This window comes from Anomaloglossus baeobatrachus, chromosome 4, assembly GCF_048569485.1.
Source record: "Anomaloglossus baeobatrachus isolate aAnoBae1 chromosome 4, aAnoBae1.hap1, whole genome shotgun sequence".
Lineage (NCBI taxonomy): Eukaryota > Metazoa > Chordata > Amphibia > Anura > Aromobatidae > Anomaloglossus > Anomaloglossus baeobatrachus.
In genome coordinates, this window is record NC_134356.1 from 43,750,762 (window position 1) to 43,822,850 (window position 72,089).

A 72,089-nucleotide genomic window follows, 5' to 3' on the forward strand; every position below is an offset into this window, starting at 1 on the left:
TTCTGTATGGAGGACTATGTGGGGCCCATTATTCTGTATGGAGGACTATGTGGGGCTGTCTCTTTCCAGGTCTGTCTCGTTCCAGGTCTGTCTCGTTCCAGGTCTGTCTCTTTCCCCGTCTTTCTCGTTCCCCATTTGTCTCGTTCCAGGTAAGTCTTGTTCTAGGTCTGTCTCGTTCCAGGTCTGTCTCTTTCCCCGTCTGTCTCTTTCCCTGTCTGTTTCTTTCCCCGTCTGTCTTGTTCCTCGTCTGTCTGGTTCCCCGTCTGTCTCGTTCCTGGTCTATCTCTTTCCAGGTCTGTCTCTTTCCCCGTCTGTCTGTTTCCCTGTCTGTCTGTTTCCCCATCTGTCCCTTTCAAGGTCTGTTTCGTTCCACGTCTGTCTCTTTCCCCATCTGTCTCTTTACCCGTCTGTCTCTTTCCTCGTCTGTCTCTTTCCCCGTCTGTCTCTTTCCCCATCTGTCTCTTTCCCCGTCTGTCTCTTTCCCCGTCTCTTTACTTGTCTGTCTCTTTCACTGTCTCTTTACTTGTCTCTGTCCCTGTCTGTCTCTTTCCCTGTCTGTCTCTGTCTGTCTCTCTGTCCCTTTCCCTGTCTGCCTCTGTCTGTCTCTTTGACTGTCTGTCTCTCTCTCTCTCTCTGTCTCTTTCTGTCTCTCTCTATCCGTCTCTCCACCGACATCTTATTACCTCACACATAAGCTTCTTATACTAACAATTTATTTTATTCCTATAGCAACCAATCACAGCTTCTATTAATAACCTAATAGCTCGCAGTTCCATTGACTTTAATGTAAGCCGGTTTTTTGGAAAGTAACTGTAAAACGCGGGGTTACGTTTTCCTGTGAAAACATAGTCTATGACGTTCCCTGAGTCACATGAGGCGTCTGTGCAAAATTTCGTGATTGTAAATGCGACGGTGGGTATTTCTTTAGTGGACATACACACATACATACACACATACATACACACACACACATATACACACACATACATACACATACATACACACATACATACACACATAGATATACATACATACACACACACACACATCACACACACACACACACACACACACACAAACACACACACATATACACACACACAAACACACACACACATACATACACACATACACTCAGCTTTATATATTAGATATATAAAGTTACTTTCTAAACATCATTCAATTCCATAAGTGGATCCCCTCAGACTTATTGTGGGGAATGGATTTCAGGTGTTTCAATACCTGACGATCCCCTCAGTGAGACTTATGGGGGCTTCTATGCCCCATTATCAGCTGTTAGCTGAGAGGGAACCAAACTATCAACCTAATTTTGGCCTTAATGACTTTGGCGTTGGTGGTGCTATTTATATCAGAGACTCCCGAGATCTTCAAGATGCAGCTGTGGGTATTAGTGAGAGAATGACTGGATCTCATCTACAGTATGTAATCACTTTCCCCATAGAGACGATCAATATATTGAAGATGGCTCCTTGTAAGACCGGCCTTCCATGGTGCTAAGTAACTATATGAGCATAATGAATGTTGTATCTTAGGTTTATGGTCCTATATATATATATATATATATATATATATATATATATAAAACCAGACATTTTCTCCTTGCACAGCCAATGACATACTCAACTGTAGAGGGACACGTGACATTTTCTGCTATTGGTGGGGGGAGGGGTGAATATTGGAATGAGGGTAGGGGGCCGAGGGGAATTTTATTATTTGGTGAATGCTACACTTTGTTATGAAGGTTGTTGTTAAATTATCTGTCTTCATTTCAATTAATGAGATAAGAGTTCTGCAACTAATAAATACATTAAACTTTTTATTAATGATTTAACCAAAACCTTGCTGGCATGCTCATTTTAATTGTGGCAATGATCACTATATTTCATAAAGGATTAAAAAAAATAATAATAAATAAATATATAACTTTGTATGCGGCTTGATTCATACGTCCTTTGCTAAAAATGTTTGTTGAATTTTGTTTACCTAATTTTCAGCTTTGCTCAACACCTGGTCATTTCATGGTTAGACTGAGACCTGGAGAGGCGTACAAGCCACAGTGTCTTGCACCCACTGTGAAATTTGGTTGAGGATCGGTGATGATCTGGGGATGCCTCAACAAGGCTGGAATTGGGCAGGTTAATCTTTGCGAAGGACGTATGAATCAAGCCGCATACAAGGTTATCCTGGCAAAAAAGAGTTGCTTCCTTCTGCTCAGGCAATGTTCCCCAACTCTGAGGATTGTTTTTTTCAGCAGGACAATGCGCCATGCCACACAACTAGGTCAATCAATGTGTGGATGAAGGACAACCACATCAAAACCCTGTCATGACCAGCACAATCTCCAGACCTGAACCTCATTTAAAACCTCTGGAATGTAATCAATAGGAAGATGGATAGTCACGAGCCATCAAACAAAGAAGAGCTGCTTACATTTTTGTGCCAGGAGTGGCATAAGGTCATCCAAAGGCAGTGTGAAAGACTGATGGAAAGCGGCCAAGACGCATGAAAGCTGGGATTAAAAATCATGGTTATTCCACAAAATATTGATTTCTGAATCTTCCTGAGGTAAAACATTATTAGTATTGTTGTTTCTAAATGATGATGAACTTGTTTTCTTTGCATTATTTGTGCATTTTTTTGTTATTTTGACCATTTCTCAGTTTCAGAAAATATATACAAAATTTATTGCTTGGAAATTCAGAGACGTTGTCAATAGTTTATAGAATAAAAGAACAATTTACATTTTACTCAAAAATATAAAGAGAAAAATCAGAAAAACTGACAATTTTGCAGTGGTCCCTAAAAAATTGTGTGTGTGTGTGTATATATATAATATATATATATATAATATATATATATATATATATATATATATATATATATATATATAAAATATATATATATATTATATATATATTTATATTATATTATATATATATATTATATTATATATATATTATATTATATATATATTATATTATATATTGTGAGGTAGCGTGGTCGGCTGCGCAGCAGAAGACACGGGATCCAGGCACCAAGGTTCACAGCACACGGTTTAATACTCAAACAAAAGTCCACAACAGTACACATGTGCCTCCCCGGCAGAGAACTCAGGGAGTTGTGTTCACTCCCTCACACTAGGCACACCCCGCCCTTGTTCCTGTTTCCTTTTAACCCTTCTTTCAGCCTGTAGGGAAACAGCATTAACCCTGGAGTGGAGTTGCTTTCTATCATGGAGTGAGCACAACCGGGGCGAGATATACCGGCCGTCATAGATAACCCCGGTCACAGTCTCACATACCCCCCCCCTCAGTTCAAGCGTGCGGGGTTGAACTCCCGCCATCAAACACGGGCCGCGGGACAAGGCATCGGCGTTGCCCTGCAACCTACCGGCCCGGTGTTCAACCGTAAACCGGAAGTTCTGCAGAGAAAGGAACCACCGGGTAACCCGGGCATTCCGTTCCTTGGCGGACCTCATCCAGACCAGTGGAGAGTGATCCGTCACCAAGCGAAACCGCCGTCCCAGCAGGTAATAGCGTAGGGACTCCAAGGCCCACTTGATCGCCAGGCACTCCTTCTCCACTACGCTATAATTCCGCTCGGGAGGGGTGAGCTTCCTACTTAAGAAGGTGACGGGGTGTTCCTCCCCCTGAACCACCTGAGACAGCACTGCCCCCAGGCCGACCTCAGAGGCATCAGTCTGTACTATGAACTCCTTCCGGAAATCAGGGTTTACAAGAACGGGCTGTCCGCACAGAACCCCCTTCAGGGCCCGGAAGGAGTCCTCGGCCTGCGGAGTCCAGCGCACCATGACGGACTTCTTGCCTTTGAGAAGGTCCGTCAAGGGGGCTGATAGTCCCGCAAAATCTTTTACAAACCTCCTGTAGTACCCCACGATACCCAGGAAGGCCCTAACCTGCTTCGTGGTCAGGGGTCTAGGCCACTTCTGGATCGCCTCAACCTTGTTAATTTGGGGCTTAATCACTCCTTGGCCTATCACGTAGCCCAAGTAGCGGGCTTCCGTGAGTCCCAACGCACATTTCTTGGGATTGGCTGTCAATCCGGCTGTTCGAAGCGCGTCCACCACCGCTTGTACCTGTTCCAAGTGGGTCTGCCACTCGGAGCTGTAAATAATGATGTCATCAAGGTACGCTGATGCATACGCCTGGTGGGGTTCCAGCACCAAGTCCATTAACCTCTGGAACGTGGCCGGAGCGCCATGTAACCTAAAAGGCAAGACAACATAGTGGAAGAGACCCTCCAGCGTAACAAAAGCGGTTTTCTCCTTGGCGGACTCCGTCAGTGGCACCTGCCAGTACCCCTTGGTCAGGTCGAGCGTGGTGAAATATCGCGCCTGTCCCAGCCTATCAATCAGCGCATCCACCCGGGGCATGGGGTAGAGATCGAACTTGGATATTTCGTTCAATCTCCTAAAGTCATTGCAGAACCTTAAGGAGCCATCGGGTTTTGGTATTAGGACAATGGGACTAGCCCATTCACTCCGGGATTTTTCGATGACCCCCAGGCATAGCATTGTCTTCACTTCCTCTGATATGGCTTGTCTTCGAGCCTCCGGCACCCGGTATGACTTCAGGCGTACCTTCAGGTGAGGCTCGGTGACAATGTCATGTCGTATCAGACTGGTCCTACCCGGCAACTCGGAGAAGACATCGGGGTTCTGCTGAACCAGCCGTCTGGCCTCTCGCCTCTGTTGCTTGGTGAGGGCTTCTCCAATCCTTACTTCCGGTTCGTCCTCTCCGGAGGTTGCTGGAGCCGGGTTTGAACGACCCGAAGAGGAGGGAGATGGGGGAAAATCAACCATCAGGCTTTCCCGTTCCTGCCACGGTTTTAATAGGTTGACATGATATATTTGTTCAGGTTTCCGCCTACCGGGCTGCAATACCTTATAATTGACCACCCCGACTCTTTCCTTTATCTCGTAGGGGCCTTGCCACTGAGCCAGGAATTTACTCTCCGCCGTGGGGATCAATACCAACACCCGATCCCTGGGTTTAAAGGTCCGCACGGTGGCTTGTCTATTGTAGCGGCCGCTTTGCGCGGCCTGAGCCTCCTGTAAATGCTCCTTCACAATTGGCATGACCGCGCTTATGCGGTTCTGCATTCCTAAAATGTGTTCAATCACACTTTTATGGGGGGTGGGCTCTTGCTCCCATGTTTCCTTTGCCAGGTCCAACAATCCCCGGGGATGTCGCCCGTATAACAACTCAAAAGGCGAAAACCCCGTGGATGCCTGTGGCACCTCTCGTATGGCAAACATCAAATAGGGAAGCATCATATCCCAGTCTTTCCCGTCTTTGGAGATCACCCTTTTGAGCATGGTTTTCAGGGTTTTATTGAATCGTTCTACTAACCCATCCGTCTGAGGATGATACACAGACGTACGCAACTGCTTGATCTGGAGTAGCCGGCATAGCTCTTTGGTCACTTTAGACATGAATGGGGTCCCCTGATCCGTAAGGATCTCCTTGGGCAACCCCACCCGGCAGAACACAGCAAACAACTCCCGAGCTATAAGTTTCGCTGCAGTATGTCTGAGAGGTATCGCCTCTGGATACCGGGTGGCATAGTCAACAATCACTAGGATGTGTTGGTGCCCTCAAGCAGACTTTACGAGGGGCCCCACCAGATCCATCCCTATCCGTTCAAAAGGGACTTCTATAATGGGTAAGGGCACCAACGGACTGCGAAAGTGGGTCAGGGGTGCGGTAAGCTGACACTCCGGGCAGGTTTCGCAGAACCGTTTTACCTCCCCAAAGACCCCGGGCCAATAGAACCTTTGCAATATTCGCTCCTGCGTTTTCTTGACCCCTAGGTGGCCACTCATCAGGTGTTTATGAGCCAAGTCGAGGACCCGCTGGCGATACGGCTGGGGCACCACCAACTGCTCTACCCCCACGCCCCGTATTTCATCTACCCGGTAGAGTAAATCCTGCTTAAGAGCGAAATGGGGGTACCTTACCTGGGCACCGGGCAGCTGTGCCACCCCGTCAACTACTGTCACCCGACTCCGGGCATGTATTAATGTAGGGTCCTGGAGTTGGGCAGTCCCAAACGTATCTGGGGACGCCTCCAACTCCGGGATGGGCTCGACCGTCTCAGCCTCTCCTGCCAATACCTCTAGGGGCGACCTATCGGGTTCACATTCTGTCCCTATCATGGGAACCCCTACGGCAGGCGTCCCGGATTCAGGATTATAGGGCTCAGGTCCCGGACTGACCAATATCTGAGGGGACTTAGGAGGTCCCTTCCATAAAGTCCAAAAATAGGGCAGATCCCTTCCTAGGATCACGTCATAGGGAAGAGTGTTAACAAGTCCCACCTCATGTTGCACCTGACCGCAAGGTGCTGTGATGGTGACAATCCCCGTGGGATAGTCTCGGCGGTCCCCATGTATGCAAACCACCCCCACGGTACGTCCTGTGGCCTTTACTTTAGCCCTTAGGGTTGATCGCACAAGGGTCACTAAGCTTCCGGAATCCAACAAGCCTGTAACCGGACATCCATTCACCTGTATTTGGCACAAGTGGGGCTCAGTCTCTGGGGAGACCAGGTCAGCGGTACACACCACCTGAGCATACATTGAACCCCGCCGGGTAACCCCACAATCCATGGGCTCCGTGGTGAGTGGACACTGGGCTTCCATATGTCCCACCCGCTGGCACCGCCAACATCTAGTAGGGAAGGAAACCCCCTTGACGAGTTGTCATTTAGGGTACAGAACCTTCCGGACCTCAGGGATGGCGGGCGCGGCCTCAGACGGGACGGTAGCGGACTCCTGCACCGGTGTCGGCGGTAGGTCCTTGGCCCTAGGCTTGGAGGGGCCGGACCGACGGGCGGTACGCAAAGTCTCAGTGTCCCGTATCAAGTCCTGCGTAGCCACATGCCGCTCTACCAGGGACACTAATTGGTCCAGGGTACTCGGGTCACCCTGTCCTACCCACCGTTGAATGGTGACGGGTAAAGTGCGCACAAAACGATCAACTACTACCCTTTCCACCATTTGCGCCGGGCTCAGAGTGTCAGGCTGCAACCACTTTTTTACGAGATGCAACAAGTCATAGGCCTGGGAGTGTACGGGTTTGGCTTCCTCATAGAACCACTGATTTACCCGCTGAGCCCGTACATAGGTATTCACCCCCAACCGAGCCAGTATTTCGGCTTTCAAAGACGCATATTCTATGGCGTCCTCAGTACAGAGGTCCAGGTACGCTTTTTGGGGCTCCCCCGTCAGATAGGGCGACAATACCTCAGCCCACTGGGGGGTCGGCAGCTTTTCCCGCTCGGCCACCCGCTCAAACACCGCCAGGAACGCTTCCACATCATCCCCCGGGGTCATCTTTTGCAACGCTTGTCTCACCGCTTTCCGGACGCTGCCGTCGTCACCCGGTCCCGGGGTTGTTGCTGCCGGTCCGGCACGGATCGACTTGGCCAGGAGGACCATCTGTTCTTGGTGCCTCTGTTCCTGCAATTTCAAGGATTGCTGCTGATGATCCAACGTCCGGAGCAGGTGTGTATTCGTCTGTTGTTGCTGTGCAGTAGCCTGAGCCAGCTGCTTTAGTATGTCCTCCATGGCGTCGCCGGGTTTGGGCTGTAGTATAGCCGCTCGAATCCAGGACATGCGCTGCTGGGTCACCAGGGATGGATGCTACACCTCACCGGGCTGGCATGCCCGCATTCTCCACCATATGTGAGGTAGCGTGGTCGGCTGCGCAGCAGAAGACACGGGATCCAGGCACCAAGGTTCACAGCACACGGTTTAATACTCAAACAAAAGTCCACAACAGTACACATGTGCCTCCCCGGCAGAGAACTCAGGGAGTTGTGTTCACTCCCTCACACTAGGCACACCCCGCCCTTGTTCCTGTTTCCTTTTAACCCTTCTTTCAGCCTGTAGGGAAACAGCATTAACCCTGGAGTGGAGTTGCTTTCTATCATGGAGTGAGCACAACCGGGGCGAGATATACCGGCCGTCATAGATAACCCCGGTCACAGTCTCACAATATATAATATTATATTATATATATATATAATATTATATAATATATATATATGTATATAATATATATATATATATATGTATATAATATATATATATATATATATATATATATATATATGTATATAATATATATATATATGTATATAATATATATATATATAATATATATATATGTATATAATATATATATGTATATAATATATATATGTGTATATAATATATATATATATATGTATATAATATATATATATATATGTATATAATATATATATATATATGTATATAATATATATATATATATATATATGTATATAATATATATATATATATGTATATAATATATATATATATATATGTATATAATATATATATATATATGTATATAATATATATATATATATGTATATAATATATATATATATATGTATATAATATATATATATATATGTATATAATATATATATTGCACGGTGGCTCAGTGGTTAGCACTGCAGTCTTGCAGCGCTGGGGTCCTGGGTTCAAATCCCACCAAGGACACTATCTGCAAGGAGTTTGTATGTTCTCCCTGTGTTTGCATGGGTTTCCTCCGGGTATTCCAGTTTCCTCCCACACTCTAAAGACATACAGATAGGGAATTTAGATTGCGATCCCCAATGGGGACAGTGTTGCCAATGTATGTAAAGCGCTGTGGAATTAATAGCGCTAAAATAAATGAATACAATTATTATTATTATATATATATATACTTTATTGCCAGCACTTTGAGATATATATATATATATATATATATATATATATATATATATATATATTTTTATGTGTATATATATATATATATATATATATATAAGTGGTGTCAAGAAAAAAGGACAACTAGTAGACCTTTGTTAATAGAAAGCTAAAAAATGTGATTGTGGGAACAAAAGAGCAAGAATGATCTTTCCTGATGGCCCCTAGTTGGTCCTATTGGTCACACTCACTCAGTCCCGTTATGAGATATTTGGAGACCTTTTCTGACATTTAATTCCCATTTGGGATTAGGAATATATACAGAAATCTGATTCACTTTCCCTTTTTTTGTACTTCGATATTTTCTTTTTATTTCTGTAGCCTTTGCCAAAATGACAGCATCTTAATGCCTCTATTACAGGGTCATCAATATTACAGCTTCTTGCGGTGTCACACTGAGGCCATCTTACTGACATTCATTACGCTGTGGACAGATGGTAATGTTCCCGTTCGGGAATGTGAGAGATTCTTTCCAGTAAAGGCCAGTCTGAGAGGGGCCAGAGGTTCACATCTGCTGTCATCTCCCATTTACATAATGAACTTGACTTGTAGCCGCCTGAGTCTTTACGTGAAATTTTAAATAACAGACACAAGGCAAAATTGGCTCAAAATTGAATTTTTTTTGGAGCACATTTTTTTGATCAGAGTATGAAAGACTTCCAATAAGTACAGTGTAACTTTGTCAGGTTTTCTCCATTTTTACAATGTTTAATTGGATGTAAGCTAAAGGGAACCTGTCACATTGAAAAATGCTATTACCTTGGAGATATGGGGTTAATCTGGAGATCAATAGCTTTCTGAACCTGCCCGGCAGCTGCACATTAAACTCTGCTGCCAGGAAGAAAAGAACTTTAATCCTCCCGGCAGTGTTCCGATTTCAGTCACGGGGGCGGCGCCGGCTCAGGTCCGGTCACTGCTCTGTGTATGGAGAGCGGCGGCTGTATCCGCACCCCCTGGACTAACTGACAGCTTCCTCTAATATTGAGCGGCCATCAGTCAGTGCGAGGAGCGCGGATAAAGCCGCAACTCTCCTTGCACAGAACTCGCACCGGCACTGTCACGCTAGGTACAGGGAAGTACCAAGCGAACGGCGAAAGGGAAATCTTGTGCTAGGGTTAGGGGAGATGGTGACACTTGACCAAACCTACCTCTGGTCCCTGGGGGTCCCTCACCACCCTAGATAGGTTTCGCACCTATGCGCCAAGCCGGATACCTGACCCTAGGTATCCCTAGTGCTGGGCCCTAAATAGGGATCGGGTGGGATGAGCTCTTCGTCAACCCCACTAAACACTATAGAAGACACAAGGAGGACACACAGGGGAAAATGCATGAACTACTTATCCACAGATGACTCAGGAAGAAGTACAGCAAAGCTTTCAGCAACGATACCACAGAGGAGTACAAGCCACTTGCTTGCATCCAAGGCTTGAATGAACTGAAAATATCACCAGCACCAGTCCAAGGAAGGAAGGGGTATTTAAGCACCAAGATAATGCTGATGATCAGCAGCTGGGTGGATGGCGAGCTCCTGCTGGGTCCAAACGGGGGAGAGATGAATCCAGCAGGAAAGCTACCTATACCAATAAAACTGACAGCAGGAACAATAGAAAGTCAGGGAGCCAAACGCTGTGACCTTCTATGGCCAGAAACTACATGACTGTCTGTCACCTGTGATACACCCGTGACAGGCACCACCCCTGTGACTGAAAACGAAACGCTGCAGGGGATTAAAGTTCTTTTCCTCCCAGTAGCGGGGTTTTATGTGCAGGTGTCGAGAAAGTTCAGAATGTTATTAACCTGCAGATTAACCCCATATCTGCAGGTTAATAGCATTTTTCCTCTTGACAAGTTCCCTTTAATATACTATACTTTAAATAATTTCAAATAGAACAGACTTATCAAAGGTATAATTGGGTTTTAAAGCTAAAATAAGTTGAATTTAAGGAGAACCTGTCGTTTGCTATAAATATGTAATTTTTTTATCACCTGACATATATGTCACTGTTCTCCCAATTCTTGAGATGTTATTCTTTTGTTCCCGCACCTCTCTGTTCCTGAGATGTGACCCCCCCCCCCTGTTCCCTGTATGTAAGCCCATTTTTTTATTTACTAAGTGGGAGTCATCATCAACTCTTCATTGAATGTGTCTTTTTGAGGGCCACACCCCAGTTAACTTAAAAAGCTAAATTTATAAGCTCTATAGTAATATACGCCATATGCAACCTCCATGTGTCTCTTCAAGTAATATAGGCTGAATGTGAGTCCTGTGCATCTCTCTCAGGAATATAGGCTGGAATGTAACTTCTGTGTGCCTCTCCCAGTAATACAGGTTGGAAAAGAGCTCTGTGTAGTTCTCCAAATTTTATAGGCTGCATGTGAGCTTTGTACAGTATGTCCCTCCAAGACAGCGGCACAGCGTCTCTGAAGGAAGTGGTCAGTCTACATTAGAAGAACCACTGAGCTCACTGATTGGCTGCTGTGCTGTCACCGTGATGTCAGCACCGCAACCAATGTCAGACTCAGCAGCGGAGACTCACCATCGATGGACTTGGGAAAGGTGAATACAGCACAGTTCGTTTTGTTTTTTTTTTAAAAAACTGCACCCCAGCTGATCATTACTTGAAAGAGAACAACCCCTTTACATTTTTTTGTATGCAACATATTTTTAAAGGGGTAGTCCAAGATTTTTAAAAAGTGACCAAAAAGCAGAAGATTGTTTCAAAATAGCTTATATTCGATACATAAATGCCCTGTTTCTGCTATCCTACATTCAGGTGACCACTCCTGCCGATCAGTGGACTCAGTGGTCATGTGCTAATCATGCTGCTAAGGCCAGTGATTGGCTGCTTTGGTTATCTTTACGTAATTGGAACATTATCACACCGTATAGGTGGGACCAGTAAAACGGCAGCACTGGATCATGAGGAATTTTACTGGGTGAGTATGATTTATTTCATTATTTTAATACATCCTGGCTTTATGGCCCTTTTAAAAAATTATGAACAACCCCTTTAAGCTAACCATACACATTATATATATATATATATATATATATATATATATATATAGTGATTTTATTCAGTAGTAGCAGGTTCCTCCTTGCCCATACACAATCTCCCAGGGAGAGACGTTAGAGTAGATACTCAGTATATGAGATATGCCTTGACGTGGCTACTGGGCATATATATAAATGGCCATTTTTGTATGTTAAATATGTCAATTTTTCCTAGATTTCCTTAAACAGTAATGCATATCTATAGTCTTAAATTCATTGTTTGCATGTTTTAGCATTTAAAAGTGCAACTGTCTTTTTTGTTATTATATGTCATGTTCAGTTTTGCACCTGTTCAGACTGCATGTTGGGAGTGCCATCAGTTAATTTGTCTAGAAAATAGAGTCATGCCCTCTGACTGTGCACCCTTCCCCCATTAGCCACAGATGATTTTATGCTCTAATACCAGGTTCCTACGGGCCCATACACAGGAGGTTTTTAATCCAGAGAGAGGCATTAGAGTAGGTACCCAATATATGAGATATGCCTTGACGTGGCTACTGGGCAGATATAGAAATGGCCAATTTTGTATGCTAAATATCTCAATTTTTCTTAGATTTCCTTAAACAGTAATGTATATCTATAGTCTTAAATTCATGGTTTGCATGCTTTAGCATGTCAGAGTGCAACTGTCTTTTTTCGTCATTATATGTCATGTTCAGTTTTGCACCTGTTCAGACTGCATGTTGGGAGTGCCGTCAGTTTTTTTTGTGTCTAGATTATATATATCTAGGCCGATAATGTAACCCAATTACAATTGAATTAGCAATGTAAGTGCTGCCATATGGCACATTAATGCTATATCCTGTATCATATAAAATAGTTATCATCCTCCAGGAACAATGGCAAACATCTAAACTGTCTAAGAGAAAACTGTTTTTGTTGCCTATATAGTGACCAATCACAGCACAGCTTTCATTTTTTAAACAGCTCTGGGAAAATGAAAGCTGAGTTCTGATTGGTTGCTATGGGAAACAGCGTTTTACAGAGCTTTACTAGAGGCCTGAAATGAGGCCTAAACACAGTAACTCATAAAAGGAAATAAATAGTGAAGTCATTCATTAATAAAATGGTTTATTTGCTTTAAAAAAAACAATGGCTCCACAGACAGGCTGATCTCCACCACTTTATGCCACCTTCTTGCTAATTCTCTTAAATGTAAGTCCTCCGGCAACTGATGTCTACGAGAGAGAAAAAGTAAAAATGAAGTTAAAAGGATCTGATTGGTATACCTTGCATTCAATTCCATACAAATCTCAAGATCTCTGCTTGCTACAAGTGAATGGAAAGGAATTAAAGTTGAATATTTCCTCACAACAGGTCCCTGGTGTCCTAGAGGGGCCAAAAAGTCTCTTTGGCCCATATGAAAAGTCCAATGCTAGTAAAGACTTTAAATAATTGGGAGCCCCATTAGAGCTGTTGCATTGGGACCCATGACTGGGTGTAAATTAAAGTTACTGGGGCCCCAAATACACATTTTTCTATAGGACACTCCATCACGTGCTGTTTTTAATATGTGTTTCCATTCAATCACCTGCTATCTCCTATGGTTATGTTCATGTTTCCTAGACGTTATGTAGAAAATGCCATAATAATTTTGACAATATCCACTCTGGGCTCCCAGGGGCATAACTTGAAGCTCATAGGTTCCAATGCAAAACAAGACCCCCAACTATCACAGGTGTTTAATATTATAATCTCCCATATGGGCCAATGAGACTTTTTGGGCACCTTTTGCGTCTTTGACCTCTTCACCAAATATAACAGTTATGTCCCTGAGACTCCCTATGTCAGAATCCAACCTAATAGAGCCCTATAGGACCAATTTTCTATGAAGATCATATGCTGTTTAGAGGAGCTGCTAGGGGCCACAGGGGATCGCAACCGCAACCAGGGTGCAGGTAGCCTGCCAGACCCAGTCCCTCCTTCAGCTGGATGTGCATACAAGGCTGCACATCGAGCTGAAATGCATTGCGTTGCAGAGACGCATCAGGTCCCTGTACTGCGATACACATTGCTGGCCAAACAGAAGCTGGCAGCTTTCATCTGTGTCCAAGTGATTGAAGGCGGCGCATGGCAATGATGTCATGCACTGCAATAGCACCGACACTGATGAAAGCTGTCGTCCACTGTGCGCTGTCTACACAGGAGGACTCTGCGCACCGTGGGAGACAAGGACTGTGAGTACAATGTTGTTTTTTGCTTTAGACAGAATGAAGACATATTTACCAGGATGGGGACATATATACGATGAGGGGGACAGTAGATACCAGGAAGGGGACAGTAGATACCAGGAGGGGCCCAGCAAGGGGATAGTATACACCAGATGGGCCCCAGGAGGGGGGCATGTGATACCAACCGGGGGGACAGTATATACCAGTAGGGACTCAGGATGGGGACATATATACAGTACCAGGATGGGGACATTTTGACCAGAATGGGGTTATACATACACTAGGATGTGGGCTAGAATGGGGAACATAAATACTAGGATTTATGACAGATATGCTAGGATGAGGGAAATACTGATCAGGATGGAGGGCATATATACCAGGATGGGGGACAAATTTATGAGGAATGATCCCAAGATGGGGGACGTTAGAATAGGGTGGGGGACATTACTACATTATAGGGGGGACAACTCGTATGTCTTTATAGGATTTAGAATACTGAATGTATATATACATCTGATTAACAAAAGGGGGGAGCAGGTCCAAATTTTGCACCAGGGCCCATTGAACTCTAGTTATGCCACTGGGAGCCGCGTAAAGAAAAAGTCTGGCCATACACATTTTTCATGTTTTTCCAACTTTCCCAACTCCACCAAACACATGCACACTCGGTTCACCTTAGTGTTCATGTGTTCTGTGTGGAGAGTTGACAGACAATTCTAGCAGCAGCATATCTTACTTGAAAACCAAAAAAAAATGGGAATTTTTTAAACCAACTGCCTAATTCTGTTTCCCCAACATCTGTCATTAGGGAGTTCAGGCACCACCACATTAGATGGTTGACCGGTTCTCATGAAGTCATTAGATGTATCCAACATTAATCCAATTTTTCAAGCTCTAAGCACATTAGATTAATGGTGGCCAGACCAGCCAATGTTGACAGATTCAGCCCACACTTTATTAATTATTGGGGTAGTTAAGGATATGACATGTCCGATTTTGGACTGCTGATCCTTTTGTTGTGCCATAGATAAGTGAACACTAAAGAGCTCTGATAGAGAAGATAGGAGCTCTTGACCGAGTGAGTGCTCCTGTCTATGGAGGTCAAGTCAAGATATGATGATGGTCAAGATAGCTTCCAGGAGAACGATCAGGCAAAGCAGCGTTTGGCTGGCCGACATCTCATGTGTACAGTTTACTTAAGGCATGAAGCTCCACATGGGTGGATTTTCCCGTTAATATTATCATGAAGTTATCTCATTTATGGTGATATCATTTATTGTCCATGTTAGCAGACATCTGGTAGTCATTACATATCGTAAAAAAAATGATAAGATATCACCATGTCTGGGGATAGATAAGAGATACAAGGAGGAATGTTATCTACTGCCTTACCTCCACTAGCTTCCCTCCAACAATCTCCGAAGAGTGACTGTACTTTGGGAAGTCCACAACGAGTTTACCACCTTCCTGTCGGACGGTTGCCTAGATTGAAATAATTATTTTTAGTTTCTCAGATTTAACAAAAAATATCAGGAATAGACTGCTAAATATACTAATTAGAGACATACCTTGAAGCTCCTAGGTTTAAGTGCAAAATCTATAGAAGAACCCCCTCTTATGCCATATGCACTATTGGTGTCTTTCTTATGTGACAGAGGTTCCTATAGACCCCATTGGGCACTGTGCCCTTGGAGAGTCTACTACATCTGCATACTCTGTAGATAAGCCCATCTGGACAACCCTTTCCATATATCCCATATAGGTATTTAGATCTGATAGATTAGGTCATGAAACCTGAATCAAAGCAGAGAGTGGGCACAAAGATTGTTGACTTTCTGGAGACCCACTCTTCAAGAAGGTTGTGTAGATGTAGATGTAGATGGAACAACATCTTTAAAAAGCCCTTAAATAGCATAAATATTCTGTGCGTATAAAAAAAAATATTTGTTTCAGATCAACTATTTACTGTACTTTATAGGAAGTGATACCTTCTCAATTGGGATGACCCGTACTCCACCCCCCTATGGTAGAAGAATAGGTAAACTATTCTTGACCAGCTCTACATTCGGATTGTACATTGTTAACTTTAATATTTAGGCTTTCTTGAGATGATACAACCGTACAATTTATTTAGCCAATCCTTGACTAGGTTTATGAGGTAGGAAAGAAGTCTCTATTGGTGTCACAGGTGTTTCACGCTTGACAGACAGTCTTGTGTTGTAGTAGAAGGTTGCTGCTTGGGGTTTATCCCTTTCTCTTTAGGACCCTTTGGATTTCCTTGCCTTTCAGCTGTCAATCATCGGCTCTTCCCTTGTGTCTTTGAATACTTTTATTTTCCCTTGCTCTTTTCTGGTTATAGACTTAGAAACCTACACAGTCCCTAAATGCAAGCAGTTGGGGTTGTATCCATCTGAAGAAACTTTGTGGTTTGTTTCTGTTTCTCTCCCTGATTTTCCTGGAGATAAGTTATTTATGTACTTTCCCCTGTGTGTGTGTGCTCCCTGTGTCTTCTTTAGAGCTTACTAGGGTTGACTAAGCACTCATCGCATCTATTCCCTACCTAGCGCCCAGTTCTAGAGTCAGTCAGGGTTTGGTATCCTGCTCGGAGCATACGTGCGTAACCTATCTAGGGCGGTCAAGGGAGCCAGGAGCCAGCAGAAGGTTTGGTCAGGGGTCACCATCTCCCCTTCCCTAGACACAGTGTTTCCCTTCTCTGTCGCCGTATGCATGGTACTTCCCCATACCTAGTGTGACAATTGGTTCTTCTAGAACAAACTCAAACTCATCCATTGTTTGCTTACCTTAAACTTCTTGCCCCCCATTGTTTCTAGATCTGACTCTTGGCCAACAGTGAATTTATTGGTGAGTGTAAATCCTGGATAGATCTGTGACCAGGTAAAGTCATTTCCATTTTGAACGACTTCTGCAGTGTAATTGTAGTTTCTTCCTTTTTCAATTTGCTCTTCAGGAATTCCTATCACAAAAAAAAATCAATATATGTATATCATAGTATATCCTGATTGTAAAATGTAATTATCAAAGAATATTGACCCCCAAGATAATCAGTATGTATAGACCCTTGGTTGAGTTAATGGAGAAGGAGGATCCTCTGCTCAGGATCTTTATTTATATCCCAGATTGGAAATTACTGTAGCTACAAAGGTGATCTCTCACTAACGAAGATTTCCTAGACAAGGGGGACCTAATAAGATCTATAATTTTATTAATGTCTTTGTCTTTAGGTGGTATGAATTGAGGTTTTCATGCCAACTACATACATCTAAAGCTGGGGTCACACTAAGCGACAGCGACAACGACGTCGCTGTTACGTCACCATTTTCTGTGACGTAACAGCGACCTTGTAAGTCGCTGTTATGATCGCTGCTTAGCTGTCAAACACAGCAGAAGCAGCGATCATAACGTCGCTGTGCTACATGTGCAGAGAGCAGGGAGCCGCGCTTAGCGCTGGCTCCTTGCTCTCCTAGGTACAGTACACATCGGGTTAATTAACCCGATGTGTGCTGCAGCTACATGTCACACTGCAGAGAGCAGGGAGCCGCGCGCACTGCTTAGCGCTGGCTCCTTGCTCTCCTAGGTACAGTACACATCGGGTTAATTACCCGATGTGTACTGCAGCCACATGTGTACAGAGCAGGAGCCGGCGCTGGCAGCAAGGGCGGAGGCTGGTAACCAAGGTAAATATCGGGTAACCAGGGAAAGGGCTTCCCTTGGTTACCCGATGTTTACGCTGGTTACAGCTTCGCAGCTGCCAGACGCCGGCTCCTGCTCCCTGCTCGCTTCATTTCGTCGCTCTCTCACTGTCACACACAGCGATGTGTGCGTCACAGCGGGAGAGTGACGACCAAAAAATGAAGCTGGACATTCAGCAACGACCTGCGACCTCACAGCAGGGGCCAGGTCGTTGCTGGATGTCACACACAGCGACAGCGACGGGACGTCGCTGCAATGTCACAGAAAATGGTGACGTAGCAGCGACGTCGTTGTCGTTGTCGCTGTGTGTGACACCAGCTTAAGGCTAAGTTCACACTTCTGTTATTTTGCATCAGTCACAATCAGTTGTGTGACTGATGCAACGAATGCGTTGCAGATAGTGGCACAACTGATGTGACTGATGCTGCAAAACAACAATCCATTTTTTTTTATTTATTTATTTTTTTTACTGTTTTACTGGCAGACGGCTTTTCTGAGCAATCAGCTGATCGTTCACAGCCGGCCGCCGGGGCGATCAGCTGATCGTTCTGGCCGCTGGAACTGAATTTACAGTCATCATGGTTTTTTACTGTTCTCATGCTCATGATGACTGTAGATGGTTTCATTATCAACCTTATTCTATGGCCACCAAAGATGGTTTCATTATCAACGTTTTTCTTTGGCCACCATAAATGGTTTCATTATCACCCTTTTTCTTTGGCCATCATAGATGGCTTCACAAGCAACTTTTTTCTTTGGCCACCATAGATGGTCTCATTGTCAACCTTTTTCTTTGGCCACCATAGATGGTTTCATTATCAACCTTTTTCTTTGGCCCCCATAAATGGTTTCACTATCAACCTTTTTCTTTGGCCACCATAGATGGTTTCATTATCAACCTTTTTCTTTGGCCACCATAGATGGTTTCATATCAACCTTTTTCTCTATCTACCATAGATGGTTTCACTATCAACCTTTTTCTTTGGCCACCATTGATGATCTCATTATCAACTCTTTCCTTTGGCCACCAAAGATGGTTTCATTATCAACGTTTTTCTTTGGCCACCATAAATGGTTTCATTATCAACCTTTTTCTTTGGCCATCATAGATGGCTTCACAAGCCACTTTTTTCTTTGGCCACCATAGATGGTCTCATTGTCAACCTTTTTCTTTGGCCACCATAGATGGTTTCATTATAAACCTTTTTCTTTGGCCACCAAAGATGGTTTCACTATCAACTTTTTTCTTTGGCCACCATAGATGGTCTCATTATCAACCTTTTTCTTTGGCTACCATAGATGGTTTCATTATCAACCTTTTTCTTTGGCCACCAAAGATGGTTTCACTATCAACTTTTTTCTTTGGCCACAATAGATGGTCTCATTATCAACGTTTTTCTTTAGCCACCATAGATGGTTTCATTATCAACTTTTTTCTTTGGCCACCATAGATGGTTTAACACTAGAACTACTGGACTCGTGACACCTATATAGAAATACATGGTGCAAAGTAGTCAAAATGACTACCTCAGTAGTTCTAGTGTTAATTATCAACCTTTTTCTTTGGCCACCAAAGATGGTTTCATTATCAACCTTAATCTTTGGCCATCATAGATGGCTTCACTATCAACTTTTTTCTTTGGCCACCATAGATGGTCTCATTATCAACCTTTTTCTTTGGCCACCATAGATGATTTCATTATCAACCTTTTTCTTTGGCCATCATAGATAGCTTCACTATCAACCTTTCTCTTTGACCACCATAGATGGTTTCATTATCAACCTTTTTCTTTGGCCACCAAAGATGGTTTCACTATCAACTTTTTTCTTTGGCCACCATAGATGGTCTGATTATCAACCTTTTTCTTTGGCCACCATAGATGGTTTCATTATCAACCTTTTTCTTTGTCCACCAAAGATGGTTTCACTATCAACTTTTTCTTTGGCCACCATAGATGGTTTCATTATCAATGTTTTTCTTTGGCCACCTTAGATGGTTTCATTATCAACCTTTTTCTTTGGCCATCATATATGGCTTAACTATCAACTTTTTTCTTTGGCCACCATAGATGGTCTCATTATCAACCTTTTTCTTTGGCCACCATAGATGGTTTCATTATCAAATGTTTTCTTTGGCCACCATAGATGGTTTCTTTATCAACCTTTTTCTTTGGCCACCAAAGATGGTTTCATTATCAACGTTTTTCTTTGGCCACCATAGATGGTTTCATTATCAACTGTTTTCTTTGGCCATCATAGATGGCTTCACTATAAACATTTTTCTTTGGCCACCATAGATGGTCTCATTATCAACCTTTTTCTTTGGCCACCATAGATGGTTTCATTATCAACCTTTTTCTTTGGCCACCAAAGATGGTTTCATTACCAACCTATCTGTTCAGTTGGATATAAATTATGATAGTAGCTTTGACCAAAATTGAGTAACTTATTTAACAAAAAGGGGCTTATTTATTGGTTTTCGCAGAAGCTCAATACTAACTGGGTCTATTCGACACAATTTTGGGTGGACATCTATAAGAGATTTCACATAACGTTTACATTATACATGTCATGAAATTTGGTCACTATAAGACATTTTCCAGGACAGGAACCAATGCATTATAAAAAATCTAAAAGCAATAAATATAGCTCTGATAACTCACCAATGAGTTTCATGAAGGCATCATAGTTCTCCTGGGATTCAACCTCATATTTTCCAGAGAAAGCCATGGTGATGTTACTGCTGCAGGCACAGACCTTAGGATGGACTCAACAGTGAGTCCTGAAAAGCTTGAGATTCCTCCTTATATTCCTTATAATCTGTGGCCCTGCCTTCAATAGGATATTCTTACATCACTGACTTGTGTAATCTGATAAATGAGTGTTATTGACCTCTAGGTAAGGGTGAGGTTCGATGAGCTGTAAAACAATCAACTAAGGAGTTAGTGGAATTTTACAGTCTTATGTATATTTGATTACCGTGGTTAAAATCTATCCAACTAGACAGAAATAATTTTTAGTTTTCCTGGAGTGGCAGATTTTGTCTAGAGGAGACAAATAGGTGAATGTTTGAGTTTAGAAAACCCATATACTTTTTTAGATTATTCTGAGGACCCAAGTTCCGGATCCTCATATTTTGGCCTGTCTTGTATGACATAGACAATTATTTGTAATGCAAGTCACTACTTACAAAATAGTACAGACGAAAGAGTAGTAAGGCAAGCCGGGGTCAGGTAACAGGAGGACACGTATGGACACAGGGAATACACAGAAGCATAGTCAGGTTACAATCCAAGGCTCAGAATTCCAGGATAGTACGTAATACATTCAGGGAGAAGACAGAGACGTGGTCAGGTAATGGACCGAGGTCCAAAGCCAGGAGTTCAAGAGAAGAACAGGGAGCGGGCAGAAAGGAGTCTAACAGCAGTCCGGGGTCAAGAAACAAAGATCAGAACACATGCGGAAACGCAGGCCAACAGCACAACTACAGAACCAGAATGTACGACTGGAAGGTTCTGGGAGAGCATGCTCAGTAAAGAAGTAGAGCAATTATCAGGAAGATGGAACACCTGAGTAATCAGCACCTCCCAGAACCTGCATGGAATCCTGTGCTGTCAATCAACCTGTCAGCTCAGTGCTCAGGAAAACACAGCAGAGAATCTCCTAATGTGAAAGACACTCTGCAAAGAGGAATTGTGACACTATTGATGTGAATGGCCTTGTGTATGACTTAACTCCCAATGTGGGGGTGCTCTATGGTAATTTTACAGTTAAAGGCCCCATACACAATAGATAGCTGTTAGATGATTGATAGTTTGGCCGATTGTTGGGCCAGCAGCTATCTCTTCTGACTCCTCTATACACAAGAGCATTTTGATTTTCTCTACAAGAGTGTCTCTACCAGACTCCTCTAATGGCGGATCATCTCACCAATGATAAAAGCATTTGCCATCCAAAATCGAGCATGCCGAATCCTTATTTCCCCCGACATCATGTGTACTTACATATTAGACTGTTGGGTTCTCTAATGTATATGGGCTCTGTTTTCCCCACAAACTAGAGGTGATGACTGGAAGTTCCAAAATTTTGATCACCTTATTGTCAAAATTATCAGTTTATTAGTCCAAAAAGGAAACCTTTTAAAGGTGTAGTTTGGGTCAGATTTATCAAGGTGCAAAAAGTTAAGAACTGAAGTCAAAGATCATTTTTGTTAGACGTAAATGCCTGAAACCAAGGCAATCACAGGGTGTCCCAAATAGGGATGTAGCGTAATCCATGGAAAAACCTAGCAGTAAGTCTTCTTTTTCAGCAACAGCGCCACCACGGAAAAAAAACTAAGTATTGCGCTGTTGTCATTAAAACCAATCATTGGCCCTGCAGGGATGTACCAGGTCCCCTGCCATGCATGATGGAAATTATAGTTTACTAACAGCTGGAAAGCCTCAGATTGAAGATTACTGCTCTTAACCTTTACTGAAAAGTAATAGAAGAAGACACAATGCAGAACAAATAAAATGTCTTAATTCACATCTAGAATTGAAAAATAAGTATATCTTTTGCCTGAACCTGCATTCATGTTTTCTAATTTCTGAAATTACCATCATCACAAATATTATAATATATCTTCTTATCTAGGATCTTCTTATCTCTTATCTTGTTCATCAATCTGCAGATCAGCTGTTATATAAAACATAGGTATAAAACAGGTATGTCAAACTAAAACACACAGAGGGCCAAAATTAAAAACTTGGACATAGTCGTGGGCCAAACTAGTAGCGGGCCCCACATAGTCCTCCACACAAAATAATCAGCCTCAAATAGTCCTCCAGACCAATTATTGGGCTACAAAAAGTCCTCCATACAGAATAATGGGCCCCACATAGTCCTCTATAAAGAATTATGGGCCTCACATAGCCCTTCATACAGAATAATGGGCACCACATAGTTCTACATACAGAATAATGGGCCCCACATAGCCCTCCATACAGAATAATGGGCCCCACATAGCCCTCCATACAGAATAATGGGCATAATATAATCCTACATCCAGAATAATGAACCCCACATAGTCCTCCATACAGAATAATGGGCTCCACATAAGCCTCCATACAGAATAATGGGCCCCACATAGCCCTCCATACAGAATAATGGGCTCCACAAAGTCCTCCATACAGAATAATGGGCATAATATAATCCTACATCCAGAATAATGAACCCCACATAGCCCTCCATACAGAATAATGGGCTCCACATAAGCCTCCATACAGAATAATGTGCCCCACATAGTCCTCCATACAGTATATTGGGCCCCACATAGTCCTCCATACAGAATAATGGGCCCTACCTAGCCCTCAATACAGAATAATGTGCCCCACATAGACCTCCATATAGAATAATAAGCCCCACATGTTCCTCCATACAAAATAATGGGCCCCATATAGTCCTCCATATAGAATAATGGGCACCACATAGTCCTCCATACAGAATAATGGGCCCCACATAGTCCTCGCCACAGAATAATGGACCCCACATAGCCCTCCATACAAAACAATGGGCCTAGCATAGCCCTCCATACAGAATGATGGGCCTCACCTAGCCCTCCATACAGAATAATGGGCCCCACCTAGCCCTCCATGCAGAATAATGTTCCCCACATAGACCTCCATATAGAATAATAAGCCCCACATGTTACTCCATACAAAATAATGGGCCCCATATAGTCCTCCATATAGAATAATGAGGCCCACATACTCCTCCATACAGAATAATGGGCCTCACATAGCCTTCCATATAGAATAATGTACTCCACATAGTCCTCCATACAAAATAATGGGCCCCATATAGCCCTCCATACAGAATAATGGGCCCCACATAGTTCTTCTTGCAGAATAATGGGCCTCACATAGCCTTCCATATAGAATAATGTACTCCATATAGCCCTCCATACAGAATAATGGGCCCCACATAGTTCTCCTTACAGAATAATGGGCCCCACATAGTCCTCCATACAGAATAATGGGCCCCACATAGCCCTCCATACAGAATAATGGGCCCCACATAGTCCTCCATACAGAATAATGGACCCCACATAGTCCTCCATACAGGATAATAGGCCCCATATAGTCCTCCATATAGAATAATGGGCCCCACATATTCCTCCATACAGAATAATGGGCCCCACATAGCCCTCCATACAGAATAATGGGCCCCACATAGCCCTCCATACAGAATAATGGGCCCCACATAGCCCTCCATACAGAATAATGGGCCCCACATAGCCCTCCATACAGAATAATGGGCCCCATATAGTCCTCCATACAGAATAATGGGCCCCACATAGTTCTCCTTACAGAATAATGGGCCCCACATAGTCCTCCATACAGAATAATGGGCCCCACATAGCCCTCCATACAGAATAATGGGCCCCACATAGCCCTCCATACAGAATAATGGGCCCCACATAGCCCTCCATACAGAATAATGGGCCCCTCATAGCCCTCCATACAGGATAACGGGCCCCATATAGTTCTCTATGCAGAATAATGGGCCCCTCATAGCCCTCCATACAGGATAATGGGCCCCACATAGTCCTCCATACAGAATAATGGGCCCCTCATAGCCCTCCATACAGGATAATGGGCCCCATATAGTTCTCTATGCAGAATAATGGGCCCCACATAGCCCTCCATACAGAATAATGGGCCCCACATAGCCCTCCATACATAATAATGGGCCCCACATATTCCTCCATACAGAATAATGGGCCCCATATAGTCCTCCATATAGAATAATGAGGCCCACATAGTCCTCCATACAGAATAATGGACCCCACATAGCCCTCCATTCAAAATAATGGGCCTAGCATAGCCCTCCATACAGAATGTTAGGCCTCACCTAGACATCCATACAGAATAATGGGCCCCACATAGCCCTCCATGCAGAATAATGTACTCCACATAGCCCTCCATACAGAATAATGGGCCCCACATAGTCCTCCATACAGAATAATGGGCCCCACATAGACTTCCATACAGAATAATGGGTCCACATAGCCCTCCATACAGAATAATGTCCCCACATAACCCTCCATACAGAATAATGTCCCCACATAACCCTCCATGCAGAATAATGTGCCCCACATAGACCTCCATATAGAATAATAAGCCCCACATGTTCCTCCATACAAAATAATGAGCCCTATATAGTCCTCCATATAGAATAATGTACTCCACATAGTTCTCCATACAGAATAATGGGCCCCACATAGCCCTCCATACAGAATAATGGGCCCCACATAGCCCTCCATACAGAATAATGGGCCCCACATAGTCCTCCATACAGAATAATAGGCCCCACATAGCCCTCCATACAGAATAATGGGCCCCTCATAGCCCTCCACACAGGATAATGGGCCCCATATAGTTCTCTATGCAGAATAATGGGCCCCACATAGCCCTCCATACAGAATAATGGGCCCCACATAGCCCTCCATACAGAATAATGGGCCCCTCATAGCCCTCCATACAGGATAATGGGCCCCACATAGTCCTCCATACAGAATAATGGGCCCCTCATAGCCCTCCATACAGGATAATGGGCCCCATATAGTTCTCTATGCAGAATAATGTGCCCCACATAGCCCTCCATACAGAATAATGGGCCCCTCATAGCCCTCCATACAGGATAATGGGCCCCATATAGTTCTCTATACAGAATAATGGGCCCCACATAGCCCTCCATACAGAATAATGGGCCCCACATAGCCCTCCATACAGAATAATGGGCCCCACATATTCCTCCATACAGAATAATGGGCCCCACATATTCCTCCATACAGAATAATGGGCCCCATATAGTCCTCCATATAGAATAATGAGGCCCACATAGTCCTCCATACAGAATAATGGACCCCACATAGCCCTCCATTCAAAATAATGGGCCTAGCATAGTCCTCCATACAGAATAATGGGCCCCACGTAGTCCTCCATACAGAATAATGGGCCCCACATAGTCCTCCATACAGAATAATGGGCCCCACATAGTCCTCCATACAGAATAATGGGCCCCACATAGCCCTCCATACAGAATAATGTGCCCCACATTGCCCTCCATACAGAATAATGGGCCCCACGTAGTCCTCCATACAGAATAATGGGCCCCACATAGTCCTCCATACAGAATAATGGGCCCCACATAGCCCTCCATACAGAATAATGTGCCCCACATAGCCCTCCATACAGAATAATGGGCCACACATAGTCCTCCATACAGAATAATGTCCCCACATAACCCTCCATACAGAATAATGTCCCCACATAACCCTCCATGCAGAATAATGTGCCCCACATAGCCCTCCATACAGAATAATGTGCCCCACATGTTCCTCCATACAAAATAATGAGCCCTATATAGTCCTCCATATAGAATAATGTACTCCACATAGTTCTCCATACAGAATAATGGGCCCCACATAGCCCTCCATACAGAATAATGGGTCCCACATAGCCCTCCATACAGAATAATGGACCCCACATAGCCCTCCATACAGAATAATGGGTCCCACATAGCCCTCCATACAGAATAATGGCCCCACATAGTCCTCCATACAGAATAATGGACCCCACATAGCCCTCCATACAGAATAATGGGCTCCACAAAGCCCTACATACAGAATAATGGACCCCACATAGCCCTCCATACAGAATAATGGACCCCACATAGCCCTCCATACAGAATAATGGCCCCACATAGTCCTCCATACAGAATAATGGGCCCCACATAGTCCTCCATACAGAATAATGTCCCCACATAGCCCTCCATACAGAATAATGGGCCCCACATAGTCCTCCATACAGAATAATGGACCCCACATAGTCCTCCATACAGAATAATGGACCCCACATAGCCCTCCATACAGAATAATGGGCCCCACATAGCCCTCCATACAGAATAATGGACCCCACATAGCCCTCCCTACAAAGACTTGATAATTTTAAGAAAATTGGAAGAAGACGTTCAAGGAAAATGTGACATATCCAACTAGTTGGACATCAATCACGCTAGGATTGCCTGACTCTTCAGGAATCAGAGACCACCCACATATCTTTTTTGTTCTGCATCTTATGTATAACACTGCCTATAACTTCAAGGGTTATTTCCAGCTTTAGAAATTAACATCTATCTATTGTATAAGCGATCGTGGAGGTCCACCGATCCAGAGACCAGGACTCTGCAGTGTCATCTGAAGGGAACAGTGAGTATATATGTGGCCATTACACCATTCATTATCTGATAGAAAATGGAAGGAGTGATGGTGTGTATAGGCATAGCTCTCCATTGGGTCACAGAAGAGCCCTGTTCTCCGGATCAGTGGGGGTTCCACTGGTTGTACTCTATCCCACTGATTGATGACAACTTCTAAAAATGGGGAAAACTCTTAAAGGGGTTGTCCACTACTAGATCACCCTCTTCTGATTCCACTTTTTTTGCCTAGTTAAAATAAAAGACCGTGTACTCACCTCCCATTCCAGCACTGTTGGTAAATCATAATTCTGGGCTCACATACCATTGTGCCCCGCATCAAATCACTGCCAACTTCTCTCGCCACGCCTTAGAACTAAATGGGCAATCAACAGGAAGTGAGTGGCAGGTGTAGCATCACTTCCTCTTGATTAACTCATTTGATCCAAAGGCGTGGAGAGAAGCTGGCACTGATTGGCCGCGGGACTCCCGTTACGTCAAAATGTCACAACAGCGCTGGAACGGGAGGTGAGTACTGGGTCTTATATTTTAACTGGGGGAAACAAGTGGAATCAGAAGGGGTTGTGCTAATAGTGGTCAATCCCTTTAAAGCTTTTGGGTCCAATGCAAAATTTGTCACCGCTCCCCCCATTTACTGTGCGCCATTTATAACATCAGTGCCAAAATGGGTCAGAAGAGTTTCTCTAGGCTGAATGTGTACTTCTACCTCTGCACTACATATATAGCCCCTTTATAGTACAAACAAGTTGAGGTTTATGACAAACACTTTATATTAGGAAAATGCTCTATTTCTTATATGTTGCTTTTTAAAATGTTGTAGGCGCGCAAGAATAAAAGAAAATAGACCAATTATAATGCAAACCAACTTTATTATGTGAAAGGTATAGGAGGAGTAAGGGGAAATCTGGAGTTTATGCCACTTTCTTACTGACCCTCTTGAAGGTGATTCCTCCACTCACTGAGGTCTGTAAAAGAAGGCAAAATAGATTAGGACAACATGGACATGAGTAAGTTCCCATCTTACATCCATGTAGAATGTGACCCTTAAAGGGCAAGACATGGACCAGCTTGTGCTGAGGATCTCTAAGAGTGGTAGACAATGGTCGGCGTGTTCCTGTCCCTAAAGACACCAATCGCATCATTCTCTTGTCAAGTACTGTAATGTGAATTATGTCTTGCGTCTTTTGTAAATACTGAGATGTGAGGTGCCATGTGAAATGTAATGAGTTCCTGTATAGTGTTTGAAGGGAGTAATATATAATATTCATAGTGTTATAGGTCATGTAGGATGTGATACTGTAGGGTAATATAATGTTATGAGTAATAATGTAGGTGAAAGGTTAGGTCTGCCCAGCAACAGACCGCAGGTACAGAAACTGTTAATGTTGGGACTAGCTCACCGCGAAGGGTCAGATGACAGGGAAAGGATGGTTCATTCTAAAAGAAACAGTGACGGCATAGTGAGCAAATGTAACAGGTGTATAGTGAGTCATGAAGGTCATATATAGTGGGTGGTTTGTAGCAATGGAGCAAAGGAGACAGAAGACAAGATAGCACAAAACTTGAGTTTGGCCAGAGACACAGGGTGTGAGCAGCGTTGTAACTAGAGGCTGATCCTCGGATGGAGACAGTGACGGCCTAGTGAGTGAATGTCACAGACGTTTAGTCAGTCGTGAAGGTTGCATACAGTGGGTGGTTTCTAGCAATAGAGCAATAGAGCAAAGGAGACAGAAGACAAGATAGTGTGAAACTTGAGTTTGGACAGAGCCACAGGATATGAGTAGCGTTGTGACTAGAGCCTGATTTTCAGATGGAGAGGCTCCAGGGTATAGGAGGCGGAGGATGGAATTCTTACATCCAGGACCCTTAACTGTCAAGGTACTGGGTGACTTCTACTGGTGCAAATCTCTAGTGGCCAGGTCCCTTAATCGTCAAGGTACTGGGTTAAACCCTACTGGCGTCTTGTATAGTCAACCAACCGAGTCGTGTCCCACTAGATGTCCGGGTGTGCAAAGCTTTTCTCTAGGCATTATGGGCCCCCTGAGACCAGACATGAGACTGCAGAAAGGGAAAGTGACTGTCACAGTGGGAGCTGTAACGCTGGACTGGGTTGCAGTAGGACTCTCCATCCCGGTTAGATCGGACAGAACCCAGAGGGGATTTGGACTGTGTCTGTAAATGCAATTTGAATATGCAATGTTCTGGAAGATTGATATCTGGAGTGTAAAGTTGCGAATGACAATGAACCGTCCAGTAAAGAGTTGTGGTTTAAAGAGAACTTTGGGTCTCCTTGTGTGTGTGAGTCATCATCTGGTCTTGGCATGCCGACACCAACGGCAATATGCAGCACACATGGCCGAAGTCCACACACCCAGCCAGGACCAGAGATTTCATGTAGCATGCCCGGGTATCCGAAGCCAAACCCCCGCCCTCGTCTACGACCTCGCACTACTATACATATCAACATTGACACTAATATAACTTATTTTTGAAAATTCCTAATTATTATTATGCATAATCGAAGCATAAAGTTAGGCCACATAATAAAGAACCCAAAACATTAAAATGAGATTACTCAGTAATCTTGATGACCACATGAAGATCAAATAAAATTGGTGTGTTTGGCACTAGATATTATATATATATATTTTATTTTTTTTTTACATATATTTTATTCACTATATTATAATTGCATTTAGCATATGCTTACCTCAACAAGCTTCCCACCCACAATTTCTGAAGTGTGATGGTAATTAGGGAAATCCACAGCGATCTTATCACCTTCCCATTTCACAGTCGTCTGTAAGGGCAAAAAAAATATTAGTCACAGTTGTACCACAGTCTAAAGGCCCCATACACATTAGAAGAGCCCATCTATTTTGATGAGGAATGATGACAGGTGTATGCAGACCCCCTGTATCTATGTTGGAGCAGTGATGGATTGGACAAGTTGAAATTTAATGCCTGATCATTTTATTCCCATGAGAAATAATCTAACTCCCATGTGTTCCCAAGGGAGATAATGTCCTGTACCCTGTAAAAACACATTTACCCCCAGAGCAAACGAGTGTGCACTTGTATGGGGAGATAGGAAGAAATAACTCCTGGAATATTTAGGGTTTACAGCACCATTAAATCTGTCAGCAGGAGCAAAATGATATAGGCAAAGAGATCCTGAATCCAATGATGTATCACTTAGATTACTATGTACAGCAGTTCTGACACAGGTTTTTAGATTTAGTCATGTAGCAGAGCTGAGAAAGCTGCCCCGCCCACAGCATTGTATCTATGTATAATGTCTATAGATAGCGAGCTGCTAATCAGAGCAGGGGGAGGGTCAGACTATCAGGCATGAGACAATGTAGTCCGAGCAATAATAAGTTCCTGTTGCTAAAACAATCATTGCATGTAAACAACATGTACCTTGATAAGAGAGGCATTGCTGACATGTCTGTTTTAATACCTACAGCATGCTGTCTTCAGATAAGAAGGAAAAACCTGCTGACAGATTCCCATAAGGTAGTGAAGACCCATTGCATATTCTCTATAGATGTCATTCACCATGGTTTCAAGTATGAGACATCTTCTTTATGATCAAGAATGTAGTGCACACAGTGATATCACAATATTAGAATAATACACACAGTGATATCACAATATTAGAGTGATGCACACAGTAATATCACAATATTAGAGTGATGCACACAGTGATATCACAATATTAGAATAATACACACAGTGATATCACAATATTAGAGTGATGCACACAGTAATATCACAATATTAGAGTGATGCACACAGTGATATCACAATATTAGAATAATACACACAGTAATATCACAATATTAGAGTGATGCACACAGTGATATCACAATATTAGAGTGATGTACACAGTGATATCACAATATTAGAGTGATGTACACAGTGATATCACAATATTAGAGTGATGCACACAGTGATATCATAATATTTGGGTAATGCACACAGTGATATCAATATTTTGGTAATGCACACAGTGATATCACAATATTAGAGTGATGCACACAGTGATATTATAATATTAGGGTAATGCACACAGTGATATCACAATATTAGAGTGATGCACACAGTGATATCATAATATTTGGGTAATGCACACAGTGATATCACAATATTAGAGTGATGCACACAGTGATATCATAATATTTGGGTAATGCACACAGTGATATCACAATATTAGAATGATGCGCACAGTGATATTATAATATTAGGGTAATGTACACAGTGATATCACAATATTGGGGTAATGCACACAGTGGTATCATATTTGGGTCATGCACACAGTGATATCACAATATTAGTATAATGCACATGGTGCTATCACAATATTTGGGACAATGTATTCTCTGATGTCTAGTACAGAGATAATCTACCTGGTGATGTTACTGTACAGGAATTATACAAACAGTGATGTGAACAGTACAGAGATAATTCACACATTGATATCAGAGCACAGGAATATCAAGCACTAAATGCTCACCGTGTACTTCCTACCACACAGTATATCAACTCACATTGCTGTCATGTACAGGTTTATATGAGGTGACATTACAGGAATAACACAAAAAGTAATCATGCAGAGAAAGCATAAAGAACTCAACATGGGGGTGGTCAGGATGCTCTATAGTAAAAATGGACTAAAGACACAGTCAATTTATCCATAACCATCACTCAAGGGGACAATTGTTGGTCTATCCTGACTCCCCTATGCCCATGCATTCTCATCTTGGCCAAGTTTGCATGCGTTTGCAATGTACAGGTACCACAGCAATATCCCTTCTTGGAAAATCAAAGGCTCAGTCAATAAAATGCAATGTGCCCATTATTCTCTATCCTGACAACACCTGTTGGGATAGAGTTGGAAGCCCTTATACACATTAGATGGTTGGCCAGTCCTGACGAAATCCCTCTCCGGCAAATTTTTCTATAATGTAAAAGGAGGCCTTTACTGCACCCTATGTCTGAATATAAATAGGATGCTTTACTGATGAACATCATAGTAGAAGCTTTGGCTATGCTGCCGTCATAGTTATGCCCAAGCCTATAAGTTTGTGATCTGGCAGCGTTGACATGATCATACATTCCATGGTTGTCCATTCATTAGAATAAGTGTAATGCAATATACCTGATTGTTAGGTTTTGCTAAAGCAGGATTCATGGAAATAAGCCAATCCCTGGGATGGCTGTATGTTAAGAAGGGGTCATCCAGTTTAGTCAACACCTTCTGGCCATGTACATAATATATCCTAACCGTAACAGTCCTGATGGGTCCAATAACAAAAAGTCAAAGGTCTAATGGATAATTGGCTTCTTTACCAAGCAAAGTCTCCTAAATATTCTAAAGCAAACTTGATGTGAAAGATTCAAGCAGTAGAACGCAACGCCAGAGGTTGCTCTCAAGTCTCTTTAAATATCCCACAAACTCTTCAAAAAGACCAACGGAGCTGAAAATTAACTTCTACTACTGTTTCGACGTGGAAACTAGATGAAAGTTAAACTGATGAACAATTCTTGTTGTTATCCTAATAACATACTCAGTATGAGGCTTCTGTCTATGCTCTTAGAAAGTATAGAATTAAAATCATCATTATCATCTAAAAAGTCCTTCAAACTCAAGCAAATCATCATCTAAAAAGTCCTTCAAAGTTACGGAAATCATTATCTAAAAACTCCTTCAAAATCATGGAAATCATCATCTAAAATGTCCTTCAAAATTACGGAAATCATCATCTAAAAAGTCCTTCAAAATTAAAGAACTCATCATCTAAAAAGTCTTTCAAAATCAAGGAAATCATCATCTAAAAAGTCCTTTAAAATCAAGGAAATCATCATCTAAAAAGTTCTTCAAAATCATGGAAATCATCATCTAAAAAGTCCTTCAAAATTAAAGAACTCATCATCTAAAATGTCCTTTGAAATCAAGGACCGTTACAATGAGTGAGCTTAGTGGGTGAACAATTCATTACCTTAAACTGCTTGCCGCCCATTGTCTGCATGTCGGACTCTTGACCAACAACAAACTTATTGGTGGTTGTGTGTCCTGGATAGATCTGAGACCAAGTGAACTCGTTTCCATTCTGGACTACTTCAGTGGTATACTTAAAATTCTTTCCCTTTTCAATTTGGGCTTCGGGGATACCTAGAAATAAAGAATGCTTTGTTTAGACAAAAGCAGATGTTGTATTTGTCCAATCTTTGGGTTGTATAGATATAGACAAAAAATGTAAATTTTGGGTGAAAAGTTGAAAAACTTAATATATTGTTGCTTACACTTAACTAAAATAGTGATAATAGGAACAATAGACTTGACTTAAGAAATTTAAAGAGGCCTCAATAAACTTGGAGAACAGTTTGCCCAACTATTTGTCTGGCTTGGCTCATCAAGACCTTCTGTGTTGAGTTTCGTAGAACACCTTTCCTTGAATTTTCTTATGTATATGTTTCTAAAATTATTCCTGCCCCATGCAATGGAATGAAAAGACTCACCGATAAGTTTCATGAACGATTCATAATTCTCTTGGGACTCGACTTCATATTTTCCAGAGAAGGCCATGGTGAGGTTTGAGCGGTGTGGTTGGACCTTCCACTGGAGACTCGGGGAAGCAGAAGAGCAGTGAGTACTGAATGTCTGTAAGCTCTTCTTTATATACCTTGTGAAGACTGATAGAGCCACTATTCTCACCAAAATTATCTTTCTTCATCTAAGAATTGAGTAATGTAGAGTGTATCAAGCAGATAAATCACTGATAAATCAGTGTTAGTGACCTGTGGGGAAAACCGGGTTCAAACAACTCAACTCTAACTATGGACATGTAAACTGAGCTTCATTATCTGGAGACCTAATTGTGAGTGATTAGGCACTGATAAACTGATTTGGGATGATAACTAATATGGTCAATATACCCTCTAAATGCTAAAGGTACTGGGGAATGTATGAACATAGAAGGAATAATGACATACGGTAATAAAAGAACTCGATGGAAATAACCTAGTACATGTCAAGGCCATCATTTATGATAAAACTTCCTACTTCTACTCAACTTTATAAGTAATTCTATATAGCAGGTGCCTAATCACCCAACGCCAGGTTCCTGATGGATTACATGGCCCATTCATGCACTGTGTGATCGTACATGATACCTCATCAGTGGCCACCAGAGGGACAGAGGGGCCCACCTGTCGGTACCGCTACTTTTATCCGTATCAGCTTGCTCAGCACCAATACAGTTAAACTCTGCAACAGAGTAGGGAGACTCGACCTCCCTGCACTGACACTCTCCGTTCTGTAGGCCCTAGGACGCTTTAGTCCTATAGCCTACAAAACGACAGGTCCAAATCAGAGCGACGCAATGACGTCATAATGCCATGACATGTACAGGATGTGAGTCATGGTGCAATGACGTCACGGTACTTGCCTACCCGGGCCCTGCTGCTGTCTAATGCTGGACTTCCTGGGTAAGGTAAGTATTTGATGTTTATTTTTTCTTTTAAAATTGTGTTAAGGCCATAATGTGTGAGGACCCTGCAAAAATAGTGGGGGCTACTAACAGGGCACCTATAAATAGTGGGGGCTGCTAAGGAGATCCCCACAAATAGTAGAAGCTACTAAGGAGGCCCTCATAAATAGTGGGGGCTATTATAGAGTGTGAGACCTACTAAGGGAGCCATAACACAGTATGGGGGCTACTAAGAGGGTCATGATACATTGTGGGGGTACTAATGGGGTCATGATACAGTGTAGGGGCTACTAAGGGGGTTATGATACATTGTGGGGGCTACTAATGAGGCCATGATAAAGAGTTGGGGTTTCTAAAGGGGTAAAAATACAGTGTGGGGGCATCTAAATGGGTCATGATACAATGTGGGGACTACTAAAGGGGTCATGATACAGTGTGGGGACTACTAAAGGGGTCATGATATAGTGAGGGGGCTACAAAAGGGGCCATAATACAGTGTGGGGGCTTCTAAGAGGATCATGATAGTGTGGGGGCTACTAAAGGGGTCATGATACAGTGAGGGGGATATGAAAGGGGTCATGATACAGTGAGGGGGCTACTAAATGGGTTATGATACAGTGTGGGGGCTACTAAAGGTGACAAAATAAAGTGTGAGGGCTATTAAAAGGGTCATGAGACAGTGAGGGGCTACTAAAGGAGTCACGAAACAGTGTGGGTCTACTAGGAGGGCCAAGATACAGAGTGGAGGCTACTAAAGTGGTAATGATACAGTGTGGGGGCTACTAATGGAGCCAGGATGTGTGGGCTATGAAAGGAGTCATGACACAGTGTGGGGTCTGCTAAGGGGTCATGATATAGTGTGAGGTTACTAATGGGGTTATGATACAGACTGGTGTTTACAAAGGGGGTCATCATACAGTGTTGGGGCTATTGAGGAGGCCATCGTACAGTGAGGGGGCCATCATACAATGTGGGAACTAATATGAGGCCTTTTTACAATGTGGGGGCTCTCAAACAGTTTGTTGGCTATTAAGAGGTTAGTATACTGTGTGAGGGCTACTGTACAGTGTTGGGGCATCATACTATGTAGAAGGGAGCTGTACGGGGGGAGACTCAAGACATTATTAAATGTTAAGTGGGCACTTATTGTTATAGGGGCCCTCAGGGTATTGTGACTGTCACACAGAGGTCATTATTACTTTCTAGGGGGCAAATTGTAGGCACTGTTTTCTAGGGCACTTGCACTGGGCATTAATTTATTCTAGAGGTTTGTTTTACCATCTAGAGGACACAGTACTCCGTAATAGAGACACATATGGCCTCAGCATTGGGGTATCAGCAGGAGGAGGAGTTTGTGCAGGTTGGGGATGGAGGGGGATGGTGCTGGAAATGTGAGAAGTCAAATGTGTCTGTTTTGTTTCTCTGCAGAAGAGTTGTGGCCAGAGAAGTCATCATGTCGGTCTGGGCCAGATGGAGAACAAGAGAAAAGTGAATGACTCCATCAGAAAGAACATCAGCTGCAACTAACCATCTATAACTGTACTGTAGTCTCTTACATGTTCTTCAGGACTGGTATCTACCACTATACGGTCACCATATGGCAGTAATATCAGTGTTGGTCTTTGTATAGAGATCTTTTATTGTAACAGTCATCTGCTGAGGTTTTCCAACATCCATTATTAGGGTGCACCACCATAGTTGTAATCAGGGTCACCTTGTTAGGGGTCCCCCCCCCGTCCTAAACCCTTACCTACGCCTCTGTACCCCATGATAAGTGCTGATGACCATAGGGGGTAGGAGATGCTGGTTGGGACTTATAATGATCAGCTGATCAAGGGGGCATTTATTTAAAAAGGGTTTGCTTGGATAAGTCACTATTAGTAAGATTTACTTAATTACAGTAGTGGCCGCAGTATAAAATTTCCAATAGAGTCCCAAATATCATGGGTCCGTAACAGCATTGGTCATGTCATATAGGTAAGGGGACTTTTTTGGTTACCCTTAGGCCCAGTGCTACTGCAACACTTGCACTCACTATAGTTACACACCTGCTCCCATAATGTACCTAATACTATATGAAGGCTGTCATAGGAACATCTGCCAATCAATGATTGACACCGCCCACTGGACTCCTAAAACAAAGCCTATATCCAAAATGCAAAGTTATTATTATTATTATTATTTATTTATAGAGCACCATTGATTCCATGGTGCTGTACATGAGAAGGGGGTTACATTCAGAATACATATACAAGTTACAGTAGGCAGACTAGTACAGAGGGAAGAGGGCCATACCCTTGCGGGCTTACATTCTATAGGATTTTGGGGAGGAGACAGTAGGTGGGGTGTAGATTGATCGGGAGGCAGCTCCGCACGGTGGTGGGGCGACAGCTCCGCACGGTGGTGGGGCGACAGCTCCGCACGGTGGTGGGGAGGCAACTCCGCTTGATGGTTGGGTGGTGGCTCCGCACGATAGCGAAGCAGTGAGGTCATTGTAGATTGTAGGCATTTCTGAACAGATGAGTTTTCAGGTTCCGTTTGAAGCTTGCAAGGGTAGGGGATAGTCTGACGTGTTGAGGCAGCGAGTTCCAGAAGACTGGGAATGCTCGGGAGAAGTCTTGGAGGCGGTTGCGTAAGGAGCGAATGAGAGAGGAGTTCAAAAATATCAAAAAAGATTTTAATTAATTTGTCTACAGGTTATTTGTCACTTGGAGGGGGTGCATCTCCTGGTACTGCCACCAATAGTGACTCAAGGGGTGCACTTATACCTACTGCCTATAACATGCTAATTGGGGTGAGGGATTATATGTGACAGCTCCCACCATAGGGCCTTCTCAGCCATTCAAAAGAAGAGTGAGGAAAAGAAAGAATAAAAGAAGGAAAAGAGGGATGGAAAGAAGAAAGGAAGGAAAAGAAAGGAAGGAAAAGAAAGGAAGGAAGGAGGAAAGGAGAGGAAGGATGGAAGGAAGGAAGGAGGAAAGGAAGGGAGGAAGGAAGGAAGGAAGGAAGGAAGGAAAGAAGAAAGGAAGGAGGAAGGAAGGAGGAGAGGAAGGATGGAAGGAAGGAAGGAAGGAAGGAAGGAGCAAAGGAAGGGAGGAAGGAAGGAGGAAGGAAAGAAGGAAGGAAGAAAGGAAGGAAGGAGGAAAGGAAGGGAGGAAGGAAGGAAAGAATGAAGGAAAGGAGGAAGGAAGGAGGAGAGGAAGGATGGAAGGAAGGAAGGAGGAAAGGAAGGGAGGAAGGAAGGAAAGAAGGAAGAAAGCAAGGAAAGAGGAAAGGAAGGGAGGAAGGAAGGAACGAAGGAAAGAAGGAAGGAAGGAGGAAAAGAAGGAAGGGAAGGAAGGAAGGAAAAAAGGAAGGAAGGAAAGAAGGAAGGAAAGAAGGAAAGAGCGAAGGAAGGAAGGAAAGAAGGAAGGAAGGAAAGAAGGAAGGATGGAAAGAAGGAAGGAAGGTTAGAAGGAAGGAAAGAAGGAAGGAAGAAAGGAAGGGAGGAAGGAATGATGAAAGGACGAAAGGAAGGAAGGATGAAAGAAAGGGAGGAAGGAAAGAAGGAAGAAAGGAAGGAAAGAAGGAAGGAAGGAATGAAGGAGAAAAAGATGTAAGAAGAATGGGAAGGCGGTGAAAAGGGAGAAGCAAGAAAAGAAGAAAGGTGAATAGGAGGGTGGTTGAATTAACAAGGAAGAAAGAAGGAAAAAAAGAAAGGAGACAGGAAGGAAGGTGGGAAAGGAACAAGAGGGGAGGAAGAAGGAAAAGAAGGAAGGAAAATTAAACAAGGAAGTAATTAGGTAAGGCAGAAAGGAAGGAGGGAAAAAGTAACAAAGAATAAATGTGGAAAAAGAAAAAAGGATGAAGAAAGGAGGGTTGGAGGGAAGGAAAGGAAAGCATGAAGGAAGGCAGAGACGAGAGGGAAATATGTAGAAAAATGCGTGGAAGGAAAGTTAGGAAGGATAGAAAGAAAGCAAAGGAGGGAAGGATAGAGGAAAAAGGGAAGAAGTAAGGAAGGAGAAGAAAAGGAAGACGCTAGATAAAAAGAAAAGTGAAAAAAAGAAAAAGATGGCAGGAATGAAGGAAAAGCAACAAGAGAAAAGTGGAAAGAAAGGAAAAAAGAAATGTGGAAAAAGAAGGGAAGAAGAAACAAGGAAAAGAAGGAAGGAAAAAAACAGAGGTGGAAGGAATGCAGAAATAAAGATGACAGTAAAATATGAAGGAAAATGGGTAGGAAGTAAGAAAGGAAGGAAAACTTTTTGTGTTTTGTTCTTTTTCTGTTTCCTATAGAAAATATTTCATTTCAAAGTCTTTTCTGGAACTTAAAATTGATGGTCTCTCCTTAGTATCTGGCGACAAACGCTGGCTCATGTACTGTGGCACCTGAACGGGGCTGTGTCTGGCATTTGGCTGCAGCATCAGACACAGCTTGGCTGTATATATTGCTGCATCTATACTGTATACAGTTTATGGGCTTGCCTAATCATTTTCTGGTAAGTGGAAGCTCACATGTTTAGTGGGGGTTAAACTGGTAATGAGACCCTAATTTTTGACAAGAACAGGGGTCTGGGTTCCCATTGTTAAAAGAAAGGTGACCATACATGTTCATTGCTGCTCATTTTAATGTCTATGACACTGTTGGAAAAAAAAGCTGAGATCTGTGTTCTGTTATCTCCATCATAACCACAAAGATTGTTCCTTGTGGGAACTGTTAACACATCCCCCCCCACACACGTTTCGGGAATTTATGGGGGAACTTATCCAATGTTCAGGTGATAACTTGTTACATGGTGGTGCACATTATACTTTTGCGGTGTACAATCAGATAAGATAAGATAAGGAGCAGAGATAACTGATCTTTCATTTATCTCTCAGGGCCTAATTATTGCAAAGTGGAATGAACTCGCTGCAGTCAGATTCATCCAGACATAAGACTTTTATTTGCAGAAAAGTTCAGCATATTTCACAAGGTCTGTGACCTGTAATCAAGCAGGAGTGTAAGGATGGATTTACTGTTCTCAGCACTGGAGTTTTGTGTCTGCAACAAATAAGAACCATCTAGTCAGTTAGAACAATATACAAAAATAATTTTGCTTTATTACATACTAGCTGTACTACCCGGCTTCGCTCGGGTTAATAACTGCTGTTAACAAAATAGAATGTATTAACGCCCGAGATAGTAACTGTCTCTCTGTTTCACTCCCATTCTCTGTCTGTCTCCCCCTCTGTATATATCTCTCTGTCTCTCTCTCTCTCTATCTTTGTCTCTGTCTCTTTCCCTGTCTCTCTCTCTATCTCTTTGTCTGTCTGTCACTTTCCCGTCTGTCTCTTTCCCTGTCTGTCTCTTTCCCTCTTTCCCTCTGTCTCTTTCCCTGTGTCTGTCTCTTTGTCTGTCTCTTTACCTGTCTTTGTCTGTCTCTTATCCTGTCTGTCTCTTTCCCTCCGTTTCCCTGTGTCTGTCTCTTTGTCTGTCTCTTTACCTGTCAGTGTCTGTCTCTTAACCTGTCTCTCTCTTTCCCTCTCTTTCCCTGTCTGTCTCTTTCCCTGTCAGTCTGTCTCTTTGTCTGTGTCTGTCTCTTTGTGTCTGTCTCTTACCCTGTCTATGTCTGTTTCTTACCCTGTCTGTGTCTGCCTCTTTCCCTGTCTGTGTCTGTCTCTTTCCCTGGCTGCATTGTGACACGCCAACATTCCATATAAGGGCGTGGTTGCGCATTCTTATGAAGTTCTGGCTGCACTGTGACTCCCAGCTCCATTCACTTTAATGGAGGCAGGTTTTTTGGTGAATAACTGTAAAGAGTGGGGTTAAAATCTCCCCTGAAAACATAGCCAGTGACGCTCTCGGGGTCCAGAAGTGTGAGTGTGCAAAATTTTGTGGCTGTAGCTGCGACGGTGCGGATGCCAATCCCGGACATACACACACACACACACACACACACACACACACACATACTCACACACATACACACATTCAGCTTTATATATTAGATTACATACATTTTCTACGTGCCACATTTTTGGCATTAAGTGCTAGATCTTTCATTTAGGGCATCAATGGGGTTGCAGTTTGCAAATGGTAGTACAGTTTAACTGCCATGTTTAACTGCACACAATGCTAAAATGATCAAGTATAAAGATATGTAGCAACTCAGTTAAAAAGGTGGACAAATAGGGGCTTGATGGCTAAACTTACAATGTTTGTCAGACTAATTATTTGTGTTATAGAGACAAAGAGCTGTCGAGACAGACACTGAATACAAATGGCGGTACAGTATGATACAAGAGACGCTTAAACAGGATCAGTCATTTACCATAAATATGACATTTTTCAATTCCTGTAAATGCGGAGCTGCCACCCCACCACCATGCAGAGCTGCCGCCCAACCACCGAGCTGAGCTGCCGCCCAACCACCGTGCAGAGCTGCCACCCAGCCACCGAGCGGAGCTGCCGCCCAACCTACACCCCACCTACTGTCTCCTCCCCAAAATCCTTTAGAATGTAAGCCCGCAAGGGCAGGGCCCTCTTCCCTCTGTACTAGTCTGTCTATTGAAACTTGTATATGTATTCTGTATGTAACTCCCTTCTCATGTACAGCACCATGAAATCAATGGTGCTCTATAAATAAATAAATAATAATAATAATAATAATAATAGTGTTATTCTCCTGAATCCAACATTGTTTTTATTTTCTTCATGTGCCTCTCCATTCCTGAGATACAGCCCATTTTTCCTAAAGAGAGCAGAACCCTTGTCTAACTGCCATGTTTAACTGCACCGCACACAAAGCTAAAATTATCAAATATAAAGATATGTAACAATTCAATTAGAAAGGTGGATAAATAGTGGTTGGATGGTCAGTTTTACAATGTTTGTGAGGGTAAAGAGTTTGTATTATAGAGCAGAGCATAGAGAAGAGCAGCTGTTGATCCATAGTATCAAATACAGCAGAGAGATCCAGGAGAATCTACAGGGAGTAGTGACCATAAGATGTTAGTAGATCATTAGATACTTTAGTAAGGGCAGTTTAATTAGAGAAAACCGGATTGTAAAGGGTCAAGAAGAGCATTATCTGAGAGACGGCAGATTACAAAGGAGTGGACCAAATGTTCCAGGAGTTTAGCGATGAAGAGAAGGTTAGAAAAAGGTCTGTAGTTAGTTATAGATCGTCGAAAGTAGATTTTTTTTAGTAAAAGGGTTATGACAGTATGTTTGATGGAAGCAGGAAAGATACTGGATGAAAGGGAGAGGTTAGATATCTTAGGTAGGTAGCAAAAGCCAAGAAGAAAGACTTGAGGAGGTGAGAGGGAATAGGGTCAATGGTGCAAGTTGTAGGGCGATGAGAGCCAACAAACCTGGTAACCTCTTCTTCCATGACTGGTTCAAGTGTCACGCCCTGGACAAGCCAGGTAGTCACAGATAGAGCCCCGCACAACACCAGTCCCCTCACTAGGTAACACCAGCCAACCACATAAAACCCTAGTCACCTCCCTCAGGGCTGGATGGACACACCAGGGGGCGGAGCCAGGCAGTTGGCATGCCCACCGAGGAGTTCAGAGCAGAGAGCCTGAGGCAGGAAAACTGTTTGAGTGGAGGAGGTCAGGCTTGTAGGTCAGGCCTGTGACAGACTGACAGGTGCCAGGGTTGGAGCCCGGGCACCTTTGGCTAGGAGGCATATGGAGGCCTCTGTCTGCAGGAGCAGGGAAGACGGCTCGGTGGAACCGTGGTGGACTGGGACAGGGTAGTGGCCCACCGGTACCGACCCGGGGAACCGACTCGGAAACCGGAGCACAAGAGGGGGTACTCAGACCCTAAAATGAGGTCTAGAAACTACTGGACTGAGTTAATTAGCTGATTGCCGTCTGGACTTTAGGTCCTTTCCCACCCAAAGTCCCTCATAGAAGACAACAGCCCAACGAGGGGGATAGAAAGTCACCGCCAAGGCTCAGAGATCCCATGGGCCAGAGTCTGCAGGCAAACGGGCTCTTCCGACATCCACAAGCCGGGGAGCGGACTCCTGACGCTGCAAGCGCAGGTAGTCCAACAACTCAAACAGGTGCCAGAGAAAGGCAGAGACCACCAACCGAGTGGGGGAACCCGACTGCAGCCAGCTGCGGGCACCGACCACCATCATCTTGGTTTACCAGAGACTCGAGGGTTTCATTCTAATAGTGAATACACCAGTGCCCTCCAGCCGCCCATCTCCCTGCACCGCCAAAACACTCCAACGGGTCCCGGGGCCACCATCCCTGCCCACGGAGGGGTTAACAACTTGCTGCATACCATCTCCCCCGGGTGCCCCGTAACTGCAGTGGTGGTGCCCACCTTCACCACATCCCGTGGGTGGCGTCACGAACTTAAAACATGGCTCCAGCTGTACACTTATGTCCCCAAACCGCCAACCCCTTTTTGGTCAGAGTGACCGCAGGACCCCCGGGTCCAGAGACCCTCGAGCCACCCACTGAAGGTCCGGACCCGAGCGGCTCGGTTGCGGCCGAGCACGGGGCGGCACACAAGCACGGAGAGTGAACTTGATGAACAGTATCCATTATATTGGTGGATTGAGAGAAATGGTCAATTTGGATATGGTCAATTTGAAAATTGGTCAGATCGTCACCACTGAGGTTGGTCACAGAGACCTTCAATTTAGAATTGATGAGGGAGTGAAGTGTCAGAAGAATACTTGTTTGGAGAGGTGAAGAACATGAACTTTCAATAGAGGAAATTTTCGGCCAAAAGTGATTTTCTCTACAGATGTTCAGCGCTCCTAAAGTACCGGTGACAAAATCATATGCCATGGTTGCCCTCATCTGTGCCTGGTTATTCTGGGGTTCACCTTCCTTTCAGTTTCTTATTATAATGTATTAAAGCTAATTCAGGGTATTATATTTAAGAAAAATCAGCAAAAAGAACATAGATGAATCAAAAAAATATAAGAACAACATATTTAAGGTAAAGTGAATAAGAGACACGTTTGTTTGAGTATGTTGCATAGATTACCTGTTTCCTGCCCTGTCTAACTGCCATGTTTAACTGCGCAGCACACAATACTAAAATGATCAAGCATAAACATTTGTAGCAACGCAATTAAAAGGTGGATAAATAGGGGTTGGATGGCCTAGCCTTAGGGGTACTTTGCACGCTGCGACATCGGTAACAATGTGTTACCGACGCTGCAGCAATAGTCCCCGCCCCCGTCGCAGGTACGATCTCTTGTGATAGCTGCCGTAGCGAACATTATCACTACGGCAGCGTCACATGCACTCACCTGCCCTGCGACGTCGCTCTGGCCGGCGACCCGCCTCCTTACTAAGGGGGCGGGTCGTGCGGCATCATAGCGGCGTCACATGGCAGGCAGCCAATAGAAGCGAAGGGGTGGAGATGAGCGGGACGTAAATATCCCGCCCACCTCCTTCCTTCCGTATTGCCGGTGGACACAGGTAGGAGATGTTCCTCGCTCCAGCGGCTTCATACACAGCGATGTGTGCTGCCTGCTGGAACGAGGAACAACATCGTACCTGTCGCAGCAGCGGCATTATGGAAATGTCGGACCCTACACCGATCATACGATAACGACGCTTTTGCGCTCGTTAATCGTATGTAAAAGGCTTTACACACTACGATGTCGACTGCGACGCCGGATGTGCGTCACTTTCTATTTGATCCCACCGACAGCGCAGCTGCGATATCGTAGTGTGCAAAGTACCCCTTACAATGTTTGTCAGAGTAAAGAGTTTGTGTTATAGAGACAAACTTATTTGAAAAGAGCTGGCCAGACAAGAACTGACTACAAATGGTACATGCAAGAGATGCAAAAGGGGGTGATGCCGTAGGTTGTAGTGATACATTGCACGGCTTGATTAACTCCGAGAGCCCCACCTGTTTGACAAACAGGTGAATACTTAAAAAAAAGGATAAAGGGGTGATCCGGAATAATAATAATCTAATATATAAAGCTGAGTGTATGTGTGTATGTATTTATGTGTGTATGTCCGCTAAAGGAATCTGCACCATCGCATTTACAATCACGAAATTTTGCACAGACACCCCATGTGACTCAGGGAACGTCATAGACTATGTTTAGGTGGGAAAATTTAACCCGGCGCTTTACAATTACTCTCCAATAATCCTGCTTCCATTAAACTGAATGGAGCTGGGAGCTACAGGCTATTAATAGCAACTGTCAGTGGTTGCTACAGGAACAAAATAAACTGTTAGTATAAGAAGCTTATGTGTGAGGTAATAAGATGTTGGTGGGGAGATGGATAGAGAGAGACAGACACAGACAGAGACAGACGGGGAAAGAGACAGCCTGGGAAAGAGACAGACCGGGAAAGAGACAGACCAGGAAAGAGACAGACCGGGAAAGAGACAGCCGGGCAAAGAGACAGAACTGGAAAGAGACAGACCTGGAAAGAGACAGACCTGGAAAGAGACAGACGGGGAAAGAGACAGACGGGGAAAGAGACAGACCGGGAAAGAGACAGCCCTGGAAAGAGACAGACCTGGAAAGACACAGACCTGGAAAGAGACAGCCCTGGAAAGAGACAGCCTTGGAAAGGGACAGACGTGGAAAGAGACAGACGGGGAAAGAGACAGATGGGAAAAAATACAGATGGGGAAAGAGACAGACGGGGAAAGAGAGACACAGAAAGACACACACATAGAGACAGACACAGAGATAGAAAGAGACAGACGGATACAGAGATTGAGACAGATAGACTGATACAAATACAGACAGAGATATAGAAATAGACAGACAGAGACATAGACACACACAGACAAGAAAAGAGACAGACAGAGAGAAAGACAGACAGTGACACAAAAGACAGAGACTGGGAGAGAGACAGTTAGGGGTATTTTGCACGCTGCGACATCGCTACTGCGATATCGTCGGGGTCAAATCGAAAGTGACGCACATCTGGCGCCGGTAACGACGTTGCAACGTGTAAAGCCTAGATGCGCTGATAAACGATCGCAAAAGCGCTGAAAATCGGTGATCTGTGTAGCATCGGTCATTTTCATAATGTCGCACTAATAGGAGATACGATGTTGTTCCTCGTTCCTGCGGCAGCACACATCACTGTGTATGAAGCCGCAGGAGCGAGGAACATCTCCTTACATGCCTCCACCGTCTATGCGGAAGGAAGGAGGTGGGCGGGATGTTTACGTCTCGCTCATCTCCGCCCCTCCGCTTCTGTTGGCCACCTGCCGTGTGACGCCGCTGTGACGCCGCACGACCCGCCCCCTTAGGAAGGAGGCGGGTCGCCGGCCAGAGCGACGTCGCAGGTCAGGTAAGTGCGTGTGAAGCTGCCCTAGCGATAATGTTCGCTACGGCATCTATCACAAGATATCGCATGTGCGACGGGGGCGGGGACTATCGCGCTCGGCATCGCTAGCCGATGCTAGTGATGTCGCAAAGTGCAAAGTACCCCTTACTATCCCGGGCAATGCCCGGGTACTACAGCTAGTCCATAATATTTATTCAGTTGAACAAGTTAAAAGTCCATGGGATATCACAAAAAATATATCTTGCTTATTTCAAGCATAAACATACTCTTAATCATAGGTAGGAAAATTCCAACTGAATAAATATTATAGATTTTAGTTCCGGATTGCCCCTTTATCCTTTTGCTTTTTGAAGTATGATGCAAGAATCAGGACCTGTCGCTTAGTACAATTGAGACATTTTTCACTTCATTTAAATGCTCTTGTTCTCCTGAATCCAGCATTGTTTTTACTATCTTCCTGTAACTTTACATTTCTGAGATATAGCCTCCTTGTCCTAAAGAGAGTGAAATCCTTATCCAACTGCCATGTTTAACTGCACTGCACATAATGCTAAAATAATCAAGTAAAAAGATATGTAGCAACTCAATCAGAAAGGTGGATAAATAGGGGTTGGTTGACCAGCTTTACAATATTTTCAGGGTAAAGAGTTGTTATAGAGACAAACTTTTTTGAAAAGAACTGGCCAAACAAAAACTGAATACAAGATGGCACTGGTGGCAGAATCCACATTGTTATAACAGTATACAAGCTCTTTTAGAGCACGCAGCTCCATGTTGATAGCCAATTGCTTTGATTACCACAAAAAGAACTGGAGATTTTAATTGGCTGAAGTGAAAATATATATATTTTATTGGTCAATCATTATACAAAATATAGAAAGAATTGTAAAGACAAAAAACACCACACAATTAAAAACAAGGTGCCATTGATGTTAGCAAGGGAAGAGAGGGAGAGGGAAAAGGGGAAAAAAATCCCACCCTATCCTAATCCCACAAGAGGCAGGCACACCAGTGTATATTAAGGGGTGTATCAGGGGAGTACAAAATATAACCATGAAATTATAATGGTATCCAAAGGGTAATGAATAATATATGAAGGGGGCAGGGTTATTGCACATGCCAATGTATTTAATTTGCTATATTGCCCTATGTCCCAGACATAATTAGACGGAGAGAAAATTTACCCAGAGAAGGATGATAAAAGGTTCTCACCCATGATGCAGTAGCCCCACCGATGTGCCTCTATCTGCCTGAAACCTCCGACGCGCGTTTCGCGATGTTACTTTTACCGCTTCGTCCGGGAGACGTTGAGTATATTAGTCATAGGTGTCACGATCCCTCTGTGCAGAGCATCTTGCACACAGGTGATGTTTTGCTGCGCCTTCCTGAACTACAAAGTCGGCAGTGACATGTTTCCTTTGTGCAGAGCATCTTGCATTTGGAGATGCTCTGCTGTGTTTCTTTGAGCACTCGCTTACAGGTTGTTTGACAGCACAGGATTCCATGCAGGTTCTGGGAGGTGCTGATTACTCAGGTGTTCCACCTTCCTGGTAATTGCTCTGCTTCATTACTGAGCATGCTCTCCCAGAACCTCACTAGTCGTCCTCTCTGGTTCTGAAGTTGTGCTCTTGGATTGTGTTTGTGCTTGTATTCTGATCTAGGTTTTCTGACCCCGGGACCGTTGATTGACTGCTCTCTGCCCACTCCCTGTTCTTGTTGTTACCTTCTGGCTTCTCACCTTGGACCGTTACTTGACCACGTCTCTGTTTGCTCCCTGAATCTAATACGTGCTCTCCTGAAATTTTGACCTTCAGTCTGTGACTTGACTGCGTTTCTGCTTACTCCCTGAGTCTTGTCTTGTCCTCCAGTTTCCTGACCCCAGCTTTTCTGACTACCCTTCCGTTTATACTATCTATAAGTAGTGACTAGTGACTAGCATCACAATAGGGAATTGAAGCATTTGGTCCCTATTATATGCTGCATTAATTAGGTTTAGTGTTTTCTTAACCTTTGTCAGGCTGCATAATTTTACAACGTTAACAGCGACCCCTTATCTCGGAAGGGGGTGGAGATATTTTATTGAAATTTGGCCAATATATTCTGGACCAAAACTGCAGAGATGTTTCGAAATTTCAGCCCTCTATGGCTTTTGGAAAAAAAAAATGTATTGCAATTTTAAAACAGAATAGTTACAATTGTACCTATTCAGCCGGACAAAGGTTAAACTTAACCATTGAAGGTTCTATATTCACAGAATTCATATTAAATAGGCAACCGAAGTATAACTTGGTTAAACGCAAGCACCTAATACCAATCCCTAAAACCTTCCATATACTATTTAAAAAACTGTTCTCTTATGACGAAAAGGGATCAGTGCACCAACCTAGGCACTGGATGCCATTTCTTCATTGCCTATTGCCATATCATATTTGCCAACTATACTGGAATGTCCAAAAGAAAACTGTCCCGGACTACTGAAAGAGTTGAAGAATCTCCTGGGCACCACCGAAGCCTCCCAAAACTTTTGGAAATCAGTTCTTCATTAACTATAATTGTCGTGGAACAGACCCCCGGTACCCAGAGGTAAATTCATTGCGTGTGAAAGGAGCATGGAAATAGGCATGGAGTATAGAAAGGGGGCATAGTCATCTTGTGCTACTGGCCCTCATCTCCCGATAGACAATTTTTAAATGCTGACATGTATGAGCTATACCCTCAATGGCAGTCATATTCTGTAATAGCTCTACCTTACGAAATCAGATAAGACAAAATGCAGTGTTAACAGAGCTTATCAGTCAAATCTGAGATTACTCCAGAGGTGAAAGGTTGGATGAGCTTGATACAGTCATGTAAATCCAGGCTTAAGGGTTTCGCCTACAGGAACCTTCATTTCTATTTTGATAGATCAGTGATCAATTAGTAGTGATAAAGGGGTTGTCTATAGGATAGGTCATCTTAAGACTGGTGGGGGCCAACATCCGCCATCTCCACCGATCAACGGATACCGACTCTGGCAGCGGCCTGATGAAAGCATTGTATAGTGCTGCACTTTTTCCCCCCAATCAGCTGCAGACTTAGGTTTTTACTATCTATGAAGCTCCAAACCAAAATAGTACTAAAGCAGGGAGCAAGGAAAGGTTGATAGATTGGCCTGCTATGATCTAAGGCCAATAACACCTATAAGGCCCTAGTGCTATCCCTAGGTACTGACTCTATCGGTCCGTGTGTAAGTGGGTGCAAGGCTCAGCCCACCCCAGACCTGCAGATTCACCATGTAAAGAAATGTTTTGCATTTATTTTGTGTATGTTTGGTAAATGGCTACAAGATGGCCACGGTATGCTCAGCCACTTCCCTGGTGCTGCTAGGCAGGAAGGGGTTAGTGGGATGGAGCACTGGGAACAAAAGGGGGGAGCAGAGAGAGAATTACAGGAGAGTCTCCGAGAGGAGTGAACAAACACCGCACCTGTGGGAGGTGTGTGGAGATGCCCCCCAAGTAGAGTTAATCTAGACCCTCAAGGCCATATCCGCCTCAAGGCGTCAGATATGTCGGACCCTGGTGAGAGGTGGGCTGACTGAACCATGTCCCGAAAGATTGAAGTCCGGACGGCCTGGATGGCGGCACCTGAAGAATCCCCTCTCCAGGCTGAAGATCAGTGGGCTCCTCAGGAGTAGGTGTAGGTCCTGACCTATCGGGACAGAAGAGTACCATCCCCAGGGACCTCCGTCATCACTTATAACTATCCATGTGGATGGGAGATGAACCCCTGAGAGGACTTTATGATTCTACCAACCCATGAAGATGAGAGAGAGGATGAGGGTCTCAGAGGCCCGAATACCAGTGAGGTGGCTGGACGCTAAAGTGTATGGTATTGAAGAGTCTGATAGGAACCCCTGTGGGATCGAGACCGGTGCCCTGAAAGTTAAGAGACACTGTGCTGTAATGGTTCTGAAGAGAATGGAAACAAGAAATGGTATGTTGGTTAAAAAGGATTCCACCGTGTGCCGTTTGCTGAGTCAGAGGGAGAGTGGGACGCAGTATCAAAGGCACCGAAACCCCTTTACAATTAGAGCGGAGACTGTGAGGACTTGGGGTTAACCACCGGCCGTGCTGCGGCCTGGTATCCCCTGTATACACGGCCACCACTGCCTGCCAGCCTAGCTCTAATATGCGGAGGTTGGCACCCTAGATGACGTAAATGAAGCCCCCGCTCAGCATCGACTCATCCTGGGGATCCCTGACAGAGTCCCTAAGCTCAAAAAACTGCTAGTACAAAGAAATCCACCAACCACAAGCTAGACCAAGACTAGGTTAAATAACCATGCCATCAAACCATAATGATAATGGAAATCCAACTATCCACTAAACAATCATCCCATACTCAGGAAGAGCAACATGTAAAAATATACTATTGGATATACAACAAAACTCAAATGAGCATAAAAAATGAGGTCAAGCAAGTGTCAATAAAGAAGAGGAGGACATCCCTTTAGACGTTATCTCCATGATGCGGCCTCAACACGTTTCTCCTGCATTTCAGGTTCATTGGGAGGCCTCAGTGAAACACAGATGTCTTGAGATGGAGTGGATCCTCAACGTGCTTCTCCTGCATGTCAGTTGAAGTGGATCCACTTCATCTCAAGACATCTGGGTTTCACTGAGGCCTCCCGATGAACCTGAAATGCAGGAGAAACGCATTGAGGCCAAAACCATGGAGATAACTTCTAAATTAATTTTTAATTCTTTTTTTCTGAGATTCCTCCTGTCATTGTTATAGTTGTTAGATATTATCCTTGAAAGGAAGGGGTGTAGCTGCAATGAGGACCCTAGAAGCCAAGAGTGAATCCTATGCCAAAAGTTGCAATTCGGTTGGGCAGGCTGGGGCAGAGAGTACCTTTTCGGAGGCCCATAGCTAGATGGGCTGTCAGCCCAAGGTCACTTTATCTCAAGCTGATAAAACTGGGAAACTCCTATAGATTATGTTATGTTGGCTTCCAGCCCATTGTCAATAATAATATCTAATCTCCCAGGAAGCAGAGACCTTTGTTCTTCTATATGATCGTATGGAATAATACCAATCAATATGTCTTGTTCTTTAATCCATTGCATTTATGCACCAGAAGAAATGTGCACATACAGTATTCATATCTCTTGAACCTTTCCATATATTTTGACGTTACACTCACAAATGTACAGTATTTTATTGAAATGTTATGTAATATACCATCCATTTCATTGTAGCTCCTGCAGTATGTTTAGTGTTGCTGTCCTTCTGGAAGGTGAATCTACATTTCAATATCAAGTCTTTTACAGCCTCTATTAGTTTTTTCCTCCAGGATTGCCCTGTATTTAGCTTCATCCATTTTCTCATCTAAATTGACCAGCTTCCCTGCCTCTGCTGATAAAAAGCCTCCCTACAGCATGTTGCTACCACCACCATGTGTGACAGTGGGGATGGTGTTTTCAGGGTGATGTGCAGTGTTAATTTTCCAACACACATAGCATTTTGCATTTATTCCAAAAAGTTCTACTTTGGTATCATTTGAGCAGAGCACCTTCTTCCACATGTCATTTAGGAGACACAGAGAGCATGTGGAAGAAGGTGCTCTGGTCAGATGAGATGAAAGTAGGACATTTGGGGCTAATTGCAAAATGTTATGTATAGTGGAAAACTATCATTGCACATCTCCCTAAAAACACCATTCCCACTGTCACACATGGTGGTGGCAACATCCTCCTATGAAGAGGCTTTTCTTCAGCAGGGATAGGAAAGTCAGTTGTGATGCCCCTGGACTACTCAGGTCGTCACAGGGTACTGCACAAACTGCCCACCCCGTGCAGTATTCAAAACCCTCATGGTACTGGGTTCCCATCTTGCAGTACTGCCTCCACAGCAAATCAAATCCTAGATACACCCTGCATCACACCCAGTCAGGCACACCAGTGGTCGACTTAAGCGGAATAGAGCCACCCACCTAGGAGTCAGGCAGGGAGGTGTTAGGGTAGTGAAGTGCTGACCCTGGAGCTGAGAGGAGCTCTGAGAAAGTTGGGAGTAGTGGCTCCCAGGGGAAGCGGACTAGGTTGCAGACGGTGGTCTGGGCCTAGAGGAGTCGGACCCCCGGTCGCAGGGTATCGAGGCTAGGGGCCTGGAACCCATCAAGGAGGATGGCCAGCAGCATGGTCCTATCACCGGTCCGGGAACGAAGGCACGACGGGGTACACAGACCCTAGGTCGAGGAGAAGCTTCAGGCAACCAGGCAATTAACCTGCGGAGAATAGGGCCCGTATGGACTGTTCCCATGAGCTCAGAGATCAGGGGCACTAGCACAACGAGGGGGATAGGGCTTTCCAAGCAAGCGGTCCACTGAAATCCCAAGCGTGAGCCCCTGAGAGCAGGCTCCCTCACTTAGCCACAGTGGGTAGCGGGGCCCGGCAAGTTCCAAGCTACCGGGCCACTACAGTGAATCAACAATAAATTTTGTGTCAGGAGGCAGGTCACGGATCATCAGGTAGTGCTGCAGGGGACTGTACCCGGACGAGCTCCCCTCAGGAGACAGTGGTAGTCAGAGACTTGGTTTACCTGGTTGTCAGCGTCTGCTTTATTGCTGAGTGAGTACCAGAATGACCCTTGCGACCACCGACCCTGTGCTCTCTCGGCACCCCAGCTCAACCTACAGAGTCTTGGGGCCTTCCCCTACCCGTGGAGGGCAACGGCACCTTGCTGCCCAACTCCATCACCCCGGGTACTCCCAACGGCAGCGGCGGTATTCCCCAATAGCCGTACACCACGGGTGGCATCACAAACTATAACTCCCCTGTAAATATCCCCTTTCACATTTGAGTGTGGCCCCTAGCCCCTAGGTCCGGAGACCCTCGAGCCACGAACAAGCACCCCACGAATCTGAGCGGTTCGATCCGCACAGTCAGCGCAGATGTGAAGATGCATGGAGCTAAATGCAAGGCAATTCTGGAGGAAAACCTGTTGGAGGCTGCAAAATACTTGAGACTGGAGCGTAGGTTCATCTTCCAGCAGGACAATGACCATAAACCTCCTGCCAGAGCTACAATGGAGGGTTCCACATCAGAGCATATTCATGTGTGTGAGCGGCCCAGTCACAGTCCAGACCCAAATCCCATTGAGAATCTGTGACAAGATTGAAAATTGTTGCTCACAGACGTCTCCATCCAATCTCACTGAGCGAGAGCAAAGAAGGGGGAAAATGTCACCTCTAGATGAGCAAAGCCGGTAGAGAAATCTCCCAGTAATTGTAAGGTGGTCCTACAATGCATTGACTAGGGGGGGCTGAATACAAATGCACGTCGCAATTTTCAGATTTATATTTTTTTAACAATAAGAAAACCAAGCATCATTTCCTTTATACTTAACAAATACTTGCTGCTTAATGTTGATAAATCACATAAAATCCCAATAAAATACGTTTACGTTTGTGGGTGTAACGTGAAAAAATGTGGAAAGGTTCACGGGTTGTGAATACTTTTTCAAGGCACTGTATCCACACTTATGCAAATAAGACCAACCCAGTGTGGGTAGATGGGCCGAAGGTGAACAACCCTTAGAAACTAGGCAAAGTTCTCTATAATTACAGTGTCTGCCATTAAACATTTCTGTAGTGGAAATGAATTACTCATTTTGCAGATAGTCCTGTAAAGGAAAAAGGTTAATGATTATCTAGAATAAAATAATAACCATGACAGTAATACATGTGAGATAAAGTAACTAAACAGATATGGAGAGACTTTGTTAAACAGTAACTAGTTTTTCATATCCAGACAGTAGGGCGGCAGGTATCGGAGTGTGGAGGTTGTGGTTACTCCCAGGGATGCATATGGAGCCATAGAGGCCCCTCTGCCATATTGGAAGTTACTGGTATTAAAAATGCCACTTGGTATATGGGGGTGTGACACCCTGGCCGGGCCAGGTAGTCACAAATAGGGCCCCGCATTACACCTGTCAATCACAGGTAACATACAGCCAAACACATAAAAACCTAGTCACCTGCCTCAGAGCTTGATGGACACACCAGGGGGAGGAACCAGGCGGTTGGAAGACGCTGACTGAGGAGTTCAGAGAGCCTGAGACGGGAAAGTAAAGAGGAGTACAGGTTGAGAGTTCAAGTTGGAGAGGTGCGTGGGCTGGAGTTGTGTGCAGCTCCAGCAGAGGAGAAAACCCAATTTGAGCAGGTGCCAGGGTAGTAGCCCTGGTACCTTTGGCTAGGAGGCAGATGGCGGTCTCCGTCTGCAGGAGCCGTGAAGACGGCTCGGTGGAACCGAGGTGGACCGGGACAGGGTTGTAGCCCGCCGGTACTGACCCGGGGAACCGACTCGGAAACCGGAGCACAAAGGGGGCTACTCAGACCCTGAAGCTAGGTCCAGAAACTACTGGGCGCATCCTGTCCCACCCAAGGTCTCGACTGAAGGCAACAGCCCAACAAGGGGGATAAGCAGCCACGGCTCAGAGATCCCACAGGCCAGCGTCTGCGGGCAAAGGGCTCCTTAGGCAACAACAAGCTGTGAGCGGACTCCTGAAGTTGCAAGCACAGGCAGTCCACCATCCAACACAGGTGCGGGAGAAAGACAGAGACCACCAGCCAGGTGGGGGACCAGACTATAGCCGGCTGCGGGCACCAACCACCATCACCTTGGTTTATCAGAGACTCATGTGTTTACTAATAGTGAGTACAACAGCACCCTTCGGTCGCACCAACGGGTCCCGGGGCCACCATCCCTGCCCACGGAGGGGTTAACAACTTGCTGCCAAACATCTCCCCCAGGTGCCCCGTAACTGCAGCGGTGGTGTCCACCTTCACCACATCCCGTGCGTGGCGTCATGAACTTAGCATGGCTCCGGCCGTACATCTACGTCCCCAAACCACAACTCCCCTTTCAGTTGAAGTAACCGCGAGACCCCCGGGTCCGGAGACCCTCGAGCCACCCACTAAAGGTCCGGATCCGAGCGGCTTGGCTGACGAGCACGGGGCGGTACAGGGGCATGTTACAGAATTTATATTGGGGACTAGCAGGGATGAAACGATCACAGTAGCAGGGATCCCAACCATGACCAGGCCCGGAGGTGCAGGGGTCTGCTGGCCCCAGTCCCTGCTTCAGCTGGATGTGTTCCTGAGGCTGCATATCCAGCTGAAATGCATCGCAGTGCAGAAACCCATTAGGTCCCTGTACTGCGATATACGCTACTGGCCATACAGAAGCCAGCAGCTTTCATCTGTGTTCTAGTGACTGAGGGCGGCGCATGGCAATGACGTCATGTGTTGGAATAGCACCGACATCAATGAAAACTGCTACACAGGAGGGAGCCAGGGATGGTGAGTACAATGTTGTTGTTTTTTTGCATTAGACAGAACAGAGACATATTTACCAGGATAGGGACATATATACCAGGAGGGAGACAGTAGAAACCAGGAAGGGGACAGTATATACCAGGAGGGGGACAGTATATACTAGCAGGGGGACAGTATACACCAGGAGGGCCCAAGGAGGGCGACAGTAGATACCAGCAGGGGGACAATATATACCAGGAGGGGGACAGTATATACTAGCAGGAGGACAGGATACACCAGGAGGGCCCAAGGAGGGGGACAGTAGATACCAGGAGGGGGACAATATATACCAGGAGGGGGACAGTATACACTAGCAGGGGGACAGTATACACCAGGAGGGCCCAAGGAGGGGGACAGTAGATACCAGGAGGGGGACAATATATACCAGGAGGGGGACAGTAGATACCAGGATGAGAACCGTATATACCAGGAGGGGCCTAGGATGGTGACATATATACCAGGATGGGGTTAAATATACACCAGGATGTGGGCTAGAATGGGAAAGATATATACTAGGATAGGGGACATATTTATGAGAAAAGAGCCCAAGATGGGGGACAGTAGAACTGGGTGAGGGACATTACTACATAATGAGGGGGGGCAACACGTATGTCTTTATAGGATTTAGAATGCTAAATGTATACATACGTCTGACCAACATAAGGGGGGGTGAGATCCAAATTTTGCACCAGGATCCATCAAACTCTAGTTACACCACTGGGGACTATGGGTTTACATATACACCTCTGTCTATAAAAGACTGTGCGGGTATGTTTCAAAATCTGATGCAAAAGATCAAAGTAAATTATAATAACCCACTTCTTTGTTAACAGGCTTGCAAACTACTTTTTAATATTTTAAAATGGGCTTTAGAAAAAAATAGATGCCAACATTTCTGGGGACATTTAATCTCCTCCCAAAATCCCTCCCACTAATACCCTCGGTCCACCTAAGAACGTCGATTTAGGCTATGTGCACACAGTGCGTTTTTCTCGGCGTTTTTGCGCGTTTTTCGGGTGCGTTTTTGGCCTCAAAACTGCATGACTTTGCTTCCCCAGCAAAGTCTATGAGTTTTCATTTTTGCTGTCCCCACACAGCGTTTTTTTTCAGCTGCGTTTTTGTGGTGACCACAAAAGCGCAGCATGTCAATTATTCCCGCGTTTTTCACTGCGCTTTTCATCCATTGAGTTCAATGGGATGTTGAAAGACGCAATGAGAAACGCAAATAGCTGCGTTTTGGTGCGTTTTGGTGCGTTTCTAAGACCAAAAACGCAGCTATAAACGCAGGAGGTGGGTAGTAAAGTGACGTGTACAGGAAGAGGATTCCTTCTGTCAGTATATACAGAAGCGTGAATCCTCCCGGTACCGTCACCGCCGCTTCCACCTCCGTTCCTGTGCATGTATGCTGCCGTGCGGCGCCATGTCTGGGCGGGAGGTGGAAGCGGCTGCGAAAACTAAGTTAACAGTAGAAAAAAAAAAAAAAAAAAGTTATACTCACCTGTCTGCAGACTCCCGGTGCCATGCCCGCTCCCTTCTCCTCTCACGGTATCGCCACCCCCGCTCCGGCTGTGTGCAGACGGCCGGGAAAGCTCCGATGGATGCAGGACCTGGCGATGGATCACCTGATGCAGTCACCTGACGCATCAGGTGATCGTAAGTATCGCGGTGATGCGGGCGCCCGGCCGGTATCAGCGGATGCGTCAGGAGACTTCATCCCTGATTACCGGCAGCTGCTGCAGCGATCGGACAGGATCAGACTCCCGCCCCATCGCTGCAGGAGCTGCCGGTAATCAGCACATAAGTGAGTATTATTTTTTTTATTTTTTTTTGCACTGATGCATCAGCTGATTGTATAATCGGCTTTTATACAATCAGCTGATGTGTGATGGGATTCAGGCACTTGATCCTGACACATCATCTGATCGCTTTGCCTTCCAGCAAACCGATCAGATGATATTGGATCCGGATTGGACGGCGCGGGACCCTGACCCAGGATTACTGCGGAGGGGGGTTCTTTATTTCAATAAAGATGGAGTCACTAATTGTGTTGTGTTTTATTTCTAATAAAAATATTTTTCTGTGTGTTGTGTTTTTTTTTTATCTTTACTAGAAATTCATGGTGGCCATGTCTAATATTGGCGTGACACCATGAATTTCGGGCTTAGGGCCAGCTGATAATATACAGCTAGCCCTAACTCCATTATTACCTAGCTAGCCACCCGGCTTCAGGGCAGCTGGAAGAGTTGGATACAGCGTCAGAAGATGGCGCTTCTATGAAAGCACCATTTTCTGGGGTGGCTGCGGGACTGCAATTCACAGCGGGGGTGCCCAGAAAGCATGGGTACCCTGCACTGTGGATTCCAATCCCCAGCTGCCTAGTTGTACCCGGCTGGACTTAAAAATTGGGCGAAGCTCACGTCATTTTTTTTTTAAATTATTTCATGAAATTCATGAAATAATTTAAAAAAAAGGGCTTCCCTATATTTTTGGTTCCCAGCCGGGTACAAATAGGCAGCTGGGGGTTGGGGGCAGCCCGTACATGCCTGCTGTACCCGGCTAGCATACAAAAATATGGCGAAGCCCACATCATTTTTTTTGTTTGGGGGGGCAAAGAAATCCTGCATACAGTCCTGGAAGGAGGATGCTGAGCCTTGTAGTTCGACAGCTGCTGTCTGCTCTCCTGCATGCACTATTGGATGGAGGATGCTGAGCCTTGTAGTTCTGCAGCTGTCTGCTCTTCTGCATACACTAGTGGAGAATGAAGAACACATTGAAGAAGGAAATGACATCAGACCTTTTTTTTTTTGTTCACTGATAAAAAAACGCATAAGGACGCAGTGAGCAAAAACGCAGCAAAACGCAGCAAAAAAACGCACCAAATCGCGGCAAAACGCGTGCGTTTTTTGCCGCGTTTTTTCGACGCAGGTGCGTTTTTGTGCGTTTTTAGCGGCCAAAAACGCAGCGTCAAAAAAACGCAGTGTGTGCACGTACCCTTATGGCTATGTGCACACAGTGCATTTTTCTCTGCGTTTTTGCGCGTTTTTCGGGTGCGTTTTTGGCCTCAAAACTGCATGACTTTGCTTCCCCAGCAAAGTCTATGAGTTTTCATTTTTGCTGTCCCCACACATCTGTTTTTTTTCAGCTGCGTTTTTGTGGTGCCACAAAAACGCAGCATGTCAATTATTCCCGCGTTTTTCACTGCGCTTTTCATCCATTGAGTTCAATGGGATGTTGAAAGACGCAATGAGAAACGCAAATAGCTGCGTTTTGGTGCGTTTCTAAGACCAAAAACGCAGCTATAAACGCAGGAGGTGGGTAGTAAAGTGACGTGTACAGGAAGAGGATTCCTTCTGTCAGTATATACAGAAGCGTGCATCCTCCCGGTACCGTCACCGTCGCTTCCATCTCCCGTCCTGTGCATGTCTGCTGCCGTGCGGCGCCATGTACAGGCAGGAGGTGGAAGCGGCTGCGAAAACAAAAGTTAACAGTAGAAAAAAAAAAAAATTATACTCACCTGTCTGCAGCCTCCCGGTGCCATGCCCTCTCCCAGATCCTCTCACGGTATCGCCACCCCCGCTCCGGCTGTGTGCAGACGGCCGGGAAACCTCCGATGGATGCAGGACCTGGCGATGGATCACCTGATGCAGTCACCTGACGCATCAGGTGATCGTAAGTATCGCGGTGATGCGGGCGCCCGGCCGGTATCAGCGGATGCGTCAGGAGACTTCATCCCTGATTACCGGCAGCTGCTGCAGCGATCGGACAGGATCAGACTCCCGCCCCATCGCTGCAGGAGCTGCCGGTAATCAGCACATAAGTGAGTATTATTTTTTTTTTTATTTTTTGCACCGATGCATCAGCTGATTGTATAATCGGCTTTTATACAATCAACTGATGTGTGATGTGATTCAGGCACTTGATCCTGACACATCATCTGATCGCTTTGCCTTCCAGCAAACCGATCAGATTATATTGGATCCGGATTGGACGGCGCGGGACCCTGACCCAGGATTACTGCGGAGGGGGGTTTATTTCAATAAAGATGGAGTCACTAATTGTGTTGTGTTTTATTTCTAATAAAAATATTTTTCTGTGTGTTGTGTTTTTTTTTTATCTTTACTAGAAATTCATGGTGGCCATGTCTAATATTGGCGTGACACCATGAATTTCGGGCTTAGGGCTAGCTGATAATATACAGCTAGCCCTAACTCCATTATTACCTAGCTAGCCACCCGGCTTCAGGGCAGCTGGAAGAGTTGGATACAGCGCCAGAAGATGGCGCTTCTATGAAAGCGCCATTTTCTGGGGTGGCTGCGGGACTGCAATTCACAGCGGGGGTGCCCAGAAAGCATGGGCACCCTGCACTGTGGATTCCAATCCCCAGCTGCCTAGTTGTACCCGGCTGGACTCAAAAATTGGGCGAAGCTCACGTCATTTTTTTTTTTAAATTATTTCATGAAATTCATGAAATAATTTAAAAAAAAAGGGCTTCCCTATATTTTTGGTTCCCAGCCGGGTACAAATAGGCAGCTGGGGGTTGGGGGCAGCCCGTACCTGCCTGCTGTACCCGGCTAGCATACAAAAATATGGCAAAGCCCACGTCATTTTTTTTGTTTGGGGGGGCAAAGAAATCCTGCATACAGTCCTGGAAGGAGGATGCTGAGCCTTGTAGTTCGACAGCTGCTGTCTGCTCTCCTGCATACACTATTGGATGGAGGATGCTGAGCCTTGTAGTTCTGCAGCTGTCTGCTCTTCTGCATACACTAGTGGAGAATGACGAACACATTGAAGAAGGAAATGACATCAGACCTTTTTTTTTTTGTTCACTGATAAAAAACGCATAAGGACGCAGTGAGCAAAAACGCAGCAAAAAAACGCACCAAATCGCGGCAAAACGCGTGCGTTTTTTGCTGCGTTTTTTCGACGCAGGTGCGTTTTTGTGCGTTTTTAGCGGCCAAAAACGCACAAAAACGCAGCGTCAAAAAAACGCAGTGTGTGCACGTACCCTATGAGTGGGGTTTACGTAAACCTCACCCATAATCTAGGACAGTGTCATGAGGAGTTTTGCACAAAATTCACCAACTGTCATGGCGGTGTCAGGCTCTGTTCACATTGCAGATTCTGACACTCCACCCGATGGTTTCTCTGGTGTCTGGGATCAACACAGGCAAACACGAACGTCGACCTGTTGTGTGCTGAATCATAGGCAGGCTAGCAAGAATTAATCTCTGCTTTTTAGGCTCCTGTGATGACATGTGGTGGGGAAGCCAATCACATCTGTTCCCCTCCTATTTATGCTGGATGAACTCTACCCATGCCAGCTATAGGTTATCCTGTGTTGGTCTGTGAGCTTTGGTGATCCAGACTTCTGGTGAAAGTGTTGCTTTTGCTTGAAGTCATTGTGGAGTTTAACCCTGTTGTCTTGTTGCTTCCCTCCTGCTCTTGTTTTCCCTCCTAATCTCTCTTTGTCTTATATCCGTGTGTGTGTGTGTGTGTGTGTGTGTGTGTGTGTGTGTGTGTGTGTGTGTGTGTGTGTGTGTGTGTGTGCTGAGTATCAGAGTTTTGGCTTTCCCTGTGTGTCTATTTCTGTTGTTTTCAACACCTCTTGTACTGTCCCTTCTTGGATGAGAAAGAATAAGAACAGAACAGGTCAGGAGCAGGGCCAGGAAGGAGACTCAGGCCTCTCCACCATTAGGAGTATCCCTGAGGTTAGGAATAGCATAGGGCATTGTGATAATTACATTTTATATAAAACCTGCCCTGCATTTTTTATATGCCTGAACAGGCTTCCAAAATGCAGAGATGGGATCATCTGTGTGACTAGTCCTGGTGGTAGATGTATCATTTCTTTTATAAGAGAAATCTAAGGTTGTGGTAGCAACCTCTCAAGCTTATACCTAATTCATATTTGCTGTCTCTCATAAAATGTCCAAAATGATCCCAGAAAAAGGGGAGACTTCCTAAACTCCCGGAAGAGTTGGCAACTCTCTTGTTCACAACCACAACCTGCAAGAAAACAGAGCTACCGGAAAATTGAATATGTATAGCAACATTTCTATAACTATACTAGACTTTCTTACTGCAGAGTCAGACATTTTTAATACTGATACTTGCATAGTCTGCAATAAACTGTTAATAGGATGTCTGATAGAGATTCCTCCATCCTTTATGGTATGTCATAAACTTGCCAAATAATAAAGTCATATCCTGTACAAATAATACTGCCCTATTAATAAACCAAAAAACACAGCTTCATCTTGTCTTTTATAGGTTTGCGCACAAAGTGTGAGACTACAGGTTAAAGTTCCTGCCACACGGAGTTTTGCACAAACTTCGCCGACTGTCATGATGGCGTCGGACTCTGTTCAGATTGCAGATTGTCACAATTCGCCCTATGATTTCTCTGGTGTCTGGGATGAACACTGGCAGACTCAGGCATCGACTTGCTGTGTGCTGATTCATAGGCAGACTAGAAAGAGTTAATCTCTGTTGGTCTGTTTGCTCTTTTGGTCACATTTTGTTGAGAGACCTATCACATCTGCTCCCCTCCTATTTATGCTGGTTGACACCTTCCACCCATGCCAGCTAGTTTATTCTAGGTTGGTCTGTGAGGTGTGGTGTTCCAGACTTACTGGTGAAACTTGTGCCTATTGCTTGATGTGGTTGTGACGTTTACCCCTGTTGTTTTGTAACTTCCTTCCTGCTCTTGTTTTTTCTCCTGAACCTCTTATTGTCTTTATCTTTGTGTGTGCATGCTGTGTGACAGAGTTTTGGTTTTCCCTTGTCTGTCTTTATCTGTGGGTTTCTTCACACTCCTGTCCTGTACCTCCCTGATGGGAGGGTGAATCAAATCACGACTTGTCAGGAAAAGGGCCAGGAAGGTGACTCAGGCCTATCCACCATTAGGAGTATCTCTGAGGTTAGGGATTGCATAAGGTCCACCAGCTTGAGGGACAGCTTAGGAGCCCTGGTTTCCCACTACTGCATTGTTATCATGACTATTTCCGGGCTGAAGTTTTCATGATCAGTATTTTCTTTTTCAAAATAGTTGTGACCAAAAGTTTTAAGTCCAAAAGCTTTGTTTTTCACATAGTGTGCTGCTTTAATGTTTTTTTTTTATCTTTTAGTCAGATGTTTCTATGGTCATTGAACTACAATTATAAGCATTTCATAGGTTTTTAAAGAGAACATGTAATCACGATTTAACATGTTAAAGTAAAGATATGGCCACGGTGAGTCTATTATACTGATATAATAGATTCCTATAGGGCAAAAATTCACAACCTGGTTCTTGTTTAAATCATTATGGATGTTTTATTCTTTTCGTGCATCGGGTTAGGCATGTGGGGCGTGACTGTGGGTAGTGTCCTTGGCTCTGCGGCGCCTCCTCCGCATTTGTATGAGCCTACTTTTTAAGTTTTGCACTAGCAACGCTCTCAGTAAGTCATCTACCTGGGGGTTTTCAGCATAATGGCACTGCAGGCAGCACATGTGTACACTGACATCCGACGGATTTCGGTAAAATGGCGCATGCGCAAATTCAGACGTCCGCGAGGTCTTAATCTGCGCATTCAACACTACCGACGCCATTTTAAACTCCGCTCCATAGACGCCTCTCCATTACTAACCTCTGGGTTTGATGGAAGCTGACAGTTCATAGTTGGCATCAACCCCAAAAATATTACCCTGATTGATCGTGTACCAGAGCTTTCGAGAAGAACCGAGCATAGCGCCAGAATTGTACCAATTCTTGCGCGGCTGTGGGATGCTATTTTCAGTCTAGGAAGGGCCAAATAACCATGCACCTTCCACCCAGTATGGTAATAAAAGTCCCCAGCTGTCTGCTTTACCTTTTGCTGCTTATCAAAAATAGAGGGAAACCCAAGTCATTTTTTGTAATTATTTATTTATTGGCTAAAACACCCTTTAGTGCCACATAAAAGTCACTAAAGGGTGCACATGTAGAATATACATTGTACCACAATGAATTCTCCCTGAACTGCTCCAAAGGACAGTGTGCTGAGTATCACGCCCCCGAGTCCTATATAAAACCCAATGACGCGATGTGACCTGCCAATCACAGTAATGCCAGTAGCCATCATGGCTACGGCCTTACCGTGTACTGTATGGCAGGCAATCCCTGCATGTTGATTGACTGTCTAACAGCCACGAAAAATGTGGGTTAGGGACTTGAGCATGGTGCTCAAGCACCCGCGATAGTGGATCGAATAATGAGCGTAGCCGAGCACCTCAATGTTCAATTGAGTATCAAGCAGTGGTGAGTACACTTGCCCATCACTAATGACAACTCTACTGTTTAATCAGTGCTTGGAGTTTATCTCTTGTGTCTTTTGTTTGCCCACTTGGTTTTTGGGGATTGATCACAGGTTTTTAATGTTAGTTTCCTGGCCTTGGATCCAAAACTTGAATGTTTTGTTCACTGAGTCACTTATCACTTTTGCCTTGTGACCCGGTCTCCATCATACTGGAAATGCCTTGTTCATCACCAAACTTCTCCTGGATCTTTGGGAGAAGTTGTTTTTGGAGGACGTTGATATCCCATCCTTTGTTCATGGCTGTGTTCTTAGGTAAAATCGTGAGTGAGCCCCCTCCAGGGATGAGAAGACCCCGCACATGGATGGTCTCCAGATGCTATACTGTTGGCAGACACAGAACTCATGGTAGCGGTCACATTTCTTCTCCAGACAATCATTCTCTGGTGCTACAGCAGACTTAGGCCTTGTGCGCACTAGGCGTTTTTAGCAGCGTTTTTTACCGCGTTTTTGTGCTGAAAACGCAGTGACATTGCTTCCCCAGCAATGTCTATGGGTTTTCAGAAGTGCTGTCCGCACACAGCGTTTTTTTGTAGCTGCGTTTTTGTGGTGACCACAAAAATGCAGCATGTCAATTATTTTTGCGTTTTTCACTGCGTTTTTCACCCATTGAGTTCAATGAGATGTTCAACAACGCAATGAAAAATGCATATAGCTGCGTTTCTATGACTAAAAACGCAGCTATAAACGCAAGGGGTGGGCAGTAAAGTGACGTGTACAGGAAGAGGATTCCTTCTGTTGGTAAACACAGAAGCATGAATCCTCCCGGTACCGTCACCGCTGCGTCCACAACCCGCCCGGTGCCATGTCAGCTCCGTGCGGCGCCATGTCTGGGCGGGAGGTGGAGGCAGCGGCGAAAACAAAAGTGAACAGTAGAAAAAAATAAAATGTCATATATACTCACCTGTCTGCAGGGTCCCGGTGCCATGCCTGCTCCCAGATCCTGTCCCGGTACCGCCGCTTTGGCTGTGTGCAGTCTCCCCGGGGCACGTACGAAGCTTGCAGGACCTGGCTGTGGATCACCTGATGCAGTCACCTGACGCATCAGCTGATCGTAATTCTCGCGGTGTCGCCGGCTTTTTCGCGCCCGGCCGGCTATCAGCTGATCCTGCCATCAGGGGACTTCATCAGCTGATTACCGGCAGCTCCTGCAGCGATGGGACAGGATCAGACTCTCATCCGATCGCTGCAGGAGCTGCCGGTAATCAGCACAGACGTGAGTATTTATTTATTTTTTTTTGCACTGATGCATCATCTGATTGTATAATCGGCTTTTATACAATCAGCTGATGTGTGATGTGATTCACGTCCTTTAACCTGACACATCATCTGATCGCTTTGCCTTCCAGCAAACCGATCAGATGATATTGGATCCGGATTGGACGGCGCGGGACCCTTGACCCAGGATTACTGCGGAGGGGGGTTCTTTATTTCAATAAAGATGGAGTCACTAATTGTGTTGTGTTTTATTTCTAATAAAAATATTTTTCTGTGTGTTGTGTTTTTTTTTTATCATTACTAGAATTTCATGGTGGCCATGTCTAATATTGGCGTGACACCATGAATTTCGGGCTTAGGGCCAGCTGATAGTATACAGCTAGCCCTAACTCCATTATTACCCAGTGAGCCACAGTCACTAGGGTAGCTGGAAGAGTTGGATACAGCGCCAGAAGATGGCGCTTCTATGAAAGTGCCATTTTCTGGTGTGGCTGCGGACTGCAATTCGCAGTGGGGGTGCCCAGAAAGCATGGGCACTCTGCACTGCGGATTCCAATCCCCAGCTGCCTAGTTGTACCTGGCTGGACTCAAAAATTGGGCGAAGCCTATGTCATTTTTTTTTTTATTATTTCTTGAAATTCATGAAATAAAAAAAAAAAAGGGCTTCCCTATATTTTTGATTCCCAGCCGGGTACAACTAGGCAGCTGGGGATTGGGGGCAGCCTGTACCTGCCTGCTGTACCTGGCTAGCATACAAAAATATAGCGAAGCCCATGTCATTTTTTTTTTCTTTTTTGGCAAAAAACTCCTGCATACAGTCCTGGATGGAGGATGCTGAGCCTTGTAGTTCTGCAGCTGCTGTCTGCTCTCCTGCATACACTATTTCTGCAGCTGTCTGCTCTCCTGCCTACAATGAACATTTTGAAGAAGGAAATGACATCAGACCTTTTTTTTTTTTTTCTCATCAACAATCTTTAATGGCATTGTGCACTGATTAAAACCGCAGTGAGCAAAAACGCAGCAAAAAAACGCACCAAATCGCGGTAAAAACGCATGCGTTTTTGTCGCGTTTTTTAGCCGCGGGTGCGTTTTTTGAGACAAAAACACACATAAAAACGCAGCGTGAAAAAAACGCCTAGTGCGCACATACCCTAACTCAGCTGTCGGCAGTTGCTCATTTCCGGCCTGTATATAATCCCGCTACTTCCTGGAGAGGTTGGTGGATATTCAACTCAGTTGGAGCTAGCCCAGGAGCAGAGAGGACATGTTATTCTAGTCTGTTGCTATCGGCGTTGTTCGTAGTAAGTCATTCCTATTACCCCCTTTTCTTTGTACCCTTACCTTTACCCCTGCACCTTTTGTTTCTCTGGTGCAGATTTTGGTGTGTGTGAATTTTTGTTTACCCCCTTCTGTTGTTCTCTGTTGGTGATTTTTTTGGGATCTCTGTCCCGGTCATCCCCTGGGTAGTGGGGACTTAGTCGTCAGGGCCAGGATAGAAGACAGGGCCACGTTGAAGGCTCGACCCTGATCACCTTCAAGTCTACCGTCGGGATAAGGGACAGCACAGGGTCCCCAGTGTTAGGGTCAGCTTAGGGGTCCCTGTGCCATTCTTATCTCCTCAACACCTCAAAATTTGTGTCAGTCTCGAAACATTTGGCCACAAACTTTAGTGTCAGAAGATAATGTCTAGTACGGCTGCAAAAATAGATGGAATCCCCCTTAGCCCTTATCTGGTGGGAAATATACTCTATATATGCTTCAGTACAAAGGATAGAATCTGAGTCTGTTACTTCCTGAAACAACAAATAGTGAAAATCTAAAAAAAGCCATGCAAATCTAAAAAAGCCACATTACCCAGTGTGAAAATTATAAGATTTCGATTTTTTTTCTTCTTTTTTCATATGGAAACAAACCAATACCAATTTAAAAAAATAAATAAATAAAATAACACAAAATACCTAATTTAACAATATGTCATTTTCTGATGATCGTTTCCCTTTAAGCAAGGAACAGACTTGGACTGGCCCACCAGGATACCGGTAAATTCCCTGGTGGGCCTCACCTACCTACATGAGCAGTAGTTGATTTAATATGTACAGACAGAGAGAGCATCTAATCATTCTTTTAACATAATACCCAGATTAATAATATATAGAACTAATGGTAAATTTGGGAATGAGGGTAATGTAGTCTTTGCATGTAGCTAATCATTGGCTCCACCAGAGCCAATGTTACTGGTGAGTACTTAGCACCCCAGTTTGATAGTGGAAGGCAGCCTTATTTCAATTTTGTAATACACAGTGGGGGTCCCTTATTTTGTGCTGAGATGTGATATAAAAATCAGCTAAAAAAAGTTCAGTGCATTCATATACAGGTTGTAGTTCAAGTGGTCATCTCTAAGGTACAAGTGGAACAGAGTCTAGTGCAGCGTACAGTGTAACATTGCAAAGAGTGGAGTTTGAAATCTGACGTGTGTTGTCCCTTTCTCCAAAATGTAAGAAGATTTATGCACCCGGTTGAAGGGGGGTGAGGGTTAGGCCCACCCCTGCATGTGTAGCCAACACACTGATGTCATGTGAAACAAAAATGTAAATTACTTGTATAATATCGCAACCAGGTGGCAGTGTTGCAGTACAGATGTCCTGGCACCTGGCTGGACAGGGAGAGAGTGGTAGTAGGAGGAGGATATGGGTAAATAAGAGAGAGACAATGGGGAGGGGGCAGGAGAGTCCCTGGGAAAATGTAATAGTATTAACCCCACCATGAAGATTCTGATCCTATGGGTAGCCCCTGCGGTCATGACACACGGGATCCAGTCCGGATTGGTCAACTGCTTCCCCCAAGGAGAGTGGTTTAGTCCAACGGTCGGGGGTCTGGTGTCTGTTTCATCTGGCTGCTAATACTCAACGAATTCATCACTCACTGAAAGGTCAGTGCGCCCTCAGGTAGAAGGGTATGGCTGGATGGCCTGGGCACGAATGGGAGAGCCCTGTCGGTTGTGGTCCTTCTTACATATTAGCGTCCCCTGTGGGAGGGGTGAAGTGGCTAAGCGGACTTCATGGCTCAGTTTGTGCCAGTGTGAAGTGTAGTGAAGGAAGAAGAGGCCTAGAGGTGACAGAAAGTACCCAGGTGCCAGAGATATGGACTGCTGCTAAATTATGTACGAGAGGAAAAGATGTATGGAACCCCTAAGGGAAGAGTACCGGTGCCGGCGAAGCACGGGCCCAGATGATGTGGAAGATAACGGAAAATAAAGTTGGCTTGTTTTGAGAAAAGAAACTTTGACTGGACTTTATTTCCTGAGAATGTGAATGTGGTGTCACCTAGAACTGATACGGAGTCCTCCTGTGTGTGGTGCGGTGACGGGGAGGCGAGGGGTTAACGACGGTCTGTGCAGTGACCTGTCGTCCCCCTACATGTACGACTACAATCACGGCCTATCCAGTGCCCTCCACCACATGGTTATTACAAAGCAAAAAGTCCCCTAGTCTCTTTTCTTAGTAAGTCCCTACTGGCTCTGCCCTTACGCTATGATTTAGTGTGCTCCCCATACGGCAGGCATATCACGAGACATAAGAGGAGAGAATGGAGAATGCAGGAATGACCATATAGTCCCATTATAGAGTATAGGCAATGCAGTTCTATGGTGATTTTATTGAGGAAGAAGGTCCTGGCAGGGCACTACCTAAACCATACCTCCCAACCGTCCCGGATACAGCGGGACAGTCCCTCTTCTGAGCCTTTGATCCCGGGTCCCGCCCGTGAGGCTGTTTATCCCGGGCTCCACCCACCCACTGTAGCCCCGCCTCGCTGTTTCTCCCTTCTATTCATTACAGAGCCGACCGCGCACCTACTCCTGTGACTGCTGCTGAGGTATGAATCACCCCCTGCAGCAGAGCGACCCCTCCCTGCAGCAGAGCGATCCCCCCTCCCCCAGAGCCGACCCCCCCAGTCCTGGAGCCTGCGTTTCTCTGCAGCTGTTCTCTGATTCCCCGTGTGCGGCTTCTCACTGCTGCAGACACGCGGGGAGTCAGGACGCTGAGGAGACCGTGCAATCAGCTCTTCTCTCTCCTGCAGATAGCACTGGCCAGTAATAACCTATGCAGAGTGACATCTGCAGGCTTCTATTACCGATCAGTGGTCTCCTGCCTGTAGAGCTGCTGGGTCCTAGCTTCCCAACAGCTTCAGCTCTGCTTTATCCTGGCTGCCCTACCAGTTAAAGGGAACATGTCAGCAGAAATTTCACAATAAAAGTAATAGATTCCCCTCTCCAGCTCCTGGGCTGCTTCTAGAAAGGTTCCTGTTGTTATTGTGCCCCCTTTGAGACCTACAAAAATACTTTATGAAGTCTTACCTTTTTGTATGCAAATGTGTTTTTATGGTCACGGGGGCGGGCTGTCTGGCGTCCGTTATTCCCCCTCCTGCCGCTTTACGCAGTCCCCCATTGCTCATTTACATACACAAGGACGCCTTCCTCATGTAACTGTCCTCCCGAAGATTTGCGCATGTGAACGCTTTTTCAGGTGATTGCGCAGGCACGAGATTATGGGCGGCGCTGTGATTGTCATCAGCAGTGTTATCCAAGTACCCGCCCATAATCTCGTGCCCGCACTTTTCCCTCTGACTCCACCGTTATGCGCAAGTGCTGGCCATATGAACCATGTTACCTATTACCGCTTGCACGAGATTATGGGCGGGTACTTGGATGACTTTGCTGATGACAATCACAGCGCCGCCCATAATCTCGCGCCCATGGTAATAGGTAACATGGTTCATATGGACAGTGCTTGCGCATAACGGTGGAGGCAGAGTGAGAAGCGCGGGCACGAGATTATGGGCAGGTACTTGGATGACGCTGCTGATGACAATCACAGCGCCGCCCATAATCTCGCGCCCATGGTAATAGGTAACGTGGTTCATATGGCCAGTGCTTGCGCATAACGGTGGAGGCAGAGTGAGAAGCGCGGGCACAAGATTATGGGTGGGTACTTGGATGACGCTGCTGATGACAATCACAGCGCCGCCCATAATCTCGCGCCCATGGTAATAGGTAACGTGGTTCATATGGCCAGTGCTTGCGCATAACGGTGGAGGCAGAGTGAGAAGCGCGGGCACGAGATTATGGGCAGGTACTTGGATGACGCTGCTGATGACAATCACAGCGCCGCCCATAATCTCGCGCCCATGGTAATAGGTAACGTGGTTCATATGGCCAGTGCTTGCGCATAACGGTGGAGGCAGAGTGAGAAGCGTGGGCACGAGATTATGGGTGGGTACTTGGATGACGCTGCTGATGACAATCACAGCGCCGCCCATAATCTCGCGCCTGCGCAATCACCTCAAAAGCGTTCACACTTTGCACAGTGCTCAGTCCCGCGAGAGTGGCACTGGGCATGCACAAAACTTCAGGAGGACAGTTACATGAGAAAGGCGTCCTCATGTATGGAAATGAGCAATGGGGGACGGCGTACAGCGGCAGGAGGGGGAATAACGGACGCCAGGCAGCCCGCCCCCGTGACCATAAAAACAGATTTGCATACAAAAAGGTAAGACTTCATAAAGTATTTTTTTAGGTCTCAAAGTGGGCACAATAACAACAGGAACCTTTCCAGAATGCAGCCCAGGAGCTGCAGAGGGGAATCTTTTATTTTTTTTGCTAAATTTCTGGTGACAGTTTCCCTTTAAAGGGAACCTATCAGGTGCAATCTGCACTCAGAGCCAGGAGCAGTTCTGGGTGTATATTGCTAATCCCTGCCTAACCGTCCCTGTATACACTAGCATAGATAAAGGCATCTATAGAAAAAGTATTTTTAAAGAGCTTATATCTTATGCTAATTAGCGCGGGGACTAGTCCCAAGGGCGTTACTTCACTTGGCTAGTCGGCTCACATAGCGTATTAGTACTCACACAGGGGCGTAATAACATGCTAACATGCTATGCGAGCCGACTAGCCAAGTGAAGTAACGCCCTTCGGACTAGTCCCCGCGCTCATTAGCATAAGATATAAGATCTTTAAAAATATTTGTTCTTGATCTCTTTATCTATGCTAGTGTATACAGGGACGGTTAGGCAGGGATTAGCAATATGTGCCCAGAACTGCTCCTGGCTCTGAGTGCATATTGCACCTGACAGGTTCACTTTAAAGGGAACCTGTCACCAGATTTGGGGCCTATAAGCTGCGGCCACCACCAGCGGGATCTTATGTACACATTCTAACATGCTGCATACCTCCCAACCGTCCCGGATACAGCGGGACTTTCACGCTTTACGTTGTTTGTCCCGTTGCCACGGGCGGGACGGCCGGCTCCCGGGCTCCGCCCACCCACTCTCTCTCCGCCTCCCTGCTTTTCCCTCCTACCATCCTAGTAGACGTGGCATAGAGAGGAGCGCTGCCTGTGCTGCTGCTGGTACAGTAAACTAATCTCCCCAGCGCTGATTTCCCTCCCTCCCCCCTCACCCCCGGCCGGAGCCTGTCTGTGCGGTCGGCCGGCCGCCTGTCTGTGCGGTCGGCCGGCCGCCTGTCTGTGCGGTCGGCCGGCCGCCTGTCTGTGCGGTCGGCCCGCCACCTGTCTGTGCGGGCGCCCCCCTGCCGCCTGTCTGTGCGGGCGCCACCCGCCGCCTGTCTGTGCGGGCGCCCCCCGCCGCCTGTCTGTGCGGGCGCCCCCCTGCCGCCTGTCTGTGCGGGCGCCCCCCTGCCGCCTGTCTGTGCGGGCGCCCCCCTGCCGCCTGTCTGTGCGGGCGCCCCCCTGCCGCCTGTCTGTGCGGGCGCCCCCCGCCGCCTGTCTGTGCGGGCGGCCCACCGCCTCATTGTGCGGGCAGCCGGCCGCCTCTCTGTGCGGGCGGCTGGCCGCCTCTCTGTGCGGGCGGCCCGCCGCCTGTCTGTGAAGGCGGCCGGCCGCCTGTCTGTGAAGGCGACCGGCCGCCTCACTGTGCGGGCGACCGGCCGCCTCACTGTGGCTGCCTGCGTGTCCGTGCTGGAGGCCCGCCGGCTGCCTGCGTGTCCGTGCTGGAGGCCCGCCGGCTGCCTGCGTGTCCGTGCTGGAGGCCCGCCGGCTGCCTGCGTGTTTGTGCTGAATGGGTGTGGATGGGGAGTGGATATGGGCGTGACTGTGAAATGGGTGTGGTTAGGGGGCGTGGCCTAAAAGTTTGCCGCGGCGCGCTACGCGCGCCGCAAACTTTGTCCCTCTTTTCCTTCTTTAAAAGTTGGGAGGTATGCCTAAACATCTCCGGTACAAAAAATATGGCTTTAAAATACATATAGGAAAACACAAGACAGTTTCTACTTAAACAGATTTATTAATTTCAGTCGTACACAGAGAATGAGTGTGACTTTAGGCAATTCTTTTACTGATCCTCTTGAAAGTCACACCGCCGGCTTCTGAAACCTGAAA

General features: G+C 45.2%; 3 protein-coding genes across 3 annotated transcripts in view; all 3 read right to left on the bottom strand.

The window, feature by feature from the left end:
* Positions 1 to 12,939: 12,939 nt before the first annotated feature.
* On the bottom strand, positions 12,940 to 20,564 carry LOC142301176 (gastrotropin-like). Its single transcript, XM_075342208.1, has 4 exons — positions 20,431 to 20,564; positions 16,858 to 17,030; positions 15,449 to 15,538; positions 12,940 to 13,063 (listed from the first exon to the last, which is right to left on the bottom strand). Exons 1-4 carry the CDS (start codon positions 20,495 to 20,497, stop codon positions 13,010 to 13,012), a joined length of 384 nt encoding a protein of 127 aa, XP_075198323.1. The 5' UTR covers positions 20,498 to 20,564; the 3' UTR covers positions 12,940 to 13,009.
* Positions 20,565 to 27,877: 7,313 nt separating this feature from the next.
* Positions 27,878 to 33,671, bottom strand: LOC142301177 (gastrotropin-like). Its single transcript, XM_075342209.1, has 4 exons — positions 33,554 to 33,671; positions 33,034 to 33,206; positions 29,739 to 29,828; positions 27,878 to 27,993 (listed from the first exon to the last, which is right to left on the bottom strand). The coding sequence occupies exons 1-4, from the start codon at positions 33,618 to 33,620 to the stop codon at positions 27,940 to 27,942; spliced, it is 384 nt and encodes a 127-aa protein (XP_075198324.1). The 5' UTR covers positions 33,621 to 33,671; the 3' UTR covers positions 27,878 to 27,939.
* Positions 33,672 to 71,974: 38,303 nt separating this feature from the next.
* LOC142301178 (gastrotropin-like) overlaps positions 71,975 to 72,089 on the bottom strand; it is a 6,650-nt gene continuing 6,535 nt past the window's right edge. Inside the window, exon 4 of the mRNA XM_075342210.1 lies at positions 71,975 to 72,083. Coding sequence (XP_075198325.1) covers positions 72,030 to 72,083 — 54 coding nt within the window. The 3' untranslated portion in view covers positions 71,975 to 72,029. The remainder of the gene's footprint in view (positions 72,084 to 72,089) is intronic.

Excerpts from the sequence above, each read along its gene's own strand:
- LOC142301177 (XM_075342209.1), bottom strand. The coding sequence starts at position 33,620 with ATGGCCTTCTCTGGAAAATATGAAGTCGAGTCCCAAGAGAATTATGAA. Across the intron at positions 33,207-33,553 it reads ATCGTTCATGAAACTTATCG|GTATCCCCGAAGCCCAAATT; the intron begins GTGAGTCTTTTC and ends CTTTATTTCTAG. Across the intron at positions 29,829-33,033 it reads TGGGCGGCAAGCAGTTTAAG|ACGACTGTGAAATGGGAAGG; the intron begins GTAATGAATTGT and ends TTGCCCTTACAG.
- LOC142301176 (XM_075342208.1), bottom strand. The coding sequence starts at position 20,497 with ATGGCTTTCTCTGGAAAATATGAGGTTGAATCCCAGGAGAACTATGAT. Across the intron at positions 17,031-20,430 it reads TGCCTTCATGAAACTCATTG|GAATTCCTGAAGAGCAAATT; the intron begins GTGAGTTATCAG and ends TTTTTGTGATAG. Across the intron at positions 15,539-16,857 it reads TGGGGGGCAAGAAGTTTAAG|GCAACCGTCCGACAGGAAGG; the intron begins GTAAGCAAACAA and ends ATTTCAATCTAG.